The sequence below is a fragment of the Camellia sinensis genome, chromosome 8 (assembly GCF_055761805.1).
Source record: "Camellia sinensis isolate YWXY chromosome 8, ASM5576180v1, whole genome shotgun sequence".
NCBI lineage: Eukaryota > Viridiplantae > Streptophyta > Magnoliopsida > Ericales > Theaceae > Camellia > Camellia sinensis.
In genome coordinates, this window is record NC_138968.1 from 94,211,201 (window position 1) to 94,283,289 (window position 72,089).

At 37.5% G+C, this 72,089-nt stretch overlaps 1 protein-coding gene across 2 annotated transcripts; it reads left to right on the forward strand.

The window, feature by feature from the left end:
• The first annotated feature begins 31,750 nt into the window (after nucleotides 1–31,750).
• LOC114257433 (structural maintenance of chromosomes protein) lies at nucleotides 31,751–59,493 on the forward strand. 2 transcript variants are annotated; one of them, XM_028197202.2, is made up of 18 exons: nucleotides 31,751–32,219; nucleotides 33,060–33,281; nucleotides 34,550–34,645; nucleotides 35,066–35,118; nucleotides 35,295–35,391; nucleotides 37,069–37,142; nucleotides 38,051–38,168; nucleotides 39,830–39,940; nucleotides 40,644–40,720; nucleotides 54,669–54,735; nucleotides 55,795–55,860; nucleotides 57,035–57,142; nucleotides 57,274–57,404; nucleotides 57,625–57,691; nucleotides 57,829–57,896; nucleotides 57,975–58,068; nucleotides 58,713–58,783; nucleotides 58,885–59,493. In XM_028197202.2, the coding sequence occupies exons 1-18, from the start codon at nucleotides 32,067–32,069 to the stop codon at nucleotides 59,258–59,260; spliced, it is 2,049 nt and encodes a 682-aa protein (XP_028053003.2). In that variant the 5' UTR covers nucleotides 31,751–32,066; the 3' UTR covers nucleotides 59,261–59,493. The 2 variants fall into 2 exon arrangements, with proteins under 2 accessions (XP_028053003.2, XP_028052995.2); XM_028197194.2 differs by having other exon boundaries at nucleotides 31,820–32,219; nucleotides 35,295–35,412.
• The last annotated feature ends 12,596 nt before the right edge of the window (nucleotides 59,494–72,089 follow it).

Genomic DNA, 72,089 nt, shown 5'->3' on the forward strand with positions numbered 1-72,089 from the left:
AGTACACAATGGTTGCATTTTGGCATTAAACCAATGGTTTTTGTATGGTTGGTTGGATGGTTTGTTTACTTATTATTTTGACAGAACAACTACACCATTGTGTGTTTGAATTATGTTTGCTTATCAATTAACTAGGTCTATGTTGAATTATGGTTTGTATTAAAAAATTGTGAGTTGAATTATACAATTGTTTATGTGTTGTTTCTTGTCCACAAGTTTATTTGGGTTTTGTATTATGTGCTTGAATGGTTTGGGGAAGTGAGCTAACCAGCTACTGCATAAAGCAAATATTGAAATATACTTTGTTTTTGAATATGCATAAAGCAAGTTAAAACAATACAGGAGAATTATAAAACATATTTGTAAACACCCCATTTTTGACCGCCTTTAAGACTCAGACGTCATCGTTTGTGCGCGCGATGATTGTGCATGTTTGTGCTCGTTTTGAGTGTCCGAAGTTCTCAGCTGAGTGCCTTGTCTTTGAGCCTCTTAACACTCTGTGTTTTGGCCTTGTTTTTTGGCCAAACCTTGTGCCTCTTGTCTGGAGAGGAGGGGGAGAAGGCCTTGCCGGCCAATTTTGGCACTTGTCGGCCACTTTTCTCCCTTGTACTTGAGGTGGTCGGTTGGCTAGGGTAGGTGGTCGGCCGGCCACTTGAAGTGGCCAACGGCCAATTTTCTCCTTTTTTAGATATTTTCAGATCTTTTGAGCCAGCTGCTGAGCACTGAGGCTCATCCTCCATACACGTGTATGGAAGAATGAATACAAGCTTTATGCTTGTATTGCTATATAAGGGGAGGTGCCTCCCCCTTTTGAGGGGTTCTGAAATTTTGGAAGCAAAATTTTACTCTCTCTCTCTATATATATATAGTGCTTGAAAGTGAGCTCTCTTTGCATTTTTACACACAACCTCTTAGCCAACTTAGACTAACTTGTTGCTGAGGTGCTCGAAGGCCTTGTTTGGGCTTTTGAAGGCTGGTTTTGGCTCAGAAGTTGCCTGTTTGTTGCTGTGCTTCAAGGGTGAGGCTTTTCCCTCTTTAAAGCTTTGCTTTCATTACTAGTTTGACCACCTTTGCATGCTGTTTTTGGCCTAGTTGTCAACTACAAAAACCTCTATTTTTTAAGTGTAAAGATGGTTGTTTGAGGCCCTTTTGGAGTTAAGGGTGGTCCACCATCTTTTGTAGGTTTATTTGCCAAGCTTTGTGCCATCTTTTAAAGCCTTTAAAACAATCTTGTTTTGGCCTTTAAACCACTAGATTCCAGGGGAATTTCAGTGGTAGAAAGTTTGTTTTGAGGTCCAAAGTGGGAGGGGGTGGCCTCCCCTCTTTGTCTCTTTATGCCATGTCTTGTTAGAATTACAAAGTAGCTTCTTTTTATGGCTTATGTTAGCCTAGTTCAAGCATGTTTTTGGCCTTATTTTAACATGTTATAACTCTGTTTTTGGCTGGTTAGAGCACCTCTTGTTTGCCTCTTACACTTGTAATGCAATCATGCTTACTAGCTTAACATACTTAATGAGTTAGTTTATCATTTTAGCTTGTGCTAGCTCCATCTCAGCATGCTTTTGCTCATGTTTTGCCATGCTCTAACTCTGTTTTGAGTGGTCTTGGTCCTTTGAAGCTTGCCTTGCATAGCTATAGTGTAAATGGCTTTACTAGCTTTGTGAGTTAAGACCCCTAACCTGCTTTGCTTGAGTTATTTGCATGTCATAGCATCATTTCATACATAATTTCAGTGCATGTAGCCTTGTCATACTCTCATATATATCGCTCTTTAATTTCTTTTGAGATGTGAGCTTTGTGCCTTGTTTATAAGCTAATACATGAGTATGTCTTTCTTGCTTTTCATGCCATCATTTCAGATTGTTTTACTCACTGTTTTGGCATGGTTTAGGCCTGTCCATAGCTGGTTTGGCCATTTGAGATTGGTATTGCTTGCCTCTAGTGTTGTGTCCTTCAGTAGTTTCAATACTTTTGGCCTTTAACATGTTGTGCATGTGTTGTTTGAATGTTGTTGTCTTGTTTTTCATGCCACTTTAGCACTGAAATATCTTCCATCTCCCACATTTCTTCACTTTTGATTTGTTTTGAGGGTTGGTTTACCTTGTGCTTGTGTTTAAGCTTGATAGAGTTTGTGCTCAAATGGCTTTAACCCTCTTATGAGGATTCCTCCTAGCCAAAGGCATGATCTCTCTCATGCCCTAAACCATTCTTTTGGTTAACCCCTCTCTCATTAAAGGACTTTCACATTGGACAAATCGAGTAAAGAATGGTTTGGTAATGTAAAATGAGTAAACAAGAAAGTGGACAAGTAAAACATGAATAAGATAAGCATTTATGTTGCATTGCATGTGTTTGGATCGGACGTTAATCCAAACACAAGAAATGTGAGACGTTTCATACTCATAGTGATGAAACGTCTTGCATTTCTTGGTCGCTATCACCCTTGATCATGCGTGATAGGGTGGAGGCATTTTGAGTCCTATGTGCGCATTCACTAAGTTTGTACAAGCTTGGCTTTTGGGCCATCATGCATTGAGATGTTTGGTTGGTGGCTTGAAAGCTGAGCGCCAGACTCCTTTGAGCTTGAGAAATGATGAGGAGTGTGGTAGTACACACATTTCCTTGCAAATACATTGTTGTGCCTCTATTGTTCTCTGTTGCAGCAAAACCAGAAACCTGGAAAAGCAGGTGGCCGACCGACCACTTTTACTAGTCGACCGGCCAATTAAGGTGGCCGGCAGCCACTTTTTGTGGCCGACCGGCCACTAGTCCAATTTTGTGCAAAAATGATCCTGTTTTGGAGCAGAAACAGTGTAGAGGTTGGTTCAATGTTTAGAAACCAAGCCACGTGCAAACAGAAGTAATTGACGGCAAAGCAATGGATTTCCGAGCGGACGCCAACCGAGCATGCATGTCTCCCTCTCCCGCGAGGCCACTTTATCGCTTTATTAGCTAGCTGCAACTGATTAATACATGCGTTGTAATTAATTAGTTCAATTTGTTTTGTAATACTTTAATTATCTTAGATTGGCTAGTTTCTCAATTGTGTTGTATAATTAATTAGCTAGAATAGTTAATTAATTGGTTTGTAATAATTAGCTTAGCGTAGCTAGTTAGCTTATTTATTCGGACCCTCCGTCGAGAGGGCGCAAATGTTGTAATAAGGGTGCGTGTGTGTGTGCATGTCTTTCCAAAACATTCTTTTAGTACAATAATTGCTTCACCTAGCATTTTACACCTCCTTCAACGTTCAAAAAAACCTCCTACAACAAACCATTTCTCTTGTCTCCAATCAACTTCAAGAATAAGATTGCTATGGTGAAGAAAAAAACCCCACGTCCCAAACAATGCTTTGCAATAGAATTCCTCCCTTCTATGACTTGTTGCTAGTTCCTTCTCCAACTGATTCATCTTTGCAACCATCCTTGGCAACACCTCCCTCACATATTCATACATGGATAGGTCAACCCATTAAAAGTAGCCACAGGTTGCATCAACCTACAATAAAAAATATGAACCCTCAAATTCCTTTTCCAAAAAAATTCAACCTTTATTTCCAAAGAAACAAAATATAATTTTAGCTTACCCGATATCTTGCACAATCATAAAACCTTCTACCCATATTTCTAGTTGTCATTGAAGTCTTCACAGGAGTCTCTCTCCACAATAGCATAATCTTGGAGCATTTGTCATTGGAGGTCCAGTTTGAAAAGAAAATGAAGAAGCCATTCAACAATTTCTTTGACTTTTGGAAAATCTGGGAAGTTTGGAAAGGAAATTAGAATTTTTTTTTGAGCAATTTTGGGTAGTCTTGGGTATATAGAAATATAATGAGGAATATAGAGTGTTTTGGTCATGTCTTATATGATTTTGACAGGAAAAATTGATGCACTTAACCATTATGGTCAAGCAACACACGCTCTGTTGAAACAAACGATTCCTTTCAATATTACAATATGGTATGAAGTCGAGGGGATTTAAGTGTTACAAATGAAAATACAAAAGGCTCCATGTTTTTTCGGCAAACAACAAGGGGTTAAAGTGTAATTTATCTAAAAAAAAATATTTATGTCAACTACAACGTCGTTGTATTCCCAAATTACAAGTTGTTCTAATAAATCTAATTTATCCAAGCACATAAGAAAAAGATGCCCTAACATATTTTAAGTTTTATATTTAAGTGTCCTGATATATATATATATATATATATATTTGAAGCACTTAATAAGTTTTACCCTAATAAGCCCATCTAATTTGATTATATTTAACATATGAAGCCCAATTGCCTCATTAAACCCAATCAAATAAGACACTTAAAAGTTTCCACCCCATTAATCTTTTTATGAGACATCTTTTAAAAAAGTGCCCCAAAAGCTCAATTTTGTTGTAGTGATGGATTGTGAATGTGGTTGGTAGTGATTGTTTTGATATTTTTTGTGTTGTAATAATGTCTTTCTTTGTAGATATTTCTTCCTTTTGTAGAGGTTTTTTTTTCTCTACGTGAGGCTCTATTTATCCATTTTAAAATCTATTTTGTATTTCATATTTAACATATGAAGTTGGCTGGAGGGCAGCTGTTGAAAAGCTCGGTCACGAACCGCAAACCGAGGTTTTCAACCCTCCAGCCTACTTCATACCGAGCTCCCTTGGGGAGTATGCCAATGCCCTGCAGCAGCAGTTTCTAGAAGACTAAGATTCCGACGACTCCTCTGCTTCCGAAGATACTCCGGTTGTTAGTGCAGACCCATCACTTCGGTTGGAGCCCATGGTAGAGGACCTACCTATTGAACAGCCAAGTGAAACCGTGGTTCCAACCGAAACCATCCTGGCAACCGAGAGCGAACTTCCTCTTGAAACCGGTCTTCAAGTTGATGGTGATGCAGCTTTTGACGCCGAAATTGAAGAACTTTTCTCTTGATTATGTACTTTTTTCTTTTTCTGTTGCTTTTTTATCTTTGTAACCGAACTGTGCCCCTTCTTTGTAATGGCTTTTCAATGAATGAAAAATTTTGCTTGAACGGTTATTCTGGTTTTGATTCGTATGCTTGTATTTGTAATGCCCTCTATTATTTCAACTGCTATTTCGGTTTTAGGTGGTTAACCTATGCTCACTAGCCAACCACTCCTTAGCCGATATAATCACTTCGACTGAGGAGTATTCGGAGTTGGTTTATCCAGCCAACCATTTCTTCAGCCATGCCCTTACTTCGGCTGAAGAGTAATCAGGAGTTGGTTCATTCCAGCCAACCACTCTTCAGCCATTCCCTTACTTCGGCTGAAGAGTAATAAGAGTTGGTTCATTCCAGCCAACCACTCCTTAGCCATTCCCTTATTTCGGCTGAAGAGTAACAAGAGTTGATTTTTTCCAGCCAACCACTCTTCAGCCATACCCTTACTTCGGCTGAAGAGTACAAGAGTTGGTTTAATCCAGCCAACCTCTAAGTTTGTTTTTCTAGCTAACTTAGAATAATATTTGGTTATTCCGACCAAATGTCCTGCAGCCTGGATCCTTATCCTGGGCTTAGGAAGGGTGTTGGTTTAATCCAGCCAACCTCTAAGTTAGTTTTTCCAGCTAACTTAGAATAATGTTTGGTTATTCCGTCCAAATGTCCTGCAGCCTAGATCCTTATCCTGGGCTTAGGAAGGGTGTTGGTTTATTCCAGCCAACCTCTAAGTTAGTTTTTCCAGCTAACTTAGAATAATATTTGGTTATTCCGACCAAATGTCCTGCAGCCTGGATCCTTATCCTGGGCTTAGGAAGGGTGTTGGTTTAGTCCAGCCAACCTCTAAGTTAGTTTTTCCAGCTAACTTAGAATAAAATGCTCGCAACGTACCTAACCTTTACTAAAGCTAATTTTGACAAAGAACAACTTGTGCTGAAAAGAATTGCTTGTTTTATTGAAGAAAGAAAAAATTACATGTTTGAAAAAGAAAAGCTAAAAGTAAAATAACTTGAGATTGGCCGTGTTCCATGGCCTAGGAATTGCTTTGCCATCCTTGTCTTCTAGGTGGTATGCCCCTTTGCCTGCTAACCCAACCACCTTGTAAGGACCTTCCCAGTTTGGCCCTAACTTGCCGTCTCCTGGAACCAAGGTGTTTCCCATTACTTTGCGCAGTACCCAATCGCCGATCTTGAATTGTCTTGGATGCACCTTTTTGTTGTATTTTCTGATTAACTCTCGTTGGTATGCGGCGATGTGAACCAGTGCTCTTTCTCTTCTTTCTTCTGCAAGGTCGAGTTCCAATGTTATGAACTCTCCATTCAAGTCTGGATCAAAATTTTCGCTTCGAATTGTGGGGAGGCCAACTTCCAGTGGGATTACTGCTTCCATTCCGTAGGCTAAGGAAAATGGTGTTTCTCCTGTTGATCGCCGAGGTGTGGTGCGGTAAGCCCATAAAACATGAGGAAGTTCATCCGCCCACTTGCCTTTTGCCTTTTCTAGCCTTTTCTTTAGTCCATTCAGGATGACATTATTTGATGCTTCTGCTTGCCCATTTGCTTGAGGATATGCCGGTGTAGAATTATAGAATTCTATCTTGTATTCTTCACAAAAGCTTCTGAAGATTCTGCCGTCGAACTGAGTACCATTGTCTGAGATCAGTGTTTTTGGTATGCCAAACCGAGTGATGATATTCTGCCAAACGAACTTCTTCACATCTTTTTCTTTGATTGATGCCAATGCTTCTGCTTCCACTCACTTTGTGAAGTAGTTTGTTGCTGCGAGAAAGAATTTTCTGTTGCCGGGTGCTGTTGGAAGTGGTCCTACTATGTCCAAGCCCCACATTGCGAAAGGCCATGGGCTAGTTAATGGTAGGAGTTCTCTTGCTGGTTGATGTATTTGGTGTGCGAATTTTTGGCATTTCTCACACTTCTTCACATATTTCTCTGAGTCTGCTTGCATATATGGCCACCAATAACCTTGCGAAATGGCCCTGTGGGCTAGTGACCTTCCGCCTTGATGGCTTCCGCAAACCCCCTCGTGTATTTCAAACAAGAATGCTTCTACTTTGCTGGGATGAACACACTTTAGGTAAGGCCCTGAGAATGACTTCTTGTATAATGCCAAAGATGGAGATAGCCAAAATCGCTGCGACTTTGCTCTTATTCTGTTGGCTTCTTTTTTCTCTTCTGGTAGGATGCCGTCTTTTAGGAATAGGATAATGGGATCCATCCAGGAGGGGCCTAATTCTGCACAACATACCTCTTCTGCTTCGGGGTCTTCTATGCTTGGTCTTGGTAAGAAGTCGATGAGTAATGGATGAGGGATGGATGTATCTGCCATTGAGGCAAGGCCTGCTAGTTCGTCCGCTCGGCTACATCAAACTTCTTGATCTCTGTTCTGACCAGCTCTTGGTATTTGGCCATCCTATCATCCTTCGCTTCATAGTCGCCAGAAATTTGATTTACCACCAGCTGTGAGTCGTTGTAGACCATTAGTTCGGTGGCCTTTATGTAATGTGCTGACTTGAGTCCTACGAGAAGCGCCTCATACTCCGCTTCATTGTTGGATGCTGGGAAGCCTAGGTTGATTGCTTGCTCTACAACCAGGCCGTCTGGAGAGATGAGGACTATGCCAAGTCCTGCACCATGCCGATTGGATGCTCCATCCACAAAGAGCTTCCACATCTCTCCAACGAATAACTTCCAGCAAGTGGAGGGGTCAGATGATGTCGTGGGGTCAAGAGTGGTGTTTTCCTCAAGGTCCATGCTTGCTGTCAGTTCCTCGACATCTGTTTGGACTGTTGGTGAGCCTTGGTTTGTTTCTTCCTTGTTGTCCTTAGTCTGGTCTGCCTTGGAGTTTGACTGAGTACCTTCTACTAGGGGTTGTGCTATTCCGGCGTCAACTTTCGTCCCTAGTTCGGTTGTGTCAGTTAGGTCGACTGGGCAGATATGATGACTTCCAGGAGTAAACTCTGCGACGAAGTCCGCCAAAGATTGGGCTTTTATTGCGGTCCTGGGTTGGAACTTGATGTCGAATTGTCCCAACTCTACTGCCCACTTTAAGATTCGCCCAGAAAAGTTCGCCCTCTCAAACAAAGCTTTTAGTGGAAAAGCTGTGAGGACGACTATGGTGTGGGCATGAAAGTAGTGTGCCAATTTTCTGGAGGCCATCATCAATGCCAATGCTAGTTTCTCCAAGGGCAAGTACCTTGTTTCGGCTCTCAACAATGTCTTACTGACATAAAAGATGGGCAAGTGTTGTATTCCTTCTGCACGAACCAACACTGCGCTAACTGCGTGCTGAGAGACTGTCAGGTACAAAAAGAGTTCTTCACCAGGTACTGGAGTAACAAGTAGTGGTGGGGAAGACATGTACTCCTTCAAGCTTTCCAGAGCTCGGTCGCATTCTTCATCCCACTCAAACTTGGCCTTTAAAGCTTGGAAGAATGGTCGTAGTCTGTCCGATGACCTGCTTATGAACCGGTTGAGCGCAGCCGCCATACCGGTGAGATGCTGCACTTCTTTGACTGAGTTTGGTCTCTCCAACTCCTGGATTGCTTTAATCTGAGAGGGGTCTGCTTCTATACCCCGGTTGGTCACAAGGAAGCCCAAGAATTTGCCAGATCCAACTCCGAATGCGCATTTGGACGCATTAAGGCGCAACTTGTGTTTCTTCAAGACTTCAAACATTTCTCCCAAGTCCCTAAGATGATCATTCTCATCCTTGCTTTTGACCACCATGTCGTCGATGTAAGCCTCCATTGTTCTGCCTAACAATGGTTCAAACATCTTGGTGACCATCCGTTGGAATGTCGCCCCTGCGTTCTTTAGGCCAAAGGGCATGACCTTGTAGTAGTACAATCCTCTTGGTGTTGTAAAGGATGTGACCTCCTAGTCTGGTTCGTGCATGGCGATTTGGTGGTAGCCTCTGTATGCGTCCAGGAAGCTAAGTCGATTATGCCCCGCCGTTAGGTCCACCAGTTGGTCTATCCTTGGTAGAGGAAAGCTATCTTTTGGGCAGGCCTTGTTGACTGTTTTGTAGTCGACGCAGACTCGCCATTTGCCATTTTTCTTTGGCACTATAACTGTGTTGGAGATCCATCTTGGGTAGTGCACTTCTCTAATTGCTCCTGCCTCCAGCAGGTTGCCTACTTCTTCTGCCACTATTTCGGCGTGGTGGAGTGCCGATCTGCGTGTGCGTTGAATGACTGGTCTGGCGGATGGGTGGACATTGAGTTGGTGACTGATGAAGTTTGGATCAATGCCTGGCATGTCGTAGGGCGTCCAGGCAAATACTTCGATGTTAGAGGTCAAGAATTCCAAGACCTCTAATCTCTCAGCACTGGACAATGATGAGCCAAGCAAGAAGAACTTATCCGGGTTCTTCTCATCTATTTTTACCTCAAGCAAGTCCTCCACCGCTTTCTGATCAACCTCTTTACCGACGTCCGCGAATAGTTCATTACTTTCTGGTTCTTCCACCGAATGAACGTATCCTTTGGCAGCGCGGCTGCCATTTACCGTAGCGAAACATTGTTTTGACATGATCTGATCTCCATAGACTTCTTCAATTATACCGGTGTCGTTGGGGAACCGCATTACCTGATGGTATGATGACGCCACCGAACACATGGCGTGCAGCCATGTTCTGCCCAAGATGATATTGTAAGTGGAGGGGACCTTCAATACCCAGAACTCCACTTGTTTTGTTACGCTTCCTGCTCTGACCGGAAGAATTATTTTGCCGACGAGCCATTCTGGCATGGAGTTGAGTCCAATTAGGGGAGAAACTGCAGACGCCAAGTCTTTGTCTTGTAGCTTCAGTTGTTTGAATGTGTCGTAGTACATGATTTCACATGAACTACCCTGGTCAATCAGAATCCGCTTGACGTCAAAATCCTTGACTCGGAGAGTGACGACTAGGGCATCATTGTGAGGACAGTATATTCGATCCAAGTCTTTATCCGAAAAAGTCATAACATTTGTTGCCTCTGTCTTCCCCTTCTTGATGGCTGGTTGGGCACTTAGCACCTCTCTAAAGTGCTCAGCCTTCTTGATTGATCCCCTGAGCTCGCATACACGCTCAGGTTCAAAGACTCCATGTATTACATTGATAATGCCTTGAGGTGGGGTGTCGATTGGCATTCCGTTGGGGTTATTGTGATCCTGGGGGGCTGGTTGCGTCCCTCCTTCAATGTATTTATCCAAGTGGCCTGCTGCCACTAATTCTTCCAGGTGTTGTCTCAATGGTGTGCAATTCTCAGTGCGGTGCCCTTTTTCTTTGTGGAAGGTGCACCGCGATCTTTCGTCATAATCCTTCTGGGCTTCTCCTAGCTTGGCTGGCCACTTGACGTAAGGCTCATCTCTTATTTCGCTAAGAATCCGATATATCGGTTTCTTGAACACCGTGGTTATGGCAGTACGGATTCTCAACCATCTTTTATCAGGGTCTTCTCCGTTATCTCGTCTGCCACGTCCGTTTTTGCTCTGACGATCTACTGTATTGACCTTTGCTGAGGTCTTCTTTTCAGGTACTACGGTCGTGCTAGATTTTGCTTTGGAACGTGCGCCATCCTCTTCTACCCTGATGTGCTGATGTACTCTTTCCATCAAGGCTTCCATAGTGAGGGGTGGCGTCATGGTGATCGAGTCCCTCAGTCTGTTCCCAACTGGAAGGCCTCTTTTATATTGTGCAATAGCGAGATTGGTGGGGCAGTCCCCAATCTGATTGAATGTTTCCCTGTAGTGACTGTTGTAGGATCTTAGGGTCTCTTTATCCCCCATGTCGATGGAGAGTAACTGGTCGATCTCCACCGGTGTTTTTGTGTTTGTTCGGAACCTTGTTACGAACGCTTCTACCAATTGAGCCCAGGAGGCTATGCTGCCTTCTGGAAGTTTTTCGAACCAAGTCAAGCCTAGGTCGCCAAGGCTTGATGGGAAGAGTATGCACATTAAGGCCTCGTTTCGCCTGTATACGGCCATGACTTGGCGAAAGTGGCTCAAGTGTGAATACGGGTCCGTCTTCCCTTCATATGTAGTGAATTTCGGTTGAAGGAAGCCTGACGGTAGGGGCGCGTTTTCGATTGCTGGAACAAACGGCGAAGTCTGTAGTCTTGCCAATGCTTTGTCCGTTGGTTCGTAGGCCGGTCGCGGTATTGGCATTCCAACCTCGACGCTTCCATGCGTCCGAGGAGCCAACCGCTGTAAGGCTGAAACTCTATGTGGATCCCTTGCCCTGGCATCCTCCTTGCATCGTGCTTTCTCTTCGAGCACGGTTCGTAAGTCGGATGATCTGGGTAATTCTGTCTGTCTAGATCTGGTTTGGTGCGAATGTGAAGGCCAATATGTGCTTCCTTCAGTGTATGATCTCTCAGATATCGTCCTCTCAGACCTGGAATGACGAGTTTTGGAAGACCAGGATTGAGTGTCGCCTGTCCTGAGGCTTCTGCTCTCTCCTTGCGAGGGTGTAGTATTCCTACTACGATTTTCTAAGTGGCGAGGGGGCGTCTTGTTTTTGCGCCCTCTCCTGTCGCCACTTCTTTTTTCTTCATCTGGCGCTTCAAGGCTTCCATGTCCGCCGCCATCTTCTTTATCAATTCATCTTGCTCTTTCACGCGATCTTCCAGAGCTTGAGGGTCAATTCTCCGTCTTTGTCTGTCGGGACTTTGAGAATGGGATTGACGGGGGTTGTGAGTCCGTCTCCCCCTAGCATCCTTCCTGGAGGTATGTCTTTGGGGCTCCAAGTCCGCCATGGGAGGGACAGAAGGTAATCCTTCACGCCTTGCGCCCTCTTCTGGAGTTAGTCCGTCGACGGCGGACTGTGGCAAGTCTTCAATGTGTGCCATTGATTGAGAAAATGAGAAGCTTAGTCAAAAGGTTTTGTTCTGTCTGTTTTTCCCACAGACGGCGCCAATTGTACGGGGAAGAAATAATTCTCCTCGCATAATCCTGTTGACTAAGTCCCCGCTCCTCCGTACAATGTCGCTTTGTCACCTGAAAACACAAACGTGAGCTAGCCGGCGGGTGTGTGCCGGAAACCTCTCCGATGCCTAGGTCAGAAAACTTGACAAATAGACAAAGCTCAATGTGTTCAGAAAGCAAAATTGTATGTTGTCTTATGTTACCTCCTCCAAGGTGATGCTTGTGAGCTTTTATAGGTTTCGAGTGGCATAATCCTAGTAGGACTTTTATTTCTCCATGCAGAGTCCTCCTAGGATTCATGCTCCTAAAAGATAATGCTTATCTTTTTACACCCCCCCCCACTGCTTAAACCAAGTGGGATGGTCTTCACCATGGCTGAACTATCATCCGACCGAGATAAACCTGGCTATGCTGAGCCACAAAGTAAGCCGAACTATCCTTAGTTCGGCCCTTCCGCTTATATTTCCTTATCTCGGTTCTCACTTGTTCAACTCATGGTGTGCTTGGACCGAACCAACGACTTTGACCGGTATAACTCCAAAACCGGTATACCTCTAAAGCCGGTATAAATTCAAGAACGATGTACCTTCAAGACCGATCTAACTTCAAGTTGCTCCCGGACCGAAGTAGCTTAACAATTCACGAGCCGAAGTAACTTCATCTCTTTTGGCCGGAGTAACTTTATCTCCCTTGGGCCTGAGTAACTTTTCGGCCCTTTTTACTCAGTCTGTCATACTTTGGGCCATAAAGTCCGTCTCATAGCTCGGCCCAATTTTCACTCAAAATTACCCTCTCAATTTGTTAAATGATAAATTTTTGATTTTATATATCTATATCTATATATATATATAAGAGTCTCTTTCATTTTGATGGTTTTTTTTTTTTGTTACCCATTTTGCTCTTTTATTTATTTTAGCTATTTTATTGTTGCCTTAGACCTTCTAAATAATTTAGTTATATATTGTTGGATTTATTAGTAAATTCACATTTTTCTTTATTTAATGGACTTTAGCTCTCATGTATGGGAAATTCTATTTCCACACACATACTTATCTCAGTACACATAATTTCTCAATGTACACACTTATGAATTTGATTAGGTATTATTTATCTCATTTCACACACTACATATTCCAATTATAACCCTTAATTCAAATACTGTACCCACACTTTTCACCCAAACACACACCCAATTCAACTTGACCTACGAATCTATATTTTTTTAATATCTAGCCCTAATTTTCTCCATCTTTGGAGCTTCAAGCATCAAAACCCCAAAATTTATGGCTTCTGAGATCATAAGCTAAGAGCTTTCCATTTCTTTACCATTATCATCGTGAAAACTGGGTCAACTTAATTACAGTAATTTTGTTAGTATAAGATTGTTGATATCTATAACCTATTATTCTATGGATACCAACACACCACAGTTTTGAATGAACAATGTCAGTGTGTTCACACTTTTTCAGCAGTAAAAGCAACCTAAAAAGTTGCAGAGAAGAGATGAAGAAAGTGAAAGGAAAATCTAAGTGAGAAAAAGTGTACAACAATGTTAACATAACTTGTTTTCATGTTACGAAAAGACCGCCCTTCGATTTGGATTCGTTTGGTGCACCATTCCCTAAAAATGATAGAGATTTCAGCAACATCCATAACTTACTGTTCTTTGGGGCTTGCTTGAATGGTGTGATTTCGACAAGATGAGAATAAGTTGGTTAGGGTTTTGATGTCCATTATGGTCATTTATTTTAGGTTATTATTGTCATTAAAATGAAGTTTCATTAAGTGTGTGTATTGAGGTAAGTAGGTTTGTGAAAATAGAATTTTTCCTCATGTATGGATTGATAATGATTAATTTGGTGGCTTGTAATTTTTTTTTTTTCAATTTTGCCCTCTTGCCATTTTGCTTGATTTTTGTGATATCCCTGTTCCGTAATGTGTTAATTGGTCCTTAACATGAATGTGATTATGTGTTTAATATGATTTTGTGTGCCATTATGTGAAAATATGTGGTTTTGAATTTCTATCTGTTCACCGTAGGAATATCTGTTTGATTGTTTGTTTTGGAAATTAAATTGAAGGCCCTATCAGCCACTGAAACCGAAATTGGTCACGCCATTGTGATTGGCATAATTTTTAGAGCCTACGGTGAATTTTAATTGAAAAATTAATTCGGACCAGATTAAATTGATGAATTAGTGCCCAATTATTTATTATTATTAAATTGAAATTAGTGGGATTTGTTGTAATAAGGCACTACACCCTCAAATTCCCTCTTTAGCTTCATTTTGGTTGATTCTGACCTTAAGAGAGAAGAGAGGGCAGGCTAGAGAGGGAGAGGGCTGAAGTTAATCATTGAAGCTTGAATATTTGAAGGCCAACTCTAGATTTGACCATAGATTGGAAGAATTGAGCCTCTAGGTAAGTGAATTCATGAGTTTAATGTTGTAAATTGTGAATTCAAGTTTGATTAATGGTCAAGAACATGAATTAGTTTGATTATAAGGAAATGGAGTTGTATTTGTTGAATTTAAAGTCAATAGGTGCATGCATGTAGGAAATTACTATGAATTTCCATATTTGAGCACAACGTGTATGAGCCATGTTGAATTTTTGGTTTAAGTCCATATATTTGACCACCTCTTCACCAATTAAGCTGAGGATATTGTGTATATTCCACATGCAAGTGCAAATCATGGAAGTATGAACCTTGAATGTTTGAACTTAGTGTGTTGGTGATGAGTTTGAGTCAATTTGGGACATGCATGTGATTGATTCATGAAATTGAGCTTCATTGGGTTGTAATCTGGGGTTTATACCATGTTAGTGCAAGTGTATTTGAAGTTTGAGCTATTACATGCATGAAATGTTGGATGGAATGTCAAGTTGAAGCTCAAGAACATAGCTGGAAAATCCAGAAAATTTGATGTCCGCCCGAGCGGGGAAACCGCTGCTCGAGCGTGAATTTCGTGCTCCTAGTATTTTTGCAGACTTGGATGTCCGCTCGAGCGGAGAAGTTCACGCTCGAGCGGAGAGCCATGTAGAGAGGCCTTCCGCTCGAGCGCCAGAATGCACGCTCGAGCGTAAATTTGACATAGCTAGTACTTTTGCAAGCCTCTTGGGTCCGCTCGAGCAGGGAAGTCCATGCTCCAGCGGGGACCTTATTTTCTGAAATTTTGTTTATGCGTTCTATGTTTCGTTTTCCGTTCTCTTTTACTTGTAAGCACTCTTAGGCATGCATTGAGCATTGTAAATGAGTTAAGGAGATAAGAATGAAACCTAAAGAGGAATATGTGAATTAAGGAACGGATTGAATCGTTTGTGACCCGTATGTGCTATGTGATGTGTAGGGTCAAGCTCCAGGGCAAACCAACCAACCGATCACTATGAGTAATATCTTAACAAAGATATTTGAAATATGTTGTTGTCCAAATTACTTACTTCTATGTAAGTTTTATATGTTCGTTGATTCGATTGGTGGACAATGTTACTATGCCAAATGAATGGACCAGAGGCCAGTTTGATCTGAATGATAGAGTGAATGGGCCAGAGGCCATTTTGACAAGAATGAATGGATGGGCCAGAGGCCGTTTTGACATGAATGAATGGGCCAGAGGCCGTTTTGACATGAATTAATGGGCCAAAGGCCGTTTTGACACGAATGAATGAATGGGCCAGAGGCCGTTTCGACATGAATAAATGAATGGGCCAAATGCCAGTTTGACGTAAATAAAAATATGAATTGGGCCAAAGACCGTTTGAAGTATGTTGTTCTACATATCGTTTTCCTAACTTCTTTATTTAATATTATTCACTAGGCTATTGCTCATGCTCATTCATGTACTTGTAGGTGAGCCAAGAGAAGTCCAGACCCAGCCCTAGTGATGTCTGTGTGGAACAACAAAGGTTTTGAAGAGTCAGCCCTTGCGTCTCACGTATGAGACCCGTCTTCGCCCTTTTGTCATTCTGTTTTATTTTGTCATATGGGTGAAGTCTTTGAATATGTTGTATATAGTTTTTTTGGGTTGACTTAGACTTATATGGTCATGTATGTACAAAACCTTGTGTAGTACATATTTTGTTGTGAGTTATTAGTATGCATATGTATGGTTTGTTATGATGTGCCACGTAAGCACAACTCTATGGACAAAGTTTTAAACTGCTTCCGTTTGGCCCCCATTAACTCTGTTAGCATACATTTGGTTTGGTTTGAGACCGTAGGTAATCTCATGATTACTGGTCGGTTATGTCCTTAACCCACGGGGGCGGGTTCGGGTCATGACAATTTTATTTACCAATGGTGGCTTGTAATTTAGTTTTCTCATTTTGTCATTTTTTTTTTTTATTATTTACCAATGTTGGTGGGACTAATTTCGATGAAGGGTTTTTCATAATTATGCAAAGAGTTTTGGTCAATTATGAAACATGAATATTTTGTTTTTGGATAAACTATAAATACACCTCTAAGGTTTGTTTAAAATATGAATTGGTCATATAATATAAGAAATTACAACTACCCCTTGTTAGTTTTTTTAAATTAATAGAAATAACAGGGAAAACAAAAAATTTTACTACTCTCCTATGTAAAAATAAAATTATCAAAATTATTTATTGAAAAATATTTCTCATATTATTAAAAACTGTTAATTGACTTAATAATTTATTTATTAATAATATGGATAATTTTTTATGTCTTCATGATTTATTTCTTAATCAAATAGATAATAAAAAAAAATCATATTTTAGTCTCTCTCTTTTTTTTTCCTTCATATTTTATCTTATTTATCTTAATATGTTCATACCATCTATATTAGTTCTGATCACTTTAGTTTTACTGGGAAAAAAATATAATTATATTTAAATTATAAGATTTATTATATTTTCTTCAATTTCCTATTATTTATACTACAATCTATATAATTCTATATAATATCAACCACAAAATACGTAACCTTGTCAGAAATTGACATAACAAAAAAAATGTAATCAAGCCATAAACTTTTGTTACATGAACCACAATTTTTTAGACATTTTGTTACGTTAATTTGTGACGAGATTATGCATTTTGTGATTAATGTTACAAAATTTAGTAAGATTACACTATTTATAATAAGATACATACAGTACACACTTACATTTAATGATTTAATGTATTCAATTTCATTAAAGAATATTCTTCTTTTTTAAATTACTATAAAAATAAAAAATTTAAATGGGACAATTACTTGTCAGTGAAGGTTGAGAACTTATATTACAAATCAGTAGCAATCTTTTTATAATTACAAGATAAATGAATAAAATAATTTTTATTACAAAGGTGAGGAATTGTTGTACCACGCCCCAACTCATCACTCACCGCTCTCTCTTTCTTGTTTGTCTTCTGTCTTTTAAGTCTACAACAACCCCCCCCCCCCCCCCCTCCCTTCCTTCTCCAACCGTAACCGTTCTCTTACTTTCTCTTTCTTTCTTCTTTCTTCTTTCTTTTTTCTTTTGTTTTAAGGTTCTCTTACTTTCTCTTTCTTTCTTCTTTCTTCTTTCTTTTTTCTTTTGTTTTCATTTATTTTTAAAAAAACATGTATAATTTTTAATATATAAATTTAATTTTTATACAATTAATTTCATTGAAAAGATATTAATAATATTTTTAAAATGAGACTAATATTAAATATATAATTTTGAAATTTAAATACATAAAAAATAAATTATTTTTAAAAATTACAGAACTAAAATATAATTAAAATTGGTATGAATAATGACAGTATCTAAACTTTCTTAAATAAAAAAATATTATTCAAGTTTCTATGTAAAAATGTAAAAATTAAAACAACACAATTATGTTGAGTGCAAATGATAAAAAAAAAATTAAAACAACACACTCTATTTTGTTATACGTAAACTAATTATACATTTAAAAATAGAAATAAAAATATTCAAGCACACATATATTAAAAAAAATATTTTTTTTCAAAAAAAGATAGAATCATATGCAAATGAAAATGATTTTTTTACCAAACTATTTTTAATTTTTTTTAAATGGCAAAATTTAAAAATTCAACCAAATATTTAATATTTCAACTTTAAAAATAGTTACAAAAATTAGTTTTATAAAATTAATCGCACAGTATATTTCAACTTTATAAATAGTTATAAAAATAGCAATAGTTAGTCACAAAAAAAAAAAGAATTCACTTAGTATATTTGAACTTTAAAAATATTTGTGTGGGGTACAAGTTCAATTTGTATTCGAGTGAAAATTTAATTTGTATGAGTGTAAGTTCAATTTGTATAGAGTGCAAGTCGAGTCTATGTGGGGTGCAAGTCCCTACATATAATGGACTTGCACCATACGTAGACTCGATTTGAACTCCACACAAAATGGATTTTCACCCACATAGACTCAACTTGCACCCCACACAAAATAGACTTTCACACCATACAAACTCAACTTACACCCCACATAGAATGGACTTGCACTCCAGACTTAATTTGCACCGCACACAGACTAAACTTGCACCCTATATAAATTGGACTGATACCACCACCCCACACAGATTCGACTTGCATCTCACACAAAATAGACTTTCACACCACACAAATTCGACTTACACCCTACATAGAATGGACTTACATCCTACACGGATTCAATTTGAACCCCACACGGACTGTAACGCTCAAAATAATAGCGACAACCCACTTCATGATATCCAATAGAAAACATAGACATGTGAAATATTAACCTTTCATTTATATTTCTTTACCGTACAAAAGATGACTTATGCGAGTGTACATTCATAAATTCTAGATCCCGAATCTATCATATATGCCATATATGAGTGAACTGTAATAAAAGGTAACACAGATATGTTTATGCCCTAATGGCTACATTTTTCGAAGACATTGCTTGGTTACAACAAGATAGATCAAGTCCAAAACAATTAAAAAGCTTGAGACTTGTACAAAAGATAATTACAACAAAGAAACAAAAATGAGCCTTCAGCTCCATGGTCATCCCAAGTTAAGTCCTTGGTGGAGGCCTATCATTTGCACCTGAAAGTTGTTTTTCATATAAGGTGAGTTAAAGCCCAGTAGAGATACTTTAACACTATGTATGAAACTTAACGAAGTCATAAGGTGAATGCATATGCATGTCATTTGCCAAACATAATACTTTTCCACCTCAAAACAATGCAATGCCAATTATTATTATATTTCAATTCATGAAAATACACTTCTATATTAGAAAAATAGGATAGTGGATACAAAATACTAGGAATCTCTAGGTACGTGTCTGCCAGTAGGCTATTCAAGTACTACCAAAGTCATTTTACTGGTACTAACCGGAAAGGTCAGCACCTAACCGTGCGGGTTTTTGGATTTTTACCAAGGACACATGGACCAATAATATAAACCACAACCACACCCCTTAACTAGATTTACCAAGGCATACACCATTTTTTTCTCAAAATAATACATTTTCAATGTCCAAGTATGAGACAATGTTCAATGCAAAATGAATGAGGAATTAGTTTCAATTTAACCTAATCCTCATGCAATTTATACAACAATCAAAGTTATCCTCTACTTATAACCCAAAAGATATATTTCTACTCAATAGACAATTTTCCAACAATATATAAAATCTCATAAATTTCAAAATGGGATCAATAATATATATGCAACTCTACTCTCATTATCAATAGATACATTCTCTACATCTTTTCAAAACCCAACATCATTTCCTTTTCTTTCATAAATCAAACATTGATGATCTTTCAAACAAATCCTCCCTCATTTTCTAAATCACATTTAAGGAAGAAATTTCCAACAGAGCCCAGCAATATACATACTTCCACAACCATTCTCAAGAATTTATTTGGAAAACCTCTCTTTTACATTTCAAAATCAAACCCTAGATTTAACTCAAAATCCCCAAATCACTAAACCATTTCAAAAAGCAAATAACTAAGCTAAGAATCATACTAAGGTTGAAGAAATCTCTACCTCAAAAGTAGAAGATAAATGGAGCAAGGGTGGAAGTTTGACATGACCAAAAACGAGATCCACTCAGATTAAAACGAAGCTTCCCGACAAGATCTACATTTTTCTCCAAGGAACTATGGTGCAGAAATCAATAGGTGAGGGTGTATATGGACTCGTCTTTTTCCGCGCCCCCGCCTTTCGGAAAGGGTTTGAAAATAAGGCCTCACAGTTCGGACTTCCGTGGTTTTGAATCTAGTCTCACAAGTATAATGTGAAACTGATAATCACCAAAGAGTCCAAATCCGGCAAATTGTTTTGGGAAATCGATTTTCAATCAAATGTTGCCAAAATTGGACTGCTTTACCAGATACAAAGTCGCGACCCAAATATTTTGTTTTTGGAGAAATTTAGGAAACCTTGACTCGTGCCAAAGGCCACATGTCCGTCATCACCAAAGTTGCCTCGGCTCGGGAACTTGGGTACGAGAGGGGAAGGTCCTGAAATGAGCACCCCCGCTCACCTGATCAAAGATCGGCCTCTACTAATCATGATATGTCATTTTATAAACCTTATGTGTTCTTATTCCGGTTATTAATCTAACCTTACTATGTGATGCACACTAGCAAGAATTAGAACAATTCAACTCATGTTTGTTTGGCAAAAACGGTTTGAATTTGCCACCCTCAAGTGGGCTTAAAGATACGGATTTGCCACCTCAAGTGGGCTAAAAACATGATTTGCCACTTTAACAAAGTGGGCTTAAAATGCGTATTTGTTGAATTGTTCTAATTTAAACAACAAAGCCTTCATCCACAGGCATTCATACAGTTTAGCATTTATGTACATAGCCTCATGGCAAGCATGCGAAGCATGGCAATATGGTAATCACACTCATACAAGTATGTTAAAGCATAAAACTCACCAAGTACTCTAAGCCAAAACAGAAACTAGTTAGAAAAATGCATGATCCTAACTATGCGAGAGGTCTAATGCAACGCATGCAATGATGTAACTAAATAGGCTCGGCTACTAATATGGCATATGATTCAATTTGAACAACATGCGATTAAACACGTTTTCAAAGAAGATATTGAAATTGCAATGTAGTTTGAATGATGCGCCGAGCCTCGGTGCATGCAAGACAAATGAATGGATGCAATCATGCAAGCATAAGGTATGCTATCGAAATCTGTCCCTAATCTAACCATCAAAAGCGATTAAGTAAAAGGGAGAAAGACGTGGGGTTGGAAGACATATACACACGCACGCATACTTATTACAACATTATACCCTCGCGAAGAAGGGTCCAAATGAATAAGTTAACTAGCTACGCTAATTAAACAAACTCTTTATTACAAAACTCGAAACTAATTAACTATTTGAGTTAACTAATTATTACAAACCAAATTAAGCTAATTAATTACAAAAATAATTAATTAACTAAATAGTTACAACACTTGTATGAATAAATTAGCTACAACTAACTAATTTAAGCAAAGTAAGTAAATGGCCTCGAGGGGGGAGGGATGCATGCATTCTCGGCTTCTCCACTTGAAAATGCCACCGGCTTGCCATTGCAGCCTCAGTTTGCACATTTTTTATCACTGAAAATTGCACCAACTTTCAGAACACCTCTACTCTACCTCAGGAACACACTAAGCAACTTTCTTCATTGATGGCCGGTCGGCTACCAATGGTGGCTGTTGGCTACCATCGGTGGCCCGTCAGCCACTATTGGTGGCCAATTGGCCACCCCTTCCCTGAACTTCCCTTTTTTGCTGCAACAGAGAGCAAACATAAGCAAAGCAGTGTATTCTCAAGGAGTGTATGTACTGCTACCCTCCTTATCATCACACAAGTTCAAAGGAGTGTAACTCTTGGCCCTCAAACCATCAACCAAGCACTTTCCATGCATGATGGCTAAAGAACCAAACTTGTACATGCTTAATGAGTGCAAAACAAGACTCAACAAAACCACTATCCTATCATGCATGATCAAGGGTAATGGTGACCAAGGAAAGTGGCACGTTTCATCACTTTGAGTATGAAACGTGCCTTTCTCCTCGTGTTTGAATTAACGTCTGATCTGAACACATGCTATGTAACACAAAAGATGCTTTATCTTGTCTCTTTTACTTTGTTCATTTTGTTTACTCATTTTAGTTACCGATCTATTCTTTAACCGGTTAAGTCCGAAAGTGAGTGTCTTCTAAAGCGAAAGAAGTGTCAACTGAGGGGTAGTTCAAGGCATGAGGTAAGCTTCATGCTATTGGTAATGAACCCTCAAAAGAGGATTAAACCATTAAGCATGAGCCTCAACCTCAAGCTTAAACAACCCTAAGGTTGAAACAACCCTCAAAGCAAATGTAAAAGTGAAGCAAAGAGGGAGGTTGCAGAGATTTTAAGTGCTGGAATTAGGCATGAAAAAACATTAAAACATGCAACCAAGACACACAAACGATGCTCAATGCCTAGAAACACTAAGCTAGTGAAGAAAATTACACCACAGCTATGCAATACAAAGCTCAAAAGCAATAAACAGCCCAAAAAAGATGCAAAATAGCCCAAAATATAGCTTAAAACATTCTGAAATTAAGCTAACACAATCTAGAATAATAGGCTAAAACATGAAGCATGCTAGACTAGTAAGCAAGACACAAGGAGGGAAAGCTACCTCTTCTATTTTTGGACTTCAAAACATGTTTTTATCTACTGAAAATAGCTCTGAAAAATAGTGTTTAGAAGCTTGGAAAAAGATAGCAAAATGGTGGGAAACACAAGGGCAAAGGCCTCCAAAACAAGGTACAAAGAAGGGCTATCAACCCCTTAACCTTTAATGGCCTTAGGACCCAAGCTTCAGCCTAAAAACACTGAGTTTTTATAGCCCAAAATCAATTGAAAAACATGCTGGAATGAAGACAAGAGTAGCTAAAACATGGGGTTACACTACAACCATGCAAAAGACTACTCAAACAACACAAACAACCCAAAACAGAGCTGAAGCAGCCCAAATTAGAGGCAAAAACATGCTAAAAATAAGCTAAGTTAAGCTACAAAAACATGCTAACATATGAAGTTAACTAGGCATGCAAACAAGACACAAGGAGGGAAGGCTATCCCCTCCAATTTTGGACTTCAAAAGTAGGTTTTATCACTAAAAATCCTCTGATTTTCAATGGTTTAAAGAGCCAAAAAGTTTGATTTGAAGGTGATGAAAGATGGTACAAAAAGCTAAACAATTAAGCAGCAAGAAGGGTGGACTACCCCTTAACACAAAATAGCCTCGAACAAACATTTTTAAACCATGAAAACAGAGTTTTTTGCAGTTGAAAACTAGGCCAAAAACAGTTTAAAAAGATGACAAAACAATTGTTCAAAACAAGCTTAAAGAGAAAAGGTTATACCTCTTGAAGCCAAGCACACTTTTAGGCACAAATACAAGTCAAAACCACCTTAAAGAGTTTCAAGAGAGCTTCAAGCAACCTCAGCCCAAAAATGAACCACTTTGGTTAAGATTTGATAGGTTAAAGTTTGAAGTATGTAAGCTTCTAAGAACAAAAGTTCAAGAGAGAGAGAAGTCTAGAGAGAAAGAGATTTTAGAGAGAGAGGCTCCCAAACTTTCCAACCTTGAAAACAATAGAGAAGGCCTTCTATATATAGAAAAAAGAGAGCTCAGGTCGAAAATATCAAAGAACAGACAGCTGGATCATTTGGAAGACAGCTGGAGGAAAAAATCTACAAAATCTAAGCTTTTTCATTGGTGGCCGACATTTTTCATTGGTGGCCGGTTGGCCATCGAAAATCTGCTTCCAGGCCCAACTTCAAACGGGCATAACTCCGTCATCCGGACTCCTTTGCAGGTCATTCTTAAGCCTAAATTGAAGCCCCAGAAGTCTTCTTTCCAATGGTGCAGCCTCACATAAAAATTCCAAGTGTGCAAAGAGATATGCCTCTTTTAGTTAAAGTTGCTCATTTCCAGCTTAATCGAATTGATGCCCAACTTCAACCAGCCATATCTCCCTCATCTGGACTCAGCTTTATAAGATTCTTGAGTGTAAAATGAAGCCCCAAAAGTCCACTTTCCAATGGTGGTGGCCTTATGGCTGAAATCCAAGTATAGAAAAGGATAGACCTGATTTAGTGAAGGTTGCCCGGTTTTCTCTGAACGGTTCATGTCCAACTTCTTCCCAACCAAGTTTCTTCCCTCCCCTCCAATTTTCTTCAACTCCAAGCCTCTAAATAAGATGTTTTAAAAGATTTTTGAAAGAGTTCACCTCTCTTCCATCTATTTCCACTTTGTCCTTGCTCGGTTTACCGAAAAGTGCAACATTTAATGAAACGTAAGCCTTGGAACATCGTATAAACTTTTTCAAAAATATTTTGAAGGAGAGGACTTTAAGGTCTAAAATCATTTGGTCCAAAATGGGATGTAAGGTTGGGATTTGAAGCTCCTCTTGCCGAAGAAATCGAACCTTTGCACAACATAGCCTTCATCCTCGGGCAATCAACCTGAGGCCCCCAAGTCTTAAGGGCAATCAAAAATGGGGTGTCTATAGTGAATTTGAGGTTTTAAGCAAGAACTAGAGAGAGAGGGGGAATAAATTAGGGTCAGAGGTGTTTTAGAGAGAGAGAGAGAGAGATAGGGGAAGTGAAAAAGTGGTTAAAAATTCACTTTTCTCGATCTGATATATGCATAGACCACTCGAGCGCACAATGACCCCCTCGCAGAAGATTTACAGATAGTAGAAGACTACTCGAACGCAGAAAAGGATGCTCAAGCAAAGATACCCTACTCCTAGAAGTTTTACAAACCTGCAAAAATACTAAGAGATTGCAAAGACCGCTCGAGTGACCAAAACACCGCTCAGGTGAACAAGAAGGAAACTGGACAACAACTCTTATGAAAAACTAACTCCCAACCTGTTTCAAACATAACCAACAACTCAACTCAACTACCAACAAGATGATTAAAGGGCATGAACAACATTAAAGACACGAAATCTTGGATCTAAAAGTATGAAATGGGTCTGGTTTAAACCAGAATCGTTATAATTTTCCCTTTAAGAAATTTCGTTCCCAAAATTTAAATCAAACCAATAACCAATGGCTTGTAATTCCATTGGCCATCCACTTTAATAATAATGGTAAAACAGAGTCCTTCAACACAAAATATTACAATTCAAATTTCCAAAACATTTACAATGTTTACATATTACAACATGAATAAAATTTTCAATTCAAGTCTCAAATATCAACAAATAGTTCTAGATACTTCTCTCAGACTTTCGCCTCACACTTTCAAGTCGCTTCCTTGACTCCATGGTTTCGCCACAACTCCTTAACCAATGGTATAGTCTTGTCCCTCAAGACTTGATCCCTAGTATCTAACACCCAAACTGGTATCTCTTCGTACGAGGTATCTTTATCCACCTCTAACTTGGTCCAATCCAGCACGTGTGAAGGATTAGGCTCGTATTTTCGAAGAATACAAACATGAAACACGTCATGAATTCTGAAAAGTTGGGGCAGTAGGCCAATCAATAAGCTACTTCCCTAATTCGCTTGAAAAATCTCAAAAGACCCAATAAATCTAGGAGACAACTTTCCGCTCTTCCCGAATCTCATCAAATCCCGTCTCAGCGACATCTTCAAAAGCACATAATCCCCCACCTTAAAAGATAATAGCATTGTCCTATGGTCGGCATAGCTTTTTTAAAAACTCTAAGCAGAAACCAACCTCTTACAAATAAGCGCAATCTTTCCTATTGTTTCTTAGACTAACTTTGGACATAACATAAGTGCATCATCTATCTTGGCTCAACACACAGGAGATTTGCATGGTTGGCCATACAAGGCTTCAAAAGGTGTCATACCAATACTCACCTAAAAACTATTATTCTACGCAAATTCCACCAAAGGCAAGTACCTCTCCCACGACCCCTTAAAATCGAGAACGTAAACTCGAAGCATGTCCTTTAAAATCTAAATGGTGCACTCAGATTGCCCATCAGTCTGAGGATGATAGGCGGTAGTAAAGGTCAACTTAGTGCCTAAGGGTCCTTATAGGCTCTGCCACAACCGAATTGTAAAACATGGATCTCTATCCGAAATAATAGCCACTGGGACCCTGTGAAGTCGCACTATATCTCTAATATACAGATCGGTAAGGTAGTCTACCGAGTCAGTCGTGCGCATAGGTATAAAGTGTGCAGATTTGGTTAACCAGTCGAATACTAACCATATGGCGTCATTACCCCGTCGTCCCCTCGGAAGACCCATAACAAAATCCATCGTAACATGCTTCCGCTTCCACTTCCACTTCCACTCAGCTATAGGTAAAGGTTGCAACAAACCGGCTGGTCGCTGATGTTCGACCGTCACTTGTTGACAAGTAAGAAACCTCAAAACAAACAAGGCTACATCTCTCTTTATTCCCTTTCACCAAAATTGGTGACTAAAGTTGTGGTACATCTTTGTGCCTCCCGAGTGTACCTCAAGGTGTGAATGGTGGAATTCTCGAACTACCTTCTCTCTACAAGATTCTAGCACATAAAGTCGGTCTAGATATCTCACATTTAAATCTAAATGAACGTTCAAACCCTTCTCCACCTTCCCATTGGATATCTTCTCTCAGATAGCCTCTATTTCATGATTACACTATTGTGCCTCTCACCCTTAAAGTTGAAATATAAAATATTTGGTTGCATTTTTAAATTTTATCTTCTAATTTTTTTAAAAAAATAAAAAATAGTTTGGTAAAAAAATCATTTTCATTTTCATATGATTTTATCTTTTTTGAACAAAAATAATTTTTTTTAATATTTGCATGTTTAAATATTTTTATTTTTATTTTCAATTATATAATTTGAGTTAATATTTTTTGGGAAAATTACAAACACACCCCCTGAGATTTGATTAAAATATGAATCGTCTCTTGTGGTTCTGGAAATTACATTCTACCCCTTGAAGTTTTAATTTCATAACAAATCACCAATTTTATTAATAAATCATCAAGTCAATTAACAATTTTTAATGGTGTTGGAAATATGTTTCAATTAATAATTTAGGTAATTTTATTATTGTATAGGAAAATAATTATGAATTTCATGTTTTTAGCTAATTCTGTTAAATAAAATTTTTTTAATAAGGGAATATTTGTAATTTCCAAACCACAAGAGGTAATATGTACTTTTAGCAAATCTCAAGAGTTGCATTTATACTTTTTTTTTTGTCGAACCAGTTTATATATAATAAAACAGAGTGTGTTATTTTTATTATTTTTATTTTTATCATTTGTATTCAACATAACTGTGTTGCTTTAAGTTATATGTTTTTACTTAGAGACTTAAATAATATTTGTTATTTAAATAAATTTAGATAGTTATTGCTAGTTTTAAAACTATATATTTAATATTAGTCTCATTTTAAAAATATCATTAATATCTTATTAATTTTATAAAAATTATATTTTTACTTAGAGACTTAAATAATATTTGTTATTTAAATAAATTTAGATAGTTATTACTCATATCAACTTTAATTATATTTTAATTATGTAATTTTATATATTTAATATTAGTCTCATTTTAAAAATATCATTAATATCTTATTAATTTTATAAAAATTAAATTTATATAGTAAAAACTATATACGTTTTTTTAAAATAAATGAAAATAAAATAAAAAAGGAAAAAGTAGAAAGAAAGAGAAAGTGAGAAAGGACGGTTGGGAAATGGGGAGAGTTACATAAGCAAGACAGAAGAGAAGAAGGAAAATGTTATAAATGTTAAATAATTTATTAAATTTTTTATATGAGTGTAAAATCTACACAAATTTATATGTGTGTGGGTCTTATACTTATGTGAGAAGTTTGATAGAAAATTTGATAAATTATTTAGAATTTCTAATATAATTCAAAGAAGAAAGAGGGGGTGAGTGATGAATTGGTGTGTGATAGGGCAATACCCTGTAATTAAAGTTATCCTATTCATTTATCTTGTAATTACAAAAAGATTTCCAATGATTTGTAGTAGAGTATTGCTATTAGCATTTCATAAATTATTTTGGATCCCTTAATTTCTAATTTTTTTTAATTACAATAATAACCTCAAATAAAATTACTACAAAGAACATCATTAATTTTTAGGCATCCCATCTCACAATCAAACATACACACTCATTACATCTTGAATTAGGATTTATGAGAGTACTTACCTCCATCACCACTCATCCATCTTTCTCAAATCCCACCTTCAAAACCTATCCACCCTCAAAATCTTGAAAACTCTATAGCGGCAATATTCCGACGGTAACGATGGCAACCATTTGCTTATCTATACTTCTCTTGCAATGACAATGAGTAGAAGTTTGTCTGGCAACCACTATTTCATAAGACAAGAGGAGTACAATAATAAAAGCTTGGAGGAGGTTCCTAACTTTGATGTTGTTCTTAACTCAGAGGAGATTGGCCTTGTAAGAGTAAGTTTCTTGAAAAAAATAGTAAAAATAATAAAATCTGTTCGTCATTTTTTCGGGACTGAACTCCCAAACATATGACCGAAATTCGGGAACACAAGCCCGAACATTATTTATTTGTTCGAGAATTGGTAACCAAACATTTTTTATTTATTCGGAAACAAGTAACCAAACATTATTCATAGGTTCGGACCAGTTTTACTGAGAAAACTAAACCAATTATTATAATTTTTTTCTGCAATAGAAGAAATTATTATAAGAAAACTAAGAAATTATGTGTATGTATATAGAGAGAGAGCATACCAACTATGACAATGGTGGATGAGGCAGTAGAGACAATAATTATATTGCCTCTTCTTCTTCTTTGTGGGCTTTGTTAGGATTTTTTTTGGTAGTGGGGGTTTTTGGGGTGTGAGTGGTGTGCATTCAAGATGAAATGTTTTCACAAAGATAATTTTGGTATTATCTCGGGGGAAAAAAGAAATTTTAAGGGTTTCAAAATTTATAAGTGGTAGTATAGAGAAATGAGAGGTCCAAAATAATTCATGGGGTGCTAATAGTACCACTTTTTATTGTGTAGTTTTTCAAACCCATTTGATAAGTAATTGTCTTAAATAAGGGGTGGTTTGGAATGTCCTAGAAGAGAATTAAGAGGTGATTTGGGATGTCCTAAACACTTGCCTTGTGCATGATTTCCCCCCCCCCCCCTTCTTAGGCACCGTTTGATATGTTATAATTTTAGTTTAAAAATTAAAAAATTTATAACCTATATTAAAAAGTTAAAGGGTGTGTTTGGTTTGTATTTGTAGAGTAGTTTTTGAGATAAAAAAGCACAAAAACTTGTTTGGTTTGCCTTTTTCTCAAGGTTCTCTCTAAAATAACTTTGATTTTTTTGTAGAGTAATTTTTGAGATAAAAAAAATCACAAAAACTTGTTTGGTTTGCCTTTTTCTCAATGTTCTCTCTAAAATAACTTTGATTTTTTTGTAGAGTAATTTTTGAGATAAAAAATACAAAAACTTGTTTGGTTTGCCTTTTTGTAGAGTAGTTTTTTAGATAAAAGTACAAGAACTTATTTGGTTTGCCTCTTTTACAAACATGTTTCAAAAGTAATCCTGAAAAATGGATAACCAAACACATTTCTGAGAGTTTTTTTAGGAAAATCTATTTGGTTTGATTACTCTTAAAAAAATGTTTGTAGAGTATATTTCTAAAAAATTTCTCCAAAAATCAAACCAAACAAGGCCAAAATTCTCTTTTTTTCTTTACTTTTTGCACATTTTTCTTAAAAAATTAAAAAATATTTTCAAACATATTAATTTTTTTATTTCATATTTTAATTAAAAAATAAAAAAATATTAAAATAATCTATTTGTAAATGAGATCTTAGGCCTCGTTTGAGAACATGCTAATTTAGTAATTTTTTAGCTATTTGGCTAAAATATGAGCTAAAAAAAATTTGTATGTTTGAGATGACTTTTTTGACTTTTTACGAAAAAATGTGCAAAAAGTAGAGAGAAAAGAAAATTTTTGATTTTTTAATATAAATTGTTAACTTTTTAACTAATTTAATAATTTTTTGACTTTTTAACTAAAATGAAGGGTTCCCAAACGACACCTTAGTGTATATATTTGTTTTGCCATCAACTTCTTATTATCCCACGTCAAAAAGTCCAAAGTCAACACATTTTTTCATACGGGGAACTTGGTTCACAGATTATTTATTTATTTTTTTACTAAAAGACAAAAGTTTTACAAAATTAAAAAAAATGAATCTAAACAAAACATCACATCTAATTTCATAATCATTTTATTTTTTCTCTCATAAATATCACATTCAACCACAAAAAAATTCAACTATCTTCCCAAACACTTAGGGTGCGTTTGTTTGGACGGACTGGATAAGGAGGGATTGTAATCCATCGGACTGTTAGTCCTGGGATACATTATCTCTGGACTATTTGGTCGGACTAGATTTGTATCCTATATATGTTTGTTTAGTTATGGGATTAGATGTCTGGATTGGACTATTCTATTGAATCCCATGTTTGTTTGGGATATTATGGAAAAGAATAAATATTCAAAAGACTATTTTGTCATTTTGAATTATTTACTACATAATAAGAATATTAAATCTAAATTATAAATTTTATTTAATTTGTTTTCTATAACTTTTAAAATATTAAATAAATAGAATATTAATAAATATTACATAAATTTATACAATTTCAATTAAACACCATAAAATGTATACAATTTCAATTTCAATTAGTCAATTATAAGCACCATAAGGCAATATATACAATTTCAATTATTCAATTATTCAATCAGGTGGAAATATAAACACCATAAAGGAAAAGAGTTAATAAGGACACTTCACAATTTCTCTGTTTCTATTGCTCTGTTTTTTTCATTTGACAGAACCAGAGTAAAATTTTACTTTTATACAGAGTAAAATTTTACTTTTAGTTTCGAGTGTAACATTTTACTCTTATTCAGAGTAAAATTTTACTTTCATACAGAGTAAAATTTTACTTTTAGTTTCAGAATGTAAAATTTTAGTTTCATACAGAGTAAAATTTTACTTTTAGTTTCAGAATGTAAAATTTTACTTTCATACAGAGTAAAATTTTACTTTCATACAAAGTAAAATTTTACTTTTAGTTTCAGAATGTAAAATTTTACTTTCATACAGAGTAAAATTTTACTTTGTATAATCTGCTGCAGTGAAAGCAAAATGGGAAAAGCTAAAAGAAAGATGAGCGGGTCAAAGATATAATAAAGTTAGCCAATCCCATGGGATACATTATCCCATAGATTCTGTCCCAGGCCCCCCAGGGATACAATAAGCCAGTGAATTCCGGATTAATAGTCTGGAGGGATTATTAATCCGGACCAAAAAATCCATACCAAACAACGGACTATTAATCCTTCCGGATTAATAGTCCAATCCCATGAGTTATCCTTCAAAACAAACGAGCTGTTAGGGTATGTTTGGTTTGCATTTGAGAGATGAGTTTTAGAAAAAAATTTCTAAATAATTGTTTGGTTTGAATTTTTTTCAAAAAATTTTCAAAATCACTTTCTCTCTCTTACACATCAATTAATAACTTTTTCTCTCTCCTCTTTCCTTCACAATCACTTTTTCTCTCACACACATCTACTCAAATTCTCCCAAAATATCAAATCATCCCAAACTCTAAAAAAAACTCTCCCAAAATATACAACCAAACAAACCAGAAAAATTTCTAAACTCTCTCTCCAAATTTTTTTCAAAAACAACTCTCCCAAAAACAAACCAAACAAGCCCTAAAATTTTTTTATCCAATAATATCCTATAACTAAAAAAAATCTATATAAAAATCCACTTTCCAAACGCTCACAAAATCAAGAAATATATTTATTTATTTAGATATTTTTTTTTTAAAAAAAATAATAATAAAAAAATAAAAGTCCAAATCTTCTTCCTCCCATTTGGAAAAATAAAAGTTCAAATCTTCTTCCTCCCATTTGGAATCGCAAAATGTCGAAAACAAAAATGTCGAAAATCCCACTCTTCGTTGCATACACGATATCTCCCTCTGCCTTTCGATCACTGTAATAATTTACGACACTTTCTTTCTTCTTCTTCTTCTTCTTCTTCTTCTTCTTCTCTCTCTCTCTCTAGATATATCGTGGGTGGGTGGCTTATTGCAGTAGAAATTAGCCCTAATAAGCAGAAAAAAAAGAACCAGGGGCGTTGAAAAATAAATGTCGTCGTGGTTGAGATCTGCGGTGAGCAAAGCGGTGGAGGTTGGGAACAAGAACAACCTCACTCGCACCGTCAAAAACTATGCCGACACCGTCGTCCAACACGCCGGTCAAGCTGTTGCCGGAGGCGCCAAAATCATCCAAGATCGCATTGTATATTCCATTTCTTTCTTCTTTCCTCCCTTCCATGCTTGTTTGTAGCATTGCAATTTGCGACACTATTTTACTATTTTCTCCCAAAAATATGATTGTGTTTCCTTAGAATTTCTTGTTCATCATCACTCTATGCTAGGTTACTACTATTATAATTGTTAGGGATCAATCTTAATGCAATCTTTCTTCTTTTACCTATCATTCTAATATAAATTAGTGTTATTGCTAATTAATTGCTGCCTAAACCATAAAACAATTATTGACATTGTGCAAATATCAGCTGAAATTTGGGCTCTGTACTTCCACTGTTATATAAAATCTAATCTATGACATGTATTCATTTGAAAATTAATGTACCAGAATGATACTTGTCTAGTTTCTAGTGATAGTTACTGCAAGTGTAGGTCATTTTGGGAACTTTTATAGGGCGCATGAAAAGTAAACTAGGTGTTTTGTGAAACAAGGGGGATTTTATTATGATGATGAGATTGTTGGGAAAGTGGGAAGAGAGAGATTTAACTTCTACAGTTGGAACTTAAATTCATGTTTCTTGATAAGAAGACGACTCAATCTTCATTTGCTAATTTACTTGTAAAATAAGTACAAAAAAAGGAGGAAACTTCACTTGATAATTTGCAAAAGCACATTGCATCAATTTGTACTATCTTCCCTTTGAAAGGATATATTGGCGTTAATCTACATTTTGTTATGCTGTTACGAGTGTAGGAAACATATATTTTGATGTTACTCCGCGTGGTGTTGTTTTAAGCCTTCGTCTTTATTTACTGGGTATCTTGTTTCACTAGTTATTTGACATTTCTAAGTTGCATTCACATGCAGGGTGCTCGGAATTTCAAAAGCTTTAGGCAGACTCTTAAAAGATTAGAAGAAGCTGCTGTTTCTTGTAGGGGCCCGGAGAGAGCCCAGTTGATGAAAAGATGGTTGGTTGTGCTTAAAGAAATTGAAAAATTATCTGGGGTTTCCTTGGAGGATAAAGAAAAGAATCCAGAGCAGAATCATCCCTCTGAAGAACCAAAGGAGAATATGAAAAAACCTTCTATGGTGAGTATAATCCTATTTTGTAAAAACTGGATTTTCATCTTGTCAAATTGGTATTAATGATTATGATACTTTTTTTTGGGTCTATAATCCTGTAACTCCAGTCTGATTTCATTTGCTTAGTCTCTTTTACAGGCTCTAGGTTAGGCATGCCCTTTGTATTGCTAATAATAATCTTATAAAATTCTTTCTAGGGAATTTAGGATATGAAAATAAGCCACCGTTTGTGTTGGGTGGGAGCTTTTCTGTTAATACCATTTTGTAGAAATCTTCATAAAGCCTTTATACTGTGGAAACTATGTAAAAGTTGTATGAGTTGCTCCACAACCATATTCATGACTTCTGGCAAGCTTAATATTAGGATCAACACATTAGGGTGTGGTGACCTAGTTTGGCCTTCTTGAATAATGTACCCATGGATGTGAACCTGAACTATAACGATGCCCCAGGAATAGTAATACATTTTGAATGCCATACAAAGCAAAGAGAGAAAAGGAAGAAACTGAATGAAAGTTCTGGCAAGCTTGGGTAGGATCGACACTGATGAATGCAGGGTGTGCTGGCATAGTTTTATTTAAATTGAGCCCTCTATTGTCAGCTTTTGGTTCAAAGACAAATTTTGTGATCCTTGCTTTGGGATATCATGTTACACATCTTACTCTTTTTTCTTTTGTTTCATATTCTTCTAGTGGTGCAACTATATTTGTACTTGTTCTTTTAAACAATTGAAGAGATTATAGTTTGACTGATTGGAATTTCTTCAGGTCCTTGCTTTCTTTTGTTGAGCCATGATATGCCTTTCAACATGTGAAGTATTGTGGAAATATTCCTGAAGGGTGGATTATTTATATAAATATATATATCTAAAAAAGAAGACGAAAATGGTAAAAATGCTGGAGAGTGCTTGTAGTTTGTAACTGTTGTTTAGTTGCCATTTCCTCAATGTGAGGAAACCACTCAGCTTCGATGTTGTAATTTGTATTCAGAACACACCAATATTATATGGCCCCAACTTTCTTGACATTTTGTTGGAAAAGGAATATTGATATCGTAATACATTTTGCACTTTCTTGTATCCTTAGATAAGAGAATAAGATAGGAATATTCACCCAAAAAAAGAAAAAAAGAAAAAAGAATAAGATAGGATTGCATATCATTGGCTTACATTTTTTTTTTCGTTGATTACTGGTGAAATGTTGGGCTCTCGCATAAAAAAATATTGACACATGCCATCCTTTGATAAGTTTCTAACTCTTGTTAATTCTGGTTAGGTTTTGTATTATGATCCGGATCTGGGAGGTGAACCAATGAATTTTCTGGATGTTTTTCTGTACAGCCAAGCTTTGGAGGGAATAGCAATATCTATGGTACGTGAAATTAGTTTCTGTCATTTCTACTTGTTAATTAAAAATAAAATTAGCTAAAGAGAAACATGATGATCTCCTGCAATTTTAGTAATTTGTATATATATAATATATGTACTCTCTAGGATTGATCCACATGATTTGCTCTTATTGTATCTTAAAGTGCTTTGCTTGGTGTAAGCACACCACAAGGAATTTACATGGTCATTGAGAGTGGTGTGGGCCTTAAGAACTTATGAATTATTTTTTCTTTTCTTTAGTCAACTTATCAAAACGACTCACATAAATGAAGAATGATTGATATTGTTTCACTTGCTTGGGATCTATGTAGTTTTGGTGGTTGTTGTTGTTGAGGTTTTTACATCATAATGGTCATGGGGGTTAACTTGGTTTTTTATTTTTATTTTTATTTTTTTTGTTCAGATTCTTGAAGCACCAAATGAAGAGGAAGTTTCTCTACTCCTGGAATTGTTTGGGTGAGTTTTTCACTATATTCATTTTAGATAATGTATATTTCTGGCTCAACCCAAGTACGAGGAAAGTATATTTTCTTTGTGAGGGCAGGCTGCATTTTGATTATCTGATCCTTGGAGTCAGCTTCAATTGTGTTGTACATTTTTTATTTTTATTTTTTATGTTTGATCACATGCAGGTTTTGTCTTACTGGAGGGAAAGAAGTTCATAATGCTATAGTGAGCAGTATACAGGATCTTGCAAAAGCTTTTTCAGGATACCAAGATGAAGTACTAGTAAGGGCCTGGAATGTTTTGGTACACGTTGGGGATTTAACTGTTAAATGTGCAAGTTTGAGAAAACCCTATGGATGTAAATCAGTTCAATAGTTTTTTGGCGGGTGGGTGGGTGGGTGAATTAAACATTTTTCTTATGTAAATAAGTAAGGCATGTACCTTAAACGCTTTCCTTTCTCGCTTTGGAGGCAGTGAGTTTCCTTGTCGGCTAAGCAAATTCCACCATCTTTGGGGGCCGGGTGCCAAAAAGTTTTTATGTGAATCTATATGGTAAAGTGCTGCTTGAATTTGCAATGGATGCAGAGTTAGAATGAGAGGCGAGAGACATGAAGGTGGAGACCCTGAGTGCTAAAATGGAGATAGTGGTCTCTTAGAAGTGACCCAAGCTCAACCATGCGTGATTGAGGAAGCTTTTATTTTCAGAAGAAAGCCCTATGCTACTTCACAATCAACAAGGAATATCTAGAAGTCACATTCGTATAACCTGGTCTCATTTAGCTTTCAATCTGCCTGCCTTATTAGGTTTGAGTCCCAATCACAGGTCCTTTCTTATGTTCACTTGTTTCCTAGTCTAGATCAACTGAAACCCTTGTGCAAGCTGTTTGGTTAGTAGTGACATATTATGCTCTAGGATGCTTTGAAGGTTGTTTAGGATGCTTTTGAGGTTGTTTAGGATGTTTTTATGGTTGTTTAGGGGTTCAAATGATTTGTGCCACCAAGGGATTTATATTTGTTTTGCATAGAAACTCATTTGTTTCTAACCGTCTCAGATGAACTTCCAGAATCTGGATTAAAATGAATACCAGCTGGGGAAGATCAAATTACTCTATACAAATGAAAAGGACTTCGAGGATAATCCTTGATTGTCAATATTAGTGCTACACCAGTGACCTGGAGCGATGACCAGTGCTATCTGCTCCTAGTGCTATGGCATGGGTTCAGTCATGGGAAGCAGTCAGTATCACTAATGAATTTAAGATGCAATGCCTTCACCTTCAATTTGTCTACAGTGAAACTTTGTTTCCTTTACACTTTTGGCCTGTGAATAATGAAGGCCAAGAGATGGGAGGGTCCTAGAAAATGCCTTAAAATACCTCAAAGCGGCCTCTAGGTGTTGTGGAATGCTTTAATAGGACCTGCGCAAACAACCATAAATAGTTCAAGAAAGGTCTGGTGGTGATGAACTGATCATGGTGCTGAATGCAAAATTCAATTCTGGAAAATATTTAAATAGAAGTGGACTCCTGTACCTGCTGTGGAACTAGGGGAGAGAGACTATGATCAATAAACATGAGAAATTTTTTGGATGGTTGTAGCATTTATTTTGATAAGTATATTAAAGTGGGCATTAAAAAGGGATGCCATCCATTTACAAAAGGGAAAGCTATACCAAAACAGCTGATACATCTTCCTTTACTCGGAAGACTGTTGGACTGTTTTATAAGTAATATTCACATATTTTTTTTATATATATATATTTTTAATGTATGGATTGAGTTTTGGAGTCACTTGGAACTCTCTGCTATTTTTAATGTTGCCTTCTTTGCATGGCCTGCTCCCCCTCCTAAACTTGTTTCTAAATTATGTATTACATTCTTAGACACGAATTCTTCTTTATTACTATGCTTAAAGCATAGGATGTTGGCTTATAAGTTTATTGGCACTTTTTTATGTCAGGTGAAGCGGGAGGAATTGCTCCAGTTTGCACAAGGTGCCATCACAGGGTTGAAAATTAATGCTGATCTTGAAAGGTAACTAATGTAACCACGCTTTTCTTCTCTTCTTCCCTATGGATGTGTGCACTTGGCTTTAAAGTAGAAACTTTTTTTTTTTTTTTTCTAGTATGAGAAGTGGACACAATTTTGTGTGATGTTTGCCATGTTTAATTTTTTGCTACATTCTAATGTTTATAAAGATGATGACATTAACTTCCTTCCCTATGCTGTATTTCATTTCACCTTTTTTACAATAATATATATGTATATACTCGTTGGTTTAGCATTTTAAAATTCTCTTTTTTTCCACAAAAAAGTCCTGCTGATTTTCTTTATTTTTCTTTGTACATAGGTGTCTGTTTGTAAGAAGGAGGCTTTTGACACGATACATCTGAACACCCAAATTGCCAATTTCTATGGTCACGCTGACTTGTGTCCAATATGCATGATTATAGATAAATTTGCATCTAATGGGATCATTCATTCAATAGTTTTATTGACTCAATTGTGAAAATATACTCCCTTTCCCTCATTAATTGAGGGGTTCCTTGGTCACATGATGAATTTGGAATTCCAGTTATTGATAAATAAACATATGAATTCTTTGAGTAATTTGTCGTTTCTTCATGGTACTTCTCCCTCTTGTAAAAAGTGAAAACCCCACAACAGTTGTGTTTATCAAGTTCTTGCTCTCAGGAAAGGCCTTGGGCTTGCTTGGTGCTGTTTTAAAAAACAAGTTCTCTGAAGTGTATTGATTTGATCAAGCTAAATTTAAGGGTGCTATCTAAAAACAAAAAGGTTAAATTTAAGGGTAAAGCTGTTTTTCTCAGATTCGGTTTGTGCTTCCAGCCTGAAAATGTTCAGTTACCTGCCACCAATTTTTGGTTTAACTGCAGTTGCTAATGCGTAAATCAGAGTTATATATGTCTGCTTTCTTCTTGCAGAATAGATGCTGAAGTCTCTTCTCTAAAGAGAAAACTTGGTGAAATGACAGCAACCAGGGATTTTATAGGTGAAGGTCATGAAGCAGCCCCCAAAGAAACAACTGTTGCAACAATAGAGGTGATTCTAGTTGCTGTGATCTTGTTCTTTCTCTTTTTACTAAATTTCTGTTTATGATCTTAATGAATTATCACTCAGATGTTAAGCATGTGATTATAATCTTAAATAGAATATTAAACAGTCTGTGGTGCGTTGATTAGTAATTGCATTTAATGTGAATCAAAAAAACATTATCTGGAACCGTAGTTGCTAAAATTGTGATCCGATCATAGCATCTTACGATCCTAAAAGTCAAAATTTGAGATCGTGATAGAGATAGGATTGTATTGGGATTGCGGATTGAGTCATAGGATCCTACAATCCTACTATTTTTGTGAATTGATCTGTTCCTTTTGAATTTTTCTTGCACTTTCCAATTTGTTACATCTTCCGGTTCAAATAACAATAGTAAATAAGGCTCACAACTTGGTAAATGTCGTGATTCAATCTACTAATTTTGATTTACGTTCTGATTTTGCAACAAAATCCTACATAGTTGAGGAGGTGATTGTTAAGGACAATTTGCATTTAGTGCTCCAAGGTGTCTTCTATTTTTGAAATGTACAAGTTTGATGCTTGTCACCTTGCTTATAATTATTTTTATTTAATTTTTTGGTTATTTGACTTGAGATGTTTCAAGGTAATTTATTCCACACCAAGCCTTCCTCCCCCGTTTATTATTGATTTATGTATCTATTATTCTATTTTATGGCTTTGAGGGCTATTGAAATTGAGGATATTACCAAGAAAGTTTCTCATCACATTTTTTTCTTATTATCATATGTATCTAGTAACCAAATGTGAATTGTAATTATTTTTAATTGATCCTCTCAAAACAAATTTTGTTTTGTGAAAGAGGTACACCGTTGTTTTATTATTTATTAAATTCAATTCAGTTTATGGCTTCATGCTATTGTTTGATCTGTATGATTAGTGTAAGTTTATTTGGGAATAAGGATGTCCTAATTTTAAAAATGCCACATACCTGATAAATTAATTTGAGGGTTTTATTGTTTTACGCATCCATGAATTGTGCGTTGATTATAAAACCCTAGGCAAAAGCAGTAGTCTATGTTTTGAAGGATATACATGAATTTTGCAGCAATAATGGTTTCTTTTCCTTCCTACCTAAATGTGTTAAATCTTTGTTAACTGCGTTGTCTATTATTTTAAGGTGGTAAAGTGTGTTGTGCAGAACACTACAAATGAGAAAGTTGACTTTTTCTATTTTTTTATTTAACTTGTTCTGCACGCTCTTCATGTGCTTCTAGTTTTAGACAGTTCATGCATGCCGACTTCTGTAGTGTTGAATCGATTATCAGAACTGTTATAATTTAGGTGTATTATTATTGGCATTGGTTCTCCAAGCTTTCAAAGGCTATGAAATGTTTTCTTCTAACCCAACAAGAAGGATGGTTAGGAAAACAAAATCACCATGGAAGCGACTCATAGTTCTGATACATTTAATTTAGCACCCACATTTAGTCTAAAACTTACCAATGAAGAAAAAGGAAATGATTTCAACATATTAATTTTTATATAAAAATTTATTGTTATTTTTTGAGGCTTGAGTTAATTAGAAAATAATGATGAGAAATTCCACAATCATCCGTCTGTTTCTTAACGCTATGATGAGTGTAGATTTATGGGCTAGAGAACTAATCATTATATTCTTCTAGTAGGCTCTGAAAGAAGCTCTTGCACATATTCGAGTTTGTTCCAAATTAGAAGGGCTTCTACTGAAGAAAAAATCTGTCAATGGTGGGGACTCTCCAGAGATTCATGCTCAAAAGGTACATCTCTTTCTTGCTATAGGGTTGTTTTTCTGGAAGTATACATTTATGTTGGTACTGCCTTGTGTCCTGTGTCTGAGACAATAGTTGTGTGGGAGTCACTTACCCAACTTTGGATGCTTTTGAATCTTGCCATAAATGGTTTGTATTCAATACATGTTTCAGATTTCATTGTAATGCTGTATATATATAGTGTGAATAGGACATTGTTTGGTTGATGTTGTTGGTGCCTGTGCTAATGTCTAGTCTAGAGACTAGACAACAGCAGGGAGTAGGTTCACCATTCACGTAATTGTATGGGGAGTAAATCGTCAAGTTGTGATCGACATTTTTGACTTGCTTAACAAGGAAGCAAAGGCTTAATTCGCCTAAGATGTACTGGTACTGCACTTAATTGGCGGACGCAGAAACTTTTTGATATTTCCAGTGGATGCTGGAAACTTTTTTTGTGGCAGGAATAACCTTCTTTCAGATAAACTTTAATTTAATGTCCCCTGCTTACCTTTTACAGTTTTGTTTATACAACCTGTTGCTGTATCACAATGAACACTTATTTACTTCATGGTAATGTCTTCCTAGTACTACTACTACCATGTAACTTTGTAAGTCAGTCATAGTATTTTTTTAAGTGGCATATTCTAAGGTCCCTTTGGAGCTGTAAAAGTTTGTATGACTGAAGTTCTCTGTTTACAATATTGAGCAGATTGATAAGTTGAAAGTCTTATCTGAATCTCTTGCTAGCTCCAGCACAAAAGCCGAGAAGCGCATATCAGATCACAGGTACAAAATTGCATATAAGAATTGTGTTTGCGTATTCTTTAAAATGAGAAATTCTCAAAGCATTTTGCTAAATACTGAGCTACACCATCTATTACTGCAGAAAACATGCCATGTAATCTTGTTACCAGTACAATTTATAGTTATACCTATTTAGTTACAATTTTCTTTTTTCCTTGGTGCTTTGTTGCCGCATAGGCCATTTTGATGTCATGCTAACTTGTCATCCTTGTACAAGAATTAAACTGTTTCTTCTTTCAATCTTACAACTATTTTGGTTAAAAATTGCAATCTGAAGTCAAACTGGAGCTCAAAAGGTATGTGGGCTTTTTATGTCTGGGGATAAGTGGGCAGGACCCTCATGTTTCTTACCTTTTGGACCCTGTTTGTTTGCTTTTCATACTTAGATATGAGGGACAGTGATGGTTTTTGTCTCTAGTTTTAAACGGAAACTGGTTTTGTGTCATCCAATGGTAAAACTATTAGTAGCAAACAAATGATTGATGCTTGCTTTCAATTTTTTTTAGAAGTATTTTGGTTAAAATTACAATCTAAAGTTTAACTGGACTTCAAAAGGTACATGGACTTTCTATAGCGAGGGTGTCATGACCCGAACCCGCCCCTATGGGTTAAGGCCATAACCGGCCAGTAATCACGAGATTACCTACGGCCTCAAACTACTAAAACAAAACTCATCAGAGTAAATGGGCCAAACGGAAGCAAATTTAAAACTTTGTCTATAGAGCTGTGCTTATATGCACACCATCACATTCTAAACATTAATGTGTTAATAACTCACATCAAAATATATACCAACACAGAACATTGTGCATACAGGATTATACAAGTTTACGTCAGTCGAACCCAAGACTTATATACAAAAATAGTCTAATGCTTTCGCCAACATAACAAAAACTACGAACAAAGGACAAAAGCGAAGACAGTCTCGTGCGTGAGATGTTTGGGTTGACTCCTCAAAACTCTGATTGTTTCTCACAATTTCACCAAGGCTGGTTCTGGACGTCCCTTGGCTCACCTACATGTATATGAATGAGCGTGAGCGAAAGCCCAGTGAATAATATCAAATAAGGTAGATACATAAGCAATCTTTGAAGCAGTTATAGCATTCGGCCTTTGGCCGAATCATTTATGCCAATCGGCCTTCGGCCCAATCATTCATGTCCATCGGCCTTCCGCCCTATCATTCATGTCCATCGGCCTTCGGCCCAATCATTCATATCAATCGGCCTTCGGCCCAATCATTCTTATCAATCGGCCTTCGGCCCAATCATTCATGTCAGTCGGCCTTCGGTCCAATCGTTCATATCAATCAGCCTTCGGCCTAATCATTCATGTCAATCGGCCTTCGGCCCAATCATTCATATCAATCATTGTCCACCATTCAAATTAATGAACTTACAAAACTTATATAGAAGTAAACAAGTGGACAACAGTATATTTCAAATATCTTGTTAGGATATTATTCACAGTGATCGGTTTGTGGATTTGCCCTGGAGCTTGACCCTACACATTCCATGAACACAAAAAGGGTCACAAACAATTCGATCCGTTCTAAATTCGCATTTTCCTCTTCAGACTTCATTCTTGTCTCATTAACTCAATTACAATGCTTAATGCATGCTTAAGAGTACTTAGAAGTGAAGGAGAACGGAAAACGAAACACAGAAGCATAAACAAAATTTCAGAAAACAGGGTCTCCGCTCGAGCGTGGGATTCCCCGCTTGAGCGGACCCTCGAGGCCTGCAAAAGTACTAGTTATGTCATTTTTACGCTCGAGCGTGGAACTTGGACGCTCGAGCGGAGGGCCTCTCTACATGGCTCCCCGCTCGAGCAGAAGCCATGTCTGCAAAAATATGCTGGGAGCTCGTATTTTACACTCGAGCGGAGGATTCCCTGCTCGAGCGGACACCATGAATTCTGGGTTTTCCAGAATGTGTTCTTGAGCTCAAATCCGACCTTCGAAGGTTCAAAACCCATAAATTTGGTTCCAAAACATGCAAACACATTATATAATATGGGCATATAAGCAAGGTGAGGTCAATTGCTCAAAATCATGGTCCAATTCATCCAAATTAATCTACATTTCTTTGTAAACTCAAGGCTCATACATTCAAACTTTACACAAGCTTCATATCTTCCATAATCAAACATGCATGTCAATTTTTGACCTCATTTCCATTTCAAATCGCACCAATGATGCTCATAAACATGAAAATCAATAAAACCATGCTTGCATGTACACTTCCATGCTCAATTCTTCACAATTCACACATTACATGCTAGATTATGCAATTTCATAGCAATTATATACATGCATGCATACTTTGACCTTCAATTCAACATAAACAACTCAATTCCTCTCTAATCCTTGCTCTTGATCATTAATCCACTTTGAATACACAAAATTACACATTAAACTCATGGATTCACTTACTTAGAGGCTCAATTCTTCCAATCTATAGCAAATTCTTGAGTAATCTTCCAAAATCTCCAAGCCTCAAGACCAAAACCTCAATCTCTTACACTCTCTCTCTCTAAGCCGACCCTCTCTTCTTTCTTTGAGTTTATGATCAGCCAAAATGCAACAAAGGAGGGGAAATGAGGGTGTAGTGCCCTTATACAACAATTTTCACTAATTCCATTATAATAATATTAAAGTAATTGGGCACAAATTCCTTAATTAAATCAGTTTAATCTGATCCAAATCAATTTTTAATTAAATTTCACCGTAGGCTCTAAAAATTATGCCAATCACAATGGCGCAATCAATTTTGGTTTCGGTGGCCGATAAGGTTTTCAATTTAATTTCGAAAGCAGATAATTAAACAGATATTTCTACGGTAAACAGATAGAAATTCAAAAACACATATTTTCACATACTTGCACACAAAATCATATTAAACACATACTCATACTCATTTTAAGGACCAATTAACATATTATGGAACAGGGATATCACAGCCTTCCCCCCTTTAGGAAGTTTGGTCCTCCAAACTTAATTTACCTTCATCGGGAAACAAGTGTGGGTACCGTAGTCGCATTTCCTCTTTTTTCCATGTAGCATCCGTCCCATAGTGTTCTTTCCATTCCACTTTCACCATTGGGATGGACTTGCTGCTTAATTGTTTCACTTGTCGATTAAGAATTCGTTCCGACCATTCGGCGTATTCTATATTTTCACATGAAACGGGTCTCGGAGGTAACCCCTTGTTAGAAATATTGATAGAGAGAGAAAGAGAATAAATTGTATTATTGATGGATATCTTGATGTATTACAAGATTGATAAATTACAATTCCTATACAATCTATATATAGAAGAAAATGTGGTAGTAGGTGTAGTGGAGGTGATAGTGGGTTAGGTGAAGTGGAGTGTGTGGTGAAGTGGAGTGTGTAGTGGAGTAGGTGTAGTGGAGGTGATAGTGGGTTAGGTGAAGTGGAGTGTGTAGTGGAGTAGGTGAAGGTAAAGATGGGAAATTCTAACAGCCCCCCGCAAACTCAAGGAGGAGAGAAACTAACCAACTTGAGTTTGGAGAGAGTAACAAAACAAGAAAATACATAAAAATAAAAAAGGATAGGAGACACTGTATGGTCGTGTCAGACCGTTGGTGAAGACACTGTATGGGGGTGTCATAACGTTGTAGAGGACACTGTATGGGGGTGTCATAACGTTGTAGAGGACACTGTATGGTGGTGTCATAACGGTGTAGAGGACACTGGATGGCAGTGTCAGACCGATGTAGAAGACAGTTTATGGGGTCATGTCGGACCGTTGTAGAAGACAGTTTATGGGGTCATGTCGGACCGTTGTAGAAGACAGTTTATGGGGTCATGTTGGACCGTTGTAGAAGACAGTTTATGGGGTCATGTCGGACCGTTGTAGAAGACAGTTTACGGAGTCTTGTCGGACCCTTGTAGAAACTAACCGGAATCTATGTCGGGACAGTTTACAGAGTCTTGTCGGACCCATAAAGGAGCTAACCGGAATCAATGTCGGGACAGTTTACAGAGTCTTGTCGGACCCTTGTAAAAGCTAACCGGAATCAACGTCGGGACAGTTTACAGAGTCTTGTCGGACCCAGAAAGGAGCTAACCGGAATCAATGTCGGGACAGTTTACAGAGTCTTGTCGGACCCCTTAAAAAATCGCATCCTCAAAAGGTGCGCCCAATTTTCAAAAGGCGTGCCATCAAAAGGCGTGCCCAATCCATAAAAAGGCGTGCCATCAAAAGGCGTGCCCAATTCATCAAAAGGTGTGCCGGACATGATGGCGAGGCACGTGGACGCCTTGGCTTGCGTGCCCGTTTGTCGGCTGGCAAGAGGCGCGCGATGCGCGTGGCTGGCCCTGGCTATTTAAAAACAAGGTTGAGGCGAAGGCTGTGCATACGAGTCTGAAACCTCTGAACGCTCGGAGAGCTTGTCTCTGCAAAGCTTGAAACACCCGGAAACCAACCCTTCTCTGAAACACTTAGCAACTCAAAAACATGGCTTCTTCTTCCCGTTCAGCTACCCAGAACATAGCCTCTTCTTCCCGTGGTCTGCTCACTCTCTTTCCCGACCTCAACGAGTCAACAAGAGAGATAACTGGTGCGGTGGCCTGTGAACCTCAACCAAACACCTCTGGTTTTGCTCCGTTGAACTTTCCAATGCGGTCGGTGGAGCAAAAAATGGCGGTGCAGTCGGATGTGGAGGCCAATCAGTATACCTTGAAGTCATGTGTGGAAACCATGACTGCGGTTACAAATTTGTCGAACCGGCTGCAGAGTAGGACAAATGAGGTGCAACAGTTAAACGCCCAACTGGCTCTGCTCCAACGCATGTATAAGGATGCGCGAGCAGAGATAAGTGTGCTAAAGGCGGAAAACAAGGAGCTGAAGCGGAAGGCCAGTTTTATGTTCCGATTTGGAGGGCCGCCATATGCTGCAGTGGAGGAGCAGGGAGTAGTGATCATGCCCAGTGGAGTGGGAAACACGGAGGCAGCACCGTCAAGGGCCGCCCAGGACGGAGGCAAGAAGAAGAGACCGGCTGCAGAGTAGAGAAGAAAAAAATCCGCCAGTGGATGTGGTTGTTTTGTTTGTTTGTTTTTTTTTTTTTTTTTTTTTTTTTTTTGTGTGTAACAATGTGATCGGGGTTGATCCCTGAGATGAATAAAATATGGGTGTTGTGCAAACTCGAATGGTAGGTGTGGTAATGCAGAAAAATCAACAGAAAAATTGTTGCTCCTTAAGTTGCTTGGCCACATCTTTAGCAGAAGATCCAGAAACCTCAATCCAAGTTTTTTGAGAACAGTGCACAGGCTGACAGCATGAACTCTAAATAGAAGAGAGCATGAAAGGGATTGGCTGCCATGTCTGCCAAGTTTGATGGTGCAGTGACATAGTAAGCAAGACCACCAACTGGGATAGACTGGCCTGAGGAACAAACATCAATGACTGGAATATGAACAATAGGGTCACACATTAGAGGTGTGAATGGTAGGATCTGGGGTGAACTTGATCTAGATAGTGGCAACCTGACCAGTGGCTCAGGCAGCAAAGTAGGAAAATCCAGAGGGGGGAGATCAGACACATTAAGAGGTGATATTGGTGTCAACACACTAGAAGACCTTGTAGCTGGTAGTAAAGAAGAAAGTGGAGGTAAAGATAGTGATTCAATGAATGACATAGGCAGTTGTGGAGGTTTTACTGTGTATTGAAAAATTGATGCCATAGGAGGGCACCAACAATAATAGGGAGAAAAAAAGGGATGAGCCCATTGAAGGTTCTTGAGATCCTGGGCATAAAAAGGGTGGTGTACCAGACTTGCCAAGTGATTCCAACAAATTTGGAGAGAATAAGCCCATTCCAGTAGCTTCTGGATGTTTATCCTTTCCAGAAAGATTTGAACCAGATGCATCCATGGGGCTTACTGGTGAAGAAGCAACAGACAGGTTATCAACAACTGAAAATTGGATGTCCCCACGTCTCCTCAGCTTTTCTCGGGTAACACTTTTCAAGGAAGTTGAGTTTCTGAGAAGGTAGCAGATTATGTTGCTGAAAATCTGGGAAAGAACATTGTGAAAGCACTTGAATTTGTCAGAGACGAAGAAGATCAGTTAGAAGCAGCCATACATAGCGGCTATTTGGACACTGATAAGGAATTTCTTAGTCAGGGAGTAAATGGAGGAGCATGTGCAGCAAGTGTACTGTTTAGAGATGGAAATCTATATGTAGCGAAAATACTGTTTAGAGATGGAATAGGTAGAGGTCCGGCGGGCGGCCAAGGCGAGGCTGCCGCCCGCCGGTGAAGCAAAATGAGTAGGTTGTTAACCTTGCTCTGATACCATGTTAGAAATATTGATAGAGAGAGAAAGAGAATAAATTGTATTATTGATGGATATCTTGATGTATTACAAGATTGATAAATTACAATTCCTATACAATCTATATATAGAAGAAAATGTGGTAGTAGGTGTAGTGGAGGTGATAGTGGGTTAGGTGAAGTGGAGTGTGTGGTGAAGTGGAGTGTGTAGTGGAGTAGGTGTAGTGGAGGTGATAGTGGGTTAGGTGAAGTGGAGTGTGTAGTGGAGTAGGTGAAGGTAAAGATGGGAAATTCTAACACCCCTCAACATCGACACGTGAAACACATTATGAATTTGTTCAAATTCTGGTGGCAAAGCAACTCTATAGGCAACTGGACCAAGTCTTTCCAAAATCTGAAACGGCCCGATGTAACGGGACGGCAACTTGCCCTTCTTCCCAAACCTGACTTGGCCTTTCATTGGGGACACACGAATAAACACATGGTCACCGACCTCATACTCAAGAGGCCTTCTTCGAACATCAGCATAATTCTTTTGTCGGTCCTGAGCTGTTTTGAACCTTTGCCGAATAGTTTTGATTTTCTCAGAAGTGTCTTGCACAATTTCAGGCCCAAGTAAAGCTCTATCCCCGACTTCTGTCCAACATATAGGTGATCTACACCTTCTACCATACAAAGCCTCGTATGGTGCCATACCGATGCTGGAGTGGAAGCTGTTATTGTATGCAAATTCTACAAGTGGCAAATAGTCTTCCCAACTCCCCTGAAAATCTAAAGCACACATTCGAAGCATATCTTCCAAAGTCTGTATTGTTCGTTCTGATTGCCCATCTGTTTGTGGGTGGAATGCAGTACTGAACCTTAGTTCTGTACCCATAGCTTCCTGCAAACTTTTCCACAATCTAGATACAAATTTCAGATCTCTATCCGACACAATAGATACCGGAACTCCGTGTAAACGGACAATCTCATCAACATAAATGATAGCCAGTCTATAAGCATTAAATGTAGTTCTAACTGGCAGAAAATGTGCAGATTTAGTCAGTCTATCAACTACAACCCAAATAGAATCCATACCTCGAGGTGTCCGAGGTAGGCCAACAACAAAATCCATGGTCACGTGCTCCCACTTCCATTCAGGAATAGGGAGAGGTTGAAGTAGACCGCCTGGTTTCTGATGTTTAGCTTTAACTTGCTGACACTGAAGACATTTGGACACATGTTCTGCGATCTCTTTCTTCATTTTAGGCTACCAATAGGTTTGTTTCAAATCCCGATACATTTTATTATTACCCGGATGCATAGCAAATACGGATTTGTGGGCTTCATCTAAAACCCTCTTCTTCAGTTCCGGAATATCTGGGACACATTCTGTTATGAAATTTCAACACCTCATTCTCAATACAGAACTCTGCCCTCGGACTTGTCTCAAATTCATCAATCACTTTCTTGAGGAATTCATCCTCTTTCTGTTTCTGCTTGATTTCTTCAATGATTGCCGGCTGGGCTGTAATAGCGGCTATCAATCCGCCCTGTTTACACATTACTACTTCAATTTCGGACTTCTCAAAGTCTTGCAAGATTTCTTTCTGTTCAGTAAGCAAACAAGCCATACTCCCCGTTGGTTTTCTGCTCAAGGCATCAGTAACTGTGTTAGCTTTCTCGGGGTGATACTGAATCTCCAAATCATAATCCTTTATCAATTCCAGCCATCTCCTCTGCCGTGTGAAAAAGTATTTCAGACTTTTGTGATCCGTGTAGACTTCACACTTTGCCCCGTACAAATAATGCTGCTAGATTTTCAAAGCAAAAACAACTGCGGTCAATTCTAAGTCATGTGTTGGGTAGTTCTTCTCGTGCGGTCTTAACTGTCGGGAGGCATAAGCAATAACCTTTCCGTTCTGCATTAGCACACAACCCAAACCTTTATAAGACGCATCACTAAAAATTACAAAATTTTCTGTACCTGATGGTAGTGTCAAAATCGGTGCAGTGGTCAATCTTGTTTTCAATTCATAAAAGGCTGATTCTCTTTCATCGTTCCATTCAAAAGGTTGCCCTTTGCGCGTCAGTTGGGTAAGAGGCACAACTATTTTCGAAAAATCTTTCACAAACCTCCTGTAGAGTATCCAGCCAAACCCATAAAACTGCGACTTCTGTTACATTGGTCGGTGTAGGCCAATTCACAATTGCCTCTATTTTCTGTGGGTCCACTGAAATCCCTTCCTTGTTGATCACATGCCCTAAGAAAACAACTTCATCCAACCAAAACTCACATTTCTTTAGTTTAGCAAACAATTTTCTTTCCCTAAGTATTTGCAGGATAGTTCTCAAATGTTGTTCATGTTCAAGTCTATCTTTAGAGTATATCAAAATGTCATCAATAAAAACCACAACAAATTCGTCAAGGTAGGTTTTAAAAATTCGGTTCATTAGGTCCATAAATGCTGCCGGAGCATTAGTCACTCCAAATGGCATAACAAGAAACTCAAAATGCCCATACTTCGTTCTGAACGCGGTTTTCTCAACATCCTCTGCCTTAACTTTCAGCTGATGATACCCGGATCTCAAATTAATCTTAGAAAACACCTGTGATCCCTGTAACTGGTCAAATAAGTCATCAATACGGGGTAGGGGATATTTATTCTTTATTGTTACCTTGTTCAATTCCTGATAATCGATGCACAGGCGTAGGGTTCCATCCTTCTTTTTCACAAACACTGGTGCACCCCATGGCAAAGTGCTAGGTCGGATAAACCCTTTGTTAAGTAGGTCTTGCAACTATTCTTTCAATTCTTTCATTTCAGCTGTAGCCATTCTGTAGGGAGTTTTAGAAATAGGCTGGGTGCCTGGCACAGTCTCAATAGTGAACTCTATTTCCCTGTCTACCAATTCCCCTGGTAATTCATTTGAAAACACATTTGGAAATTCTCTAACAATGGGGATATCATTTAATTCGACATTCACAGATTGTTCAGACAACACATAGCACAAGTAACCCTGGCACCCCTTCATGATCAGTTTACATGCTTTCATTGCTGATATCAAATAAGGTAGAGGCACTATCCCATTATCCACAAACACAATCTCTTTCTGTTCTGGTGGTTTAAATACAACTCGTTTTGTCACACAATCAATGGTGGCACAATATTTAGTCAACCAATCCATGCCCAAAATTACATCGAAATGTCTAAAGTTCAAGGGCAGCAAATCTACGTATAGGATAGCATCCTCAACATGCATATCACAAAATTGGTATATAGATTCACACAATACAGATTCCCCAGATGGAGCAGACACACATAGCAGATATGGCAGTAATTCTAAGGGGGTCTATTCAGTCTAGATGCAAATGCACATGTTACAAATGAGTGTGTTGATCCAGAGTCAATTAACACAAAAGTATCCTGATTACATATAGAAATGGTACCTGAGACAACTGCGTTGGCATTCCGGGTATCGCCCGGAACAAGCGCAAAAACTCTCCCTTGTCTCACGGTATTTGCGGCGGTAGTAGATCTCGTAGCATTTCCTGGTTTTGGGACTGATGCTGTCGAACTAGCAGCAAATTTTTCACTGTTCTGTTTGCAATCTTTGGCCATATGCCCCTACAATTAAAACAAGCTCCTGACACATGGTAACATACCCCACGATGCTTGTTACTACAAATAGTATACAACGGGGTTGTATCTCGGGAAGAATTAGAAGTATTCGAGGAGCCCGTATTTTGCTTCTTTGAAAACTTCTTCTTTGAAAAGAAGCCCCGTCTTTTGTTGCCTTTCCATTCTGTCGTTGGCTTAGCCTGTCTAGCTATGTTAGCCTCTGATATGATGGCCTTGTCTAGCACCCCAATGTAGGTTTCTAGCTTCAAAACATTCACTCTTTCTAAAATATCGCTTCGAAGCCCACCTTCAAAATGCCTCGCCTTCTTATAGTCCGTATCAATCACGTGTGGTGCAAACCTGGCCAATTCAGTAAATTTGGCCTCATATTCAGCTACAGTCATACTGTCTTGCTTAAGTTCCATGAACTTTGCTACTTTCTTATCCCGTACACACTGCGGGAAGTACTTGTCATAGAAAATTACTAGAAATTTTGCCCAATCAGCATCTTTGTAATTCTCGCGCATTGACATCCACCATCTTCTTGCTTCGTCTTCTAGTATAAAGGTGGCTAGAAGCACTTTCTGTGTATCCGAACACGGAAACACTTCAAACAGTTTTTCAATGCTGAGGACCCAAGCTTCAGCTTTCAAAGGATCTAATCCACCATGGAATTGTGGTGGTTTCATTTTCTTGAACTCTTTGGTGAGAGATATGATTCGGTCATCATTCTGATTGTCTGGCACAGGAGGTGCCGGAGGTGGAGGTGGAGGATGTGGCTGCTGCCACTGTTGTTGCCATTCCTATTTTTGCCTCAATGCCTTTGCCATTTCCTGAATCAGTCTTTCCATTCTATCCAGTCTGGCAGTAGAAGATTCCTCTATCTCATCACCTCTTGTTCTCACTATCTGATTAAACTTGCATTATACTTTATACGAAAGATACACAGGTATGCATATACTAAAGAGCATACATAATCAAATAATTTGAAACGCAAGCAGTTCACAAACGTATAACACATAGTTGTTCACATTTAACAGTTAAGCGTATTCTTGATGCTTTCAGATTCATACTTAGCACATGAATGCATCCTAGATCTTTTTTAGACGCTTATTGCTTTTTTGGACGAGAGTGTGAGTTATTAACTCGTGCTCTGATACTACTCTGTCATGACCCGAACCCGCCCCTATGGGTTAAGGCCATAACCGGCCAGTAATCACGAGATTACCTATGGCCTCAAACTACTAAAACAAAACTCATCATAGTAAAGGAGCCAAACGGAAGCAAATTTAAAATTTTGTCCATAGAGTTGTGCTTATATGCACACCATCACATTCTAAACATTTATGTGTTAATAACTCACATCAAAATATATACCAACACAGAACATTGTGCATACAGGATCATACAAATTTACGTCAGTCGAATCCAAGACTTATATACAAAAGTAGTCCAATGCTTTCGCCAACATAACAAAAACTATGAACAAAGGACAAAAGCGAAGACAGTCTCGTGCGTGAGACGTTTGGGTTGACTCCTCAAAACTCTGACTGTTTCTCACAATTTCACCGAGGCTGGTTCTGGACGTCCATTGGCTCACCTGCATGTACATGAATGAGCTTGAGCGAAAGCCCAGTGAATAATATCAAATAAGGTAGATACATAAGCAATCTTTGAAACAGTTACAGCAACGACGGTGAATAATATCAAATAAGGTAGATACATAAGCAATCTTTGAAACAGTTACAGCAACGACGGCCTTTGGCCCAATCATTTATGCCAGTCGGCCTTTGGCCCAATCATTTATGCCAGTCGGCCTTCGGCCCAATCATTCATGTCAATCGGCCTTCGGCCCAATCATTCATGTCAATCGGCCTTCGGCCCAATCATTCACGTCAATCGGCCTTCGGCTAAATCATTCGTATCAATCGTTGTCCACCATTTAAATTAATGAACTTACAAAACTTATATAGAAGTAAACAATTGGACAACAGTATATTTCAAATATCTTATTAGGATATTACTCATAGTGATCGGTTTGTGGATTTGCCCTGGAGCTTGACCCTACACATTCCATGAATACAAAAAGGGTCACAAACAATTCGATCCGTTCTAAATTCACATTTTCCTCTTTAGGCTTCATTCTTGTCTCATTAACTCAATTACAATGCTTAATGCATGCCTAAGAGTACTTAGAAGTGAAGGAGAATGGAAAACGAAACACAGAACGCATAAACAAAATTTCAGAAAACAGGGTCCTCGCTCGAGCGGACCCTCGAGGCCTGCAAAAGTACTGGTTATGTCATTTTTACGCTCAAGCGTGAAACTTGGATGCTCGAGCGGAAGGCCTCTCTACATGGCTCCCCGCTCGAGCGGACGCCATGTCTGCAAAAATATGCTGGGAGCTCGTATTTTATGCTCGAGCGGAGGATTTCCCGCTCAAGTGGACACCATGAATTCTGGGTTTTCCAGAATGTGTTCTTGAGCTCAAATCCGACCTTCTAAGGTTCAAAACCCATAAATTTGGTTCCAAAACATGCAAACACATTATATAATATGGGCATATAAGCAAGGCGAGGTCAATTGCTCAAAATCATGGTCCAATTCATCCAAATTAATCTACATTTTTTTGTAAACTCAAGGCTCATACATTCAAACTTTACACAAGCTTCATATCTTTCATAATCAAACATGCATGCCAATTTTTGACCTCATTTCCATTTCAAATAGCACCAATGATGCTCATAAACATGAAAATCAATAAAACCATGCTTGCATGTACACTTCAATGCTCAATTCTTCACAATTCACACATTACATGCTAGATTATGCAATTTCATAGCAATTATATACATGCATGCATACTTTGAACTTCAATTCAACATAAACAACTCAATTCCTCTTCAATCCTTGCTCTTGATCATTAATCCACTTTGAATACACAAAATTACACATTAAACTCATGGATTCACATACCTAGAGGCTCAATTCTTCCAATCTATAGCAAATTCTTGAGTAATCTTCCAAAATCTCCAAGCCTCAAGACCAAAACCTCAATCTCCTACACTCTCTCTCTCTCTAAGCCGACCCTCTCTTCTTTCTTTGAGTTTATGATCAGCCAAAATGCAACAAAGGAGGAGAAATGAGGGTGTAGTGCCCTTATACAATAATTTCCACTAATTCCATTATAATAATATTAAAGTAATTGGGCACAAATTCCTTAATTAAATCAGTTTAATCTAATCCGAATCAATTTTCAATTAAATTTCATCGTAGGCTCTAAAAATTATACTAATCACAATGGCGCAATCAATTTTGGTTTCGGTGGCCGATAAGGCCTTCAATTTAATTTCGAAAGCAGATAATCAAACAGATATTCCTACGGTAAACGTATAGAAATTCAAAACCACATATTTTCACATACTTGCACACAAAATCATATTAAACACATAATCATACTCATTTGAAGGACCAATTAACATATTACGGAACAGGGATATCACATAGGGATAAGTGGGCAAGACTCATGTTTCTTACCTTTTGGACCCTGCTTTGCTTTCTTTCAATAATTAGATATGAGAGATACAGTGATGGTTGTTGTCTCCAGTTTCAAACGGGAACTGGCTTTGTGTCATCCAATGGTAAAATTACACGCTTAATCTTAAGTAACGAGCAAATGGATGATGCTTGGTTTCACATTTTTAGTTGAGATCATAAGAAACTAGAATTGGCATTATTGAATACAAAAGAAAGAATACCTACACTGAAAAGGATGAGAAGAAAGGTTGAACAACAGAAACCAATGGAAAAAGATAAAACAAACAGCATGCTGTTAGCTTGAGTGGTATTTCTATCACCCCAAAGAGGGAGCTGTAGGATTCAAGTCCCATTTGGGACATGGGCATATACATTGAAGAATTGACAGTTTTATTTCCTTACCTAGTTAGGCATTTAGTTTGCAGTGAATATGTGCTCACTCGAATTCATGTCTTCTCAAATAGAATTTTCTTGTTTTTTCCACATTTCTGCAGATCTCAGAAAGAGGAAGCGGTAAAATTTCGTGTGGCCAAAGAAAGTGAAGTCAGTGAAATAGAGAAGGTACTGTTCCATGTATAATCTCTTTGCCTGTTGGGCACCACAAAATTGCAGAAGACAAAATAACTGTAGGATTTTCTTTCAATCATGGATTCTAAGTAGTATGGGTACTTCCACAAAGAAGATCTGCTTATGAGATTCTGTTGGATGCTCAACACTTAGCAGATCCTGAAATGTGTATCATTGTCTTAGACACAACCATGATTTGAAAAAAAGAAAAAAAAAAAGAAAAGAAAAGAAGACAAAAAACCAAGCTCTAAGCACATGCCTGGATGTGTTGTTTGACATGTCTCTGGCATTAAGGTTTTACACTTTCAAGTGTACAACCTAAAACATTACATAACAGCCCCGTCCCCCTGGCAAAGTAGGATGAGTCGAGTTGTCATGATTATACATTAATCCACACACATTCTCATTTGCTCCCTGTGTCCATTTTCTACCTTTTTCAGAATTTATTATGTTATATCTGTTTCTGCATGCCACAGTATAGATTGAAACACCAAGTCTGGGTATCGTTAATTTTCATTAATGATAAATGATAAAAATAATTCAATTGGCTTGGTAAGAAAGCTTGCATTTCTTGTGTACTGTTAATTATGTACTTATAACTCTGCATCATTGTATCAAACTAAATTACTTTTTCTGTTTTGTTTGGAATTCTTTTCTCAATTGGACCACATTGGCTCACTGTCCAAGCAATCAGAACATTTCCTTCGCGTGCATGTGTTTATTCATAAATGTGACTCTTTGGTCATATTTAAAACGGCTTTGCTTGTTTGATAGCTTTTAACTGATTTTGAGAAACATATTAGGAAAATCTCTTGTAGCACCGTGGTGCACTTGTGGAAAACTCCTTGCCCCCCTGTGCACCCTTGGGGATTAGTTTGGTTTTGATCCGGACACCCTAGTGCTAATAAAGTTTGAAAAAAAAAAAAAAAAAAATCTCTTTTAGCACCATAAATGAGGTGAAGCCATGCTTGCTTCAAGCATGCAAGATTTATGTATTTGGTGATCCATTTATTTATGAGGTGAATTGAAAGTTGTTTCTGTGTCAATTTCCAGGAATTAGCAACTGAGGTTTCAGGACTCGAGAAACAAAGAGATGAACTTGAAGCTGAATTGAAAAAGGTATCCCCATCATCTCTCTTTTTCTCTCTCTCAATCATTTGGAAATGAGAGTTACAAGGATAGACTTCTCTTGACATATATTGTTCTCATGAAATCTGTGGTTGTGTTTATTTATTTAGTTATTTCTTTATAGGTAAAATAAAATTATATAAGAGAAAGTGTCAACGGGGCAACAATCCTTGTGCAAAATAGAATTAATAAAAACTCGTCTCTCATCCAAGAAGAAAAACAAAGCACAACAACAATCACTTCTCTACATGCCTCTTCTTTATAACCCGGTTCTTTATGCCACTCTCACTTCTTCCTGTGCTTCCTTGCCAAATTTTCATCCAAAGTAGATTTCTGTTTTGCTTCATTTTTTACTCATATTCAAAAGTGGAAATTTCCATATCAGTAAAGCTAAAAAAATAATTACAAATAAGTGGTAAAGTGTATAAATATTAATAATTAAAATCATAAACTTTTCCATAAATATGTAATGATTTTTTCAAATTACCACTGATGGGTAATTTTCCCTATTCAAAAGGCATCTCTCAAATTATTTTAAAGGAAACCAACTCATTTTTTGGGACCTTCCTTCGTTTTCCTCCTTCAAGCTTCTTCCTCCATCACCATAAGCACAACAATGGGTTTTCCCACTGGCCATCACCACCAAATCTGAAAGATCCTGCCCCCTTACAACATCATTCCCAACTGAACCTGCATTTTCCTCACATTCATCCTGTCTAACATCAAGTTCTCCCTTCGATGCTTATACAATCTCTTAATTCCTGGGCTCTTGGGTTTGCTCCAGTACAACAGAGAACAGCCCTTCTCAATGACACACCATTTTCTCCCTCTGCTAGAGATGGAGAACCTCAAACTTCCTTGACCCTTGGGCTTGTCATTAAAAGAAGGCTCAATCTACCTGAGAAAAACCGATGCCCCTCTATTTGGAACAACTGGACTCTGGGCTGCAGCTCCCCAATTAAAATCTGATTGGACCACTTTCCTTTGCTTCGTGCCTAGTCCAATTTCCCGCCTTATTGACTTAGTTCCCTATCAGTTTAAATTACACTAATGAAAGGTGCAGTTGACCTTATTTCTTTAAAGTCCTTTTGATTTTAGTTTTTTTTATCCTTTGTTTTGTATTTTGCATTCCAGTTGTGTGCTTATAACTGGGTTACTGGTTTAGGTTAATATCTCCTTGGCCGCTGCCCAAGCACGCCTTCGTAATGCCCGGGAAGAGAGGGATCAGTTTTATGAAGCTAATGACCAGATTGTTGCGCATTTGAAAACAAAGGTATCCAATTGTGTAGTAGTGTGTTTATCTTCTGTTTCTTTCCAAGCTTGTTTCAGTAAAAATGTTTAGAATTTTCTTCTTTTTGCATGTCATTGTCATTTCTAATATTTCTTTCTTTGTTAAATATATAGGAGGATGAGCTTTCGAGATCCATTTCCTCAAGTAGGGTAGAAGCAGATGTTCTGAAAACTTGGATAAACTTTTTGGAAGATACTTGGGTTCTCCAATCCTCATATGTGGAGACTAAGGAGAAGCAGGTCAAGTATGTATATTAACTTAATAGTTTCTCATCCTGTTATATCTTGTCTTACCACTTGTTGGATGGTTCTTAACATTCTTCAGGCCTGGAGGAATAACTTTTAACAAATTTTGTCGCTGTTATTTCTATTGTACCATCATTTCATGTGGATATGTATTATAATTCATAACTGAAATACCTGGAGGCTTTCGTTGTTACTTATTTCCTGTTTTTCATTTTCAAGTGATGAATTGTGGAGACATGAGACCTATTATGTCAACTTGGTCGTTAGTTTCCTCTCTGCTTACGAGGTATTTGTTAAGTTACTTCTTTAAAATATTGTACTCCTTTAATATATCTAATGCCTTTTTTTTATAAGCCTTTTAATGCTATGAATTAAAATTTTCCTCCTTGAATTCTTTGATGTGACCTTGTATTTATTTCACAGAAAGAGCTGAAGCCTTCCATTGAGCGCATCAGGAAATTTGTGGATCACTTGAAGAATTTGAGGGAAGGGTAATGTCGTTTGTCACAACAGAGATAATTCTGATCTATTTTGACTGCATTTCTGAAGTTCCTCGTGTCATTGGACAGGTCAGGAATGGCATCTGGTGTTGGTAAAGAAGATTCCAAAGAACTAAACCCTGGAGAAACTCTTGAGGAGCAATATGTGGACTGTGAAGCAAAGGTACAAATGTGACCGTCTTCACACGTTGAGTTCATTATTGCTCGAATACAAGTGTCATTGTTCTTCAGTTTTATTGAATACATAGAAAAGTTTGTTTAGATAAAGTTATTTCTTTCCTTTTAGTTTTCTTTATTTGTTATCCCTCCTAGCTAGCAGTTATCAGTTTATGATGCACAATTTTATAATCAATTTATTATTTATTTTAGTTTCTTGTTTAAAATAGTCTCATGTCTTTGGAAGTACATATTTTTACATACAGCACAATATCATTTTGCATGTTTATTTCTCCAGTTCCAAGAATAACTTGAACACAGTAATCCTCATTGCAAGTTGTGCTGCTTTCTAATTAGTAGCATATGCTTTATATACGTGAGTGCATCTACATTCAGGAGCATTTTCTGTAATGTTTTCACATTTTAAGGTTAGTCAGGAGCATTTTCTACAATGTTCTCTCTTGTGCAAGTTTTCAAACTAATTACATCGTTATGTTTCATTATCGAATATTAATTTGTATCTGCATGCTCTGTAATGAACATTCTTGTGATGGAACACTTTGGTCTAATTAGAATAAAGAAAGAGAAGGCATTACCGAGCACTGACTGGTGGCAGTGTGTGTTTTGTGTTGTATTGTTTTTCTTTTACAGATTATAACCACTTTCAGTGTTGTAGATAATATGAAAGAGCAGTTCTATACTCAGCAAGGGAAAGTTTCAAGGTGCTTTATACTTACGATATTGCTTAGTTCTTTTATGGTAACCTTATTATAATATAACATCATACTCCTGAAAATAAACTGTTTTCTCCCCCATCCTCCAGGGAAGATGATGCAAGGGTCAAAGAACTGTTTGATAGTATTGAAAAATTAAGGGAGGAATTTGAATCTATTGAGAGACCAGTTCTAGAAATGGAGAATCCCTCAGAGGCGGACACTCCTCGGGAGAAACAACCAGACAGTCCGAGACACCCTCCTCCGATGCAGGCAACAGAATCACCAAAAGCAGCGAAGGATAAGCGCCCCAAGTCACCTAAAGTCGAGGCTGAGCAGGGGCTCGATACTGAGGCAGAATTGGCAAAACTGGAATCTGAATTTGGGAAGGTTAGTCAAGACTACTCAACCGAAGAGGTTGGTGACTGGGAATTTGACGAGCTTGAAAGAGAGTTGAGATCTGGTGACTCAGCAGCAACAAAGTAGAGATGAAAACAGTTGTGCTGATGATGAGAAATCATTGTATTGTATTCTAATAAACAAACCGATAATTGTATACGATTTGCTTGGAAGCTTTCTTTGTAATGTTGGGTTCTTGTTCTTTTATTCATGTGTAAATTCTGAAACTTGTATTGGGAGTTCTTGTAACAAGTGTACAACGTCAGTATACTGTAAAATATAACCCTTTAGCGTATGTTTATTTATTTGCAACCTATAAATTTACAATGTGCAGGAATTGTTTTTTTATGCTTGGTGAGGATTAGGGATAACAATTTGAAACCGGCCCGACGGGGACCTGACTCCCCGACCCCGATTAGAACGGTTTTTTTTCAAAAATTAGCTCTTATGGGCCGGGGATGGTACCCAAAAATAAATCCCCGGTGATTTTTGGGCTGGGGACGGTGATATGTTTTTCACCCTCGTCCCCAGCCTCGGCCTCGTCCCCGTTAGCCTCCCGAATTAAACTTACTATATATATACCCCTTAATATATAACCCTTTACATGGTTTTAAAAATCGGACCGGACCGGCCGGTTCAACTGGTTGAACCGCCGACTGGTCGAGGTTTCGGTCAGGATACACCCCCTGAACTGGTCATAGTGGAAACCGACTTATCTTGGAATAACCGAAAAAATCGACGGTCGAACCGCCGAACCAGTCAACCCGGTTCCAATTCACCGGGTTGATAAAACGGTTTTTTTTGTTTTTTGTTTTTTGCTTTTTTTATTCTTTCTTTCTTTTCAAAATTATATCTGTGTTTTCCACTTTGTTACTAGTCACCCAATCTTCGTCCCTGTCCTTGGTCAGTCCTTTGGTTAGGCAGTATAGGATTTTAGGGGTCCTTCGAAATGGGTATGCGTGAAAGCATAGTATGTGAAAACATGATAAATTTAGACAATATATTAAGATTCTGGTAAAACAGTTTAATTAAAGAAAAATGAGTCGATTATTTAGAAGTAACTATTCAGTCAGTTCTAGGTCAACAACTTTGCCCTCAATACCTAATCAAGGATTAGTAATTAATGAAGAAGAATTAGAAATACAAAATGATAAACTGGATTTAAGTTGGAATATACCAAAATTATCGATTAAAGAGATTTATAGAACTACGTTTTTACAATCTGCTTTTAATGTTAATCTGCATGTTAAAACATTAGAACAAGTTTATACTTTAGAAAAGCCTAGAGAAACCTGTCACTTATTTGATGCTAACACTATTAAACGTCATTTAAAAACTGATCATAATTTTATTCATTTAGGATTAATTCAAGTTGGAATCAAACCATTAACTCCACAAGGTAAAAATACTTCTGTTTTATTATGTTTAAGAGATGCTCGTTTTCTTGATTATAATGATAGTTTAATGGGTATGGTGGGAACTGGTCTTCACAAATGACCTATTCATTTTAATTGTTTTCCTGATTTCACACTCAGTCTTAGACATCCACACATATTAGATGCATTAACTTTAAATATTCAATTAAATGGTTCATTTACAAATATCAAAGAAAAAACTCATAATATTGCTTTAATTTACCGTGTCCATTATAAATGTATTAAAACCAATTTAAATGTTCAAGCTTTACATAAAAGTCCTAAAGACAAAACATTAATGATTCAAACTAGTAACAATGATACTAATATAAATATTCCTCAAATGATAGAATGGAAAGATATTACTCTCCCTGATTAATGGATTACGGTTAATGAAAATTTCAAACATAATCAACAACAATCCACTAGTCAAGATATCCAAGATATTCAACAATTTACTGACGGTTCAGTCCGTATTAAATTTAATCGTAGTCAATCTTCTAGACATAGTACTTCTAGTATACCTACTGATCTTGAAACTGAAGATGAAATATTTAATACTCCTTTATTTTGAAAAAATAGTCAAATTAATCTTGGTCAACCCTCCCATAGTAAATTAAAAGGCATTGATAACTCTACTACCTCTCAAATTAGTAAACCTGTTTATTCTACTCATACACATTTCCGTGAAGAAGATACTGAATCAAATAATTCTCCTACTCAAACTGATTTCGAAGTAATACCTCCAATCAATTCTCAATTAATGACAATCAGTAAATCTTTTGCTCCTGATCTTAATAAATTACATGTCGAATTTAAATCTAAAGAAAATAGGACTAAAAGACATGCTTATCGTGCTAAATATGATTCTACTCAACAATCTAAACTTACTAGAAGATGGTATGATTTTATGATTGAATATAGTATGTAAATTCCTTTCTTTGAATATTTAGACAACTATTACAAAAAGGTTAATACAATCACAAAACATAAATGGAAAACTTCTCCAAATACTTCTGTTAGCTCTAGTCATCCTCTTTTATCTAATATTATTATTGAACATCAAGGATCTGAAGTCCCAGCCTCTCAATTGGTAAACAATTAGATAAACTAGAAACTAATTTAGATGATTATTCTGCTAACACTACATCCACTAAACAATCTTTAGATCAACCTTTGATTAACTTATCTAGTAATCGTTCTAAAAGAAATAGTTTAGTCACTCAAGATACTTCTACTGTTAAAGCTATAGAACAAATATTCACTAAATTAACTACTTCAGAACAAGCTTCACCATCTAAGGAAAAAGGTCTTACTATCCTAAACCAACCTTTAGACAAGACTTCTACTCAATCAGAAACTGATACAACTGATAATGAAATTGATCAATTAGCTCAACAATTTCAATCTTCTCATCTTAATAAACTCCACTATCCTAAACCTTAACCGACTACTCTTACTAAAAATTGGTATTCTCGACCTACTCCACCTAACCTCCAATATGAAGAAACTAATTTTTCTAATCAATTTTCTGCATCTGTTAAAAAATTATACGAATGGAATATTGATGGTCTTAGTGAAGATCAAATACTTAAAAAATTAAATCACTTATCTATGGTTGCAAATAGTTATCTTACTAACTACCCTGATTACTCTCAACCTGAAATTACTTCTTTAATTACCTCCGGTTTTACCGGTATGCTCAAATCTTGGTGGGAAAAATACCTTACTGAAGATCAAAGAGAATCAATCTTACATGCTAATCAAAAAGATGAAAATGATTTGCCAATCTTTGATGAAACTATTGGCTATTACAAACCTGATGGTGTTAACACATTAATCTATACCATAGTTAGACATTTCATAGGTACTCTTACTAATATATATTCTCGTATACATGATCAGCTTAGTAACCTTACTTGTCCAAAATTAAGTGATTTTAGATGGTATAAAGATGTATTTACCTCTAGAGTTATGTTAAGAGAAGATTGTACTAAATCTTTTTGGAAAGAAAAATTTATTAACGGATTACCTAGTTTGTTTGCTCACAAAATTAGAGATGTTCTTAGTCAACCTACTGGTATCATTGAATATGGCACTTTAACTTATGGTGATATCATTAGCACTATTCAAAAAGAAGGATTAAAAATGTGTATTGATCTTAAACTCAGTCACAAAGCTACTAAAGATAAACATAAGGCTAAATATGAATTAGGTAATTTTTGTAAATAATATGGTTTACCTCCTGTTGCACCTTCCCGTAGGAAAACACATAAAAAACATAGTAAATCCCATTACAAATATTTAAACAAGTATAAAAAGAATTATTCACCTTCTAAATCAAATAATAAATTCTATACTAAACCTAAAAAGAAATATTATAAGAAATCACATTCAAAAGCTAAATCTAATAAAGATATTACTTGTTACAACTGTGGTAAAAAAGGTTATTATTCTAATAAATGTAAAGAAAAATAGAAATTAAAAGATAAAGTTAATCAACTTCAAATTAATGATGAATCAAAAAACCAATTATTTGAAATCTTTCAATTTAATCAATTTGTTAGCAATTCCTCTCCTGATAATTCTAATACTTCATCTAATTACAATTCACCTAGTGAAGATTCTGATAATAATATAGAATTAGGATGTAATGATGTTTGTTGTAAACCTGTTAAACAAATTACTGTTCTTACTAAACAAAATCAAGAAGAAACTGCTCTTATTGAATTAATTAGTAGACTTGAAGATTCTGAATTAAAAAAGAAATATACTGATAAATTAAAATCTTTGTTAATCAATACTAATCATAAACTTAAGTTTGATAAGCCTATTATTAGTCTATCTAAAACCTTAGAAAGATTTAAAAATAAACACAAAGAAGTTACCTTACAGGATTTACAACAAGAAATTAATCAGATTAAACAAACCATTAAAGACTTACAAAATAAAGATCAACATTTAGAAGAGGAAATTATTACATTAAAACTTAATAAAAATTTAGGTAATTTCAAAACCAATAATGTTTCTCCTAATGAATCTGAACATGAATCTGATGAACCTACTAATCCTGATAATCTTTTATTTGATAATCGATCACATCAATCTCAATCTCATAATCATGAAGATAATAGATTAAATCTCCTTAATAAATTCCATTTTCAAAAATGGTATTCTAAAATTAAAATAGTTATTAGTAATTTTGAATTAGATGTTATCGCTTTAATTGATACTGGTGCCGATCTTAATTGTATTCAAGAAGGATTACTCCCTACTAAATATTATGAAAAATGTCGTGAAAAATTAACTTCTGCTAATGGTAGTAAAATGCATATTAAATATAAAATACCTAAAGTTCATATATGCCAAAATAATGTTTGCTTTAAAACTTCCTTTGTTTTGGTTAAAAATATGACTGATAAAGTTATCTTAGGAACACCATTTATATTTTTACTATACCCATTTACCACCTCTAGTGAAGGAATAACTACTCATGTTTTAGGGCAACTTGTTACTTTTAAATTCTTATCTTCTCTTGAAATATTAGAATTAAATCAATTAAAAGATTGTTCTATTTCTCAAACGATTAATCGATTAACTCGTCATTTAAGATATCTTAAAGAAGAAATTAATTACAAAAGAATTGATCAGCAATTAACTAATCCAGTTATTATTTCTCAAATTAATGAATTTAAATTAAAATTAGAAACTACCGTTTGTTTTACTTTACCTACTGCATTTTGGCATAGGAAAAAACATGTGGTCACATTACCATATATTAAGAATTTTCATGAAAGTCAAATTCCTACTAAATCTAGACCTATTCAAATGAATCATGAATTACTTGAAATGTGTAAAAAAGAAATCAATGAACTATTAAAAAAATCGAATAATTAGTCCAAGTAAATCACCTTGGTCATGTCCTGCTTTTTATGTAAATAAAAATGCTGAATTAGAACGAGGTGTCCCTCGCTTAGTCATCAATTATAAACCATTAAATAAAGTTTTAGAATGGATTTGATATCCTATTCCTAATAAAAAAGATTTGATTAAAAGACTTAGTCAAGCTGCTATTTTTAGTAAATTTGATTTAAAAAGTGGTTTTTGGCAAATACAAATTCATTCTCAAGATAGATATAAAACTGCTTTTACTACACAATTTGGTCACTATAAATGAAATGTCATGCCATTTGGGTTAAAAAATGCTCCTAGTGAATTTCAAAATATAATGAATGATATTTTCAATCCATTTAGTCATTTTTCCATAGTTTATATAGATGATATTCTTATTTTTTCAAAATCAATTAGTGAACACTGGAAACATCTTACTGCATTCTTTTATATCATTAAGAGTCATGGCCTAGTCATTTCTGCTCCTAAGATTAGATTGTTTCAAACCAAAGTCAGATTTTTAGGTTACGATATTCACCAGAATACTATTTTACCTATTAGTCGTTCCATTGAATTTGCGTCTAAATTCCCTGATGAAATCTTAGATAAAACTCAGCTACAACGTTTTTTAGGATTGCTAAATTATATTGCTGAATTTTACAAAGACCTTAGGAAAACTTGTCAACCCCTGTTTGATCGGTTAAAAGACAATCCTCCTCCTTGGTCTTCTACTCATACTACTATTGTTAAACAGGTTAAACAATATGTCAAGTCTCTTCCTTGTCTTGGTATTCCTACTGAAAATTCATTCAAAATTATTCAAACTGATGCCTCTGATATCGGTTATGGCGGCATCCTTCTCCAGCAAATTACTCCTCAGTCATCTGAACAAATTGTTCGTTATCATTCTGGTGTCTAGAATAAAGCACAAAAGAATTATAGTACTATTAAAAAAGAAATTTTATCTACTGTTTTATGTATCAGTAAATTTCAAGATGATATTTTAAATCAACAATTTTTACTTCGTGTTGATTGCAAATCTGTTAAATATGTTTTAGAAAAAGATGTTCAAAATCTTGCTAGTAAACAAATTTTTGCCCGTTGGCAATCTATTTTAAGTATTTTCGATTTTACTATTGAATATATACCTGGTTGTCAAAATTCCATTCCTGATTTCCTTACCCGGGAATTTTTACAGGGGGGATAGAGATGGCCACTCCATTTATTGCTTACCATAAAACCCAAATTACCCATTACCGTGACCTGATTCACCAATCTGCTTATCGCATTGCCCAGTTAAAATTAGCCAGAAAAATTACTAAACGTGCTCAATACATTCAGTACCACCAAATTCAAGCTCGTCGCCATTTACTTGCTGATTATTACAACTGTTTGGATTTTCATCAAACTTATTTAGATCTCCTTAGTGGTTGCTAATTTTTGTTGCTAACCTTTATTTCTTTTCAAACAGATGTCTCGCCCAAGGCCCCCTTCTAAAGCCTTGGTCCCAACTAGTCAACCTTTTATTCCTCCTTTGGAGTTAGTCACCCAATACCATCCTATTGAAATGATTAACTGTTACCAAGTTCTTGGTAATATTCCTCGACCCAGTTTCACATCTGCTTTGGCCACTGATCCTTTTGCTTCATCCAGCCAAGCAATTACTCCATACCCTCCTAATCCTATTAAAACTGTTCGATCTGATTATGTTGACTCAACAACTACTAATCTCTTTTTCAAAGAACCTAGTCACCCAAAGAGTCAATCTGTTAATGATCTGGTTAAAACTTATTTCCCTCCTGGATGGCATTTTGTTCCTCTCCATCCAGAGAAAACAATCACCTTCTATAAAGACATCCTGCTCAACCATTAGTCAATTGTGATTAAACCCATTTATGATCGTACTTACACTAGTAAAATGGTTTACCATTCACTTTATATTCACAATTTTGTTTCCTTAGTTGAATGGGGTTCTCCTTATCAACTTCGAGATTTACCTAATCACTCCCTTCAGTATAATTATTATGATTATATTGATGCCTGGTTCAAAGTCCTCTTATATCAAAATGAAACATTAGTCACTCCTGGTTTCTTCAATTTGATCAAAAGTTTAAGTCAGAATTACATACTTGGTTTCTGAGATGGTGGACCCATTATGGTGCCATTCCAGACATATTCCCATCAGTAATTTTGGATCAAGTCAATTACTTCTCCACTGTTTTCTCATTTACTCCACAGCAAAGAGAATTCCCTCAATTGCTTATTTTTATATCCAAATATAAAATCCCTTGGATATTCAAATGGCAATATGGTATTTCTGGTAAAGTGATTCAGCGGCTACATAAGGTTAAATGGTGGGATAACTTCAAGATTCAACGAATTGTTGAAATTGTTCAAACTGAGTTCCCGATTAACATTCATGCTCCTACACCTGCCATGGTTAAAGCTCAGCAGATCCCAACTGCTCCAGTCACTCAAAGAAGCCAACTTCCTCCAGTCAATCTTGGAAGCCCATCTGTAGACGTCCCTAAACGCCCCGGGAGGAACGAGCTCCCGTTCTGTTCATTTGGGGTCACTACAGCTCAGGACTCTCAAATGTTGTCACGGTTCTAAGTCTGAACCAAAGAGTCCAAATCCGGCAAATCATTTTGAGAAAACAGATTTTTGAAAGAAGTGCCAAACATGGACTGCTTTGCCAGATACAGAGTCGCCACCTAAATGTTTTTTAATGGGAAATTTAAGAAACCCTGACTCGGTGCCAAAGGCCACATGTCCGTCATCACCAAAGTTGCCTCGGCTCGGGAACTTGGGTACGATTGGGGAAGGTCACTTCGTGAGAACCCCCCCTCGCCCGATCAAAGATCGGCCTCTACTAACTATGATATCTAGTTTTGAAAACTTTGTGTGTTCTTATTCCGATTATTGGCCTAGGTTACTATGTGATGCGCACAACATACAAGTATAGACTGGATCGCCTGAATTGGAACAAAACATTTCATGTTTGTTTTTTGAAAGATGGTTTGCTACTCGCAAGTAGGCTTAGAAATGCAGATTTTGCCACCCTCAGGTGGGCTTAGAAAAAGATGGTTTTGCCACTATCTAGTGGGCTTTAAAACAAACAGTTGATGATTTATTCCAATCCAAGTAACCCAACCTTCACCCACAGGCATTCAAGGCAGTTATATCACATAAGCAAATAGCCTCATGGTAAGCATGCTATTCATGGCAGTCACTCACACGCATGCAAGGATGCTAAAGCAAAAAAACTCACCGAGTACTCCAAGCCAAAACAGAAACTACATTAGAAATCATGCATGATCCTAAGTATACAGAAATGCCTAATGCAACACATGCAAAAATGCAACTATAGTAGGCTCGGCTATTCTAAACATGGCATATGGAATGCTACAACTAACATGTATTCAATTTGGAATTGAAAGTACAATGCAGTTAGTATGATGCACCGAGCCCGGTGTATGCAAAACAGATGAATGATGCAAACATGTTGTCATACTGTATGCTAATTGAAACATGCCCTAATCTAACCATCATAAGCAGGTAAATAAAAGGGAAGAAAGACGTGGGGTTGGAAGACATACAACACACACACGCACACTTATTACAATTATGCCCTCGCACGGAGGGTCCGAATAAATAGTACAGTCCCGAATAAAAGAATATTACAGTCCAAATAATACAGTCCAAATAATGTACAAATTCCTAATTAATTAACAAATTAACTAAGAAAATAAATGAACTGGCATGCAAGCCAGGGACTGCCTTGACTCCATTCCGGATGATGAATGATGCATGCCCGGGTTGCCTTTGCGCAGAAATCCATGACGATGCCCCAATTAGCCTCTGTTTACACCTGTTCTTGAAATGTGTGCCAAGCCTCGAAAGACCGCTGATTCTTGATTTGCTGCAACAGAGAGCAGGAAAGGGGCATAGCAATGTATTTTCACAGATATATGCATGCCTCGATCCTCGTGCCACCAATCACGCATATCGATGCATGATGGCCAAGGGGTCGAATTGTGCAATTCAATATAGAATGAATGCACATATAAACACAACAAGAACCTAACTCCATCATGGATGATCCGGAGTGTCGGTGACTAGGGAATTGAGACACGTTCCGTCACTCGGAGTACGGAACGCACCTCATTTCCCGTGCCCGGGCTAACTCCTATCCCGAACACGATGCAATATGCATGACATGCATGAAATGCAACTAAGATACAATCCTAACATACACAATGTTATGGAATGGCATACACGCTGCACGAGATAATACACAATCGAGCATGCACAATGCTATGGATGAAATGGCATACGTAATGCAATAATGGGCTTACACCAACATGAGAGAGCCTCAGCCACACTCACATCGGAGGCCATCAGATGAAAACAAGACAACTCGAAATGCGTGCACGCGTGCACGCAAACCGAGGACCGACCCTCAGGCACCAAAATGCCACTCTAATGAGACATGGCAAAGACATGTAATATGATATGCAAACATGCAAAAATTAGTAGCAAAACGAGGGGGAAAACAGCCCCGAATAAGGCGAAATGACACCCGATGCGTGGAACGAGTCCCGAAACATGAATTTTGGCGCATGAAATGGCCTATAGCTATGCAATGCATGCATAATTTGTACATGAGATGAAAAGACAGAAGCAAGGCAGCCCCTAGACAAGCACTTTTATAGTTCAAAACATGGCCAAATATCAAAACTAGCATGCGAAAATGACCCTAAACATGAGGTAAAGAAGCAACTCACAGCTGCCGACCCCAAACAGATTAGGGGCCTTCTACAATATTGAAGAGGGGCCAAAAATATGATATTTTACAGTTGATGGCCAAGCTTAAATCAGTACACAAGTATGCTCAAAATGCCATGCAAGATAGGGCCCAAAAGAGGTCAAAACACAAAGTATACAAAACATTCATCAAACAGCCAAAGACCCTTAATGAAACATGAATATGGGGTCAAAATAAGACTGTTTTCAATTCTGTAAAATGACCAAAAATAGAAGCATAATAGGCTAAGAGATCATGCAAGAATGGGGACCAAAGAGGGATATAATGACAAGTGGCACATGGAGGTCCCAAGAGGTAATGAGCCCTTCTTCAATGTTGAAGAGGGGCTCAAAATAAGCTCATTTACAGTTTACATCATGCTCCAAAACAGATCACACATAGGCTAAAAATACTATGCAAGATAACGGTATATAAGAAGGATAATGAAGCAACTGCAAGATGGGGACCTCAAATGACAAAAGTCTCTTAATGAAACATGAAATAGAGCTCAAATAAAGGGTACTTTCAGTTTTGGTCGGAGCTCAAAACAACAAGAAAAATAGCTAAACAAATGCTGCAAAATTAAACTCAAAAAGAGGGAATTGGTACTCACCCTTGAAGACAAGTCTTTAGCAACTCTTGGCTTGAGTTTGCAGCACCTCTAAGCTCTGGAGAACACCCTCAAACTGCTGGAGTGGAGGATGGAAGGGTAGGGCTTGGTGGTGTAGTGTAAAATGGTGTAGGGTAGGGATGGCAATTTGAAACCGGCCCGATGGGGACCCGATCCCCCGACCCCGAATCGAGTGGTTTTTCCCCGAAAAATACCCCCGACGGGACGGGGATGGTATTTAAAAATCAATCCCCGAACAGATTCGGGCCGGGGACGGGGATCAGTGTCCCAGCCCCGTACCCGGCCCGGCCCCGTCCCCGTCCCCGTCCCCGACCCCCGGCCCGATTTATCCCCGATATTAAATTAGAATTTTACCCTTATATACACACACATGTATATATATATATATATAAATCACTGACTTTACGTTGACCACTCACTTTACAAACCACTGACCTTACCTTTTTTTTGTTTTTTTAATAAGCCCTTAACAAACCACTGACCACTCACTTTCACCTCAGATCTCATCTCTTTCTTCTCTACGCCGTCTCCGTCTCTCATCTCCCTCTAGCTCACTGACTTTTCTCTCTCTCTCTCTCTCTCTCAGATCCACAGCCACCACACAACGTCTCTCATCCACTCCCTCCCTTCTCGACGTCGCCGACCACCACCGCCGCTCGCAGATCAGATCAGATCTTTTTTTTTTTTTTTCAGATCTGTTTCAGATCTGTTTCACATTTTTTTTTTTAGATCTGTTTCAAATCTCATCTGTCTTGGATGATGATGTTGTTGTATTTTCTGAATTTTTTTTTTTTTCAGATCTGTTTCATATATATATATATATATATTTCTTATATCTGTTTCAGATTTGATCTGTCTCAGATTTTTACAAAAATTTTTTTTCCAGATCTTTTTCAGATCTGTCTTGGATGATGTTGTTGTTGTATTTTTTGAAATTATTTTTTTTTTTTTTAGCCGGGGATTGCTCGGGGTCGGGGAAACCCGATCCCCGTTGGGGACGGGGGTGGGGGCAGTGATAGATTCCCCGTCGGGGATCGGGGCCGGGGCCGGGGGAAATTCGACCATCGGGGATCGGGGACGGGGAGGGTGATCCCCGGCCCCGCCCCGCCCCGTTGCCATTCCTAGTGTCGGGTTTGAAGAATGGAAGCTTGGAGATGGAGAGGGAGAGAGATATAATGCAAAGGGGCTTGAAGGGAATTTTTCTAACCCTTTCTCCAGACCTGGCCAACCAAGTTTATACACCAAAGAGGGGGAGAAATGGAGGGAAAAAGTGGGGGGAAAACAAGCCAAGTTTCCCCCCAAAAAAGGTCCCCCCGGATAGAGATTTTTGGAGGGAAAAAAGTGCATAGCTGTAATGTATATGTTGCAAGGATCATGGCCGGCCACTTATTGGAGCTGCAGGTGGCCGGCCGGCCACCTCCCATGGCCGGCCGGCCAAGGGTCAAAAGGGCCAAGTTGAATTAATGGCCGGCCACCACATAATGCTGTCCTCCCAAGTTTCCTCAACACAACCCTGTGGTTCAAAATTGTCAACTGTAAAACAGGAGAGAGAATAGGCCAATTTTAGGAAGGGTTCAAAACGGTCAGGAAAAATTAGTGGCCGGCCACCAACTTTTAGGGTCCTCCCATGTGTGTACATCACAAATATGTAGTTAAAAGTTCAAGAAAATGGCCCAAGGGTGTTCAACATTGGCTCGGAAGTGAGAAAAACGGGCGTCGAAGGGCGCCGGAGGATATATAACTGGTTGCAGAAACAATTGCTGGCCTCCCACCCTTCTACGGCCTTCCTGGTGATGAAACAGAGGTACCCGCCAAAAATGAACGAAAACCGATGCAAAACGAATGTTCGGGGGCCAAAACGCGCAGTTCGGGGCCCCGAAAACTGCCTGTTAAGCACCGAAAGTGGCATTCGACCATGAAGTGGGTCTCTCAGACATCGTGTCCCTCAAAAGGGAGTAAACAAGAAGTATGCCAAAAATCGGGGCAATAGGAGATGGTTAAGCGGTCCCGAACCGAGGCGCACGGCCTGACGGCTCTGAAAACCGGGAACCGGGCTCCGAATTGGGCAAAATGGCCTACAGCCACAAAATGTAGCCCACGGCCACTGAGAGATGGTCTACGGGACCTCTCCCTCCCCTCACAAAAAGAAACAGAGAAAACCGAGCTTGGTTC

Bases quoted from the DNA above. Each gene is read 5' to 3' on its own strand.
- LOC114257433 (XM_028197194.2), top strand. From the start codon at position 32,067: ATGTCGTCGTGGTTGAGATCTGCGGTGAGCAAAGCGGTGGAGGTTGGG. The intron at 35,119-35,294 runs GTGAGTTTTTCA...GATCACATGCAG, and splicing joins CTACTCCTGGAATTGTTTGG to GTTTTGTCTTACTGGAGGGA. The intron at 57,405-57,624 runs GTATGTATATTA...TTCATTTTCAAG, and splicing joins ACTAAGGAGAAGCAGGTCAA to TGATGAATTGTGGAGACATG.